This window comes from Pelodiscus sinensis, chromosome W (genome assembly GCF_052426305.1).
Source record: "Pelodiscus sinensis isolate ZL-2025 chromosome W, ASM5242630v1, whole genome shotgun sequence".
Taxonomy (NCBI): domain Eukaryota; kingdom Metazoa; phylum Chordata; order Testudines; family Trionychidae; genus Pelodiscus; species Pelodiscus sinensis.
The window spans coordinates 4104750-4175075 of record NC_143084.1 but is presented as its reverse complement, the minus strand read 5'-3'; the positions used below and the strand labels follow the sequence as shown (position 1 = coordinate 4175075).

At 51.2% G+C, this 70326-nt stretch overlaps 2 protein-coding genes, 1 long non-coding RNA gene and 1 pseudogene across 3 annotated transcripts; all 4 read right to left on the bottom strand.

Annotated features, from left to right (window-relative positions):
• Positions 1-1559: 1559 nt before the first annotated feature.
• On the bottom strand, positions 1560-15427 carry LOC149520830 (uncharacterized; annotated as a pseudogene).
• An 11575-nt stretch (positions 15428-27002) lies between these two features.
• Positions 27003-46825, bottom strand: LOC142823915 (uncharacterized). Its single transcript, XR_012898978.2, has 4 exons — positions 46605-46825; positions 31943-32062; positions 30652-30698; positions 27003-27241 (listed from the first exon to the last, which is right to left on the bottom strand). It is a non-coding gene; the product is annotated as an uncharacterized LOC142823915 (long non-coding RNA).
• On the bottom strand, positions 35802-39465 carry LOC149520829 (endogenous retrovirus group 3 member 1 Env polyprotein-like). Its single transcript, XM_089775093.1, has one exon. The coding sequence runs from the start codon at positions 37557-37559 to the stop codon at positions 36075-36077; it is 1485 nt and encodes a 494-aa protein (XP_089631219.1). The 5' UTR covers positions 37560-39465; the 3' UTR covers positions 35802-36074.
• Positions 46826-53845: 7020 nt separating the features above from the next.
• On the bottom strand, positions 53846-55468 carry LOC149520828 (uncharacterized). The gene is made up of 3 exons (XM_089775108.1): positions 55390-55468; positions 54648-55018; positions 53846-54520 (listed from the first exon to the last, which is right to left on the bottom strand). The coding sequence occupies exons 2-3, from the start codon at positions 54777-54779 to the stop codon at positions 53846-53848; spliced, it is 807 nt and encodes a 268-aa protein (XP_089631234.1). The 5' UTR covers positions 54780-55018; positions 55390-55468.
• Between the last annotated feature and the right edge of the window lie 14858 nt (positions 55469-70326).

The window sequence follows — 70326 nt, the reverse complement described above, 5'->3', positions numbered from 1 at the left end:
GGAGGCTCAGGTGCCAAACAAGATGCCAGAGGGGGCATGGGCACACAGGTAGAGAAGAGGGGAATGCAGGCTGTGCGAAGGGGCCTACTCAAGAAAGCAGGAGGGCAGCAAGATACTTCAGGCCGGGGGGCAAGGAAACTAGTGTGCCCACAGAAACATGGGGGGGAGGGGGGGGGGAGTTGGTCCCAGAAGTAATACATAGGGGGTTATGCAAGATGTCAAATAGAAGATTACTGTCTGCTAATTTCATATATGCTATTCAAGTATATGTATAATGTCTGTGTAGAAAGCTATAAGTATGTACTGTGGCAGGATCAGTCCCACTCCCGGGCCCCAACCCCTATTCAGCCAACTGTCCCACAGTCTAGAAGTCACAGTAATATGGCTTACTTGCCTTGGTTTGAGATTTGCTCCCTCACTGTCGTCTTTTAACAAGGTCAAAGCTGTTTTATTTACTACATGGGTCTCCATCTCACCCACAGGGAGGGTTCTTAAATAGGCATCCAGGCAGCCCCAATTGATTTCACCTGGGCCTTAATTGATTTTGCAGCCACCCTGTCTCAATTGCCCATAATTAGCCAGGATTGCAGACTCTCTCTGCCTCTTTTCCCTTCCACCAAGCTCTGGAACCGGCTGTATCCACCAGCTCTGTTTCCTGACTGGAGTTGAAAAGGAACCCCTCTTCCACTGAGCATGGCAGGCTGCTGGTCTGGGCTTGTTGTGCTTTTTCCTTCCCTCCACTTTTTGGGAGGAGTGTGTGGCCGGGCCACTGGGGTTGTGGCAGGCAGGCCCTGGCTACATTCTGGGCCAGGTCCCCTCTTCTTTCTGCAGGCAGCCTTCCCCCCCCACCCCTCAGCTGGCTGCAGGAGCTGCTGGGGGTGTGGGGGTGGACAGGGGGGACTTTGCTGCCTCATCCTGGTGGGGGGAGTGGGACCCCCCATTTTCCATCTCTTTGGGGACTGTCTGGCCCCTTTTTTCACAGTTGCAGGCCTGAACTCCACCGTTCCTGCAGCTGCTACTCCCTCTGGAGTGGAGGAGGTAAGGGGGCTGCTTTACAGCAACTCCTGGGGTTCTTAATTCCCCTCCACAAGTTTGTGGGGGGGAGGTGAGTGTTTTTAAGGGGCCTCTTGCCATCTGGGCCCCTAGGTGGCAGCTGGCACAGCTTTTGTGGGGTGCTGGGATTGGGGGTGGTTCCCTCTGCTCCCTGCTGTCTCCCCTGCATTTCTGCTGCTGCTCCCTCCCCAGCCTCAGGTGCTGCAGGGGCCATCTCCTTCCTTGGCCCCACTGCTTGCCTCCCTGCCCCTCCCTTGCTCTGGTGGGTCCTGCAGCAGGTACAGAGAGCCTGCCACTCAGGCACCCATGGGCACACTAGCTTCCCCCCCCCCCCCCCCCCCCCCCCCCCCCCCCCCCTGGCCTGAAGCATCTTGCTGCCCTCCTGCTTTCTTGAGCAGGCCCCTTCGCACAGCCTGCATCCCCTCTCCTCTACCCGTGTGCCCATGCCCCCTCTGGCATCTTGTTCGGCACCTGAGCCTCTCACTCTTCTTTAGTTACCCCCCCCCCCCCCCCCCCCACACACACACACACACAGTTTCACTTCCCACATGCCTTTCAATGATTGACCCTCTCTCATTCCCAGTGCAGCCGGAGGAGCCGCTCTTACCGTCCTGTGCTGGGAGCTGTATTCCTTACTCCTTCCGTTTTCCCCTTTCTGGACAGTTGCCCTCCACCCCACTTCCAGCCTAGTGGGGGGGAGCGGTGAACTTCCTTCCTCCCCTCCCTCTCCCTCCTTGTTCCCTCCCCTGGTGTTTTTGGTCCTCCCCTAATTGTTTGTTTGTTTGTCCTTCCTTCCCACCTATAACCACAATGGAGGGGTTGTCCAACGACACCCCTGCCAGGCCTTCCTCGCCCACCCCTAAAAACAAGAACCCCTCTGAGGCTGCCGGGCCCCCCGTCACTATGGTAGAGGGGGTGAAAATGGACGAGGACCCCGGGGCCTCGACCGCTTCTGCCGCGGCACCTCCAGTCACCTCTAAAGAACTTCCCCTGAAGGGTAGGAAGGGCCGGGGGACCAAGAAGGGCAAGAGCCCCGCCCGGAAGGCAAAACCTCCTGAGGGGAGGGCTCACTCCCCGGCCGTGACCCATCTGCTGGCCACAGCCCCCCCTCCTTCCCGCTCCCCTGTTCCTTCCACCAGCTCTGGGGGCAACGGTGTCCCGGGCCCCAGGGCGTACGCCCAGGTAGCCGCCACCCTCCCACCTGCCGGCTCCCAAGCCGCCTCCCGGAATACCATCCCCGGCGGCCGCGGCCCCTTTCCCACCCTGACCAGGAGGCACGGGGTCCGTTGTCTCTTGGTGGCGGCCTCGCCCCACGTGGAAACCTACGTGCGGGCGTTGGCACGCGTGGTGGGGCCCACGGCCGTGGTGGCGGCCTCTAGGATGTTTGGGAAGGTGGTATTCTTCCTGGCGTCCGAGGGCCCCACCCAGGAGGCGGTGGAAAGGGGTTTGGCGGTGGGGGGAGTCCACGTTCCCCTCGAGCCTTTGGAGGACCTGGGCGTACGGGTGGTTTTGTCCTCCGTTCCTCCCTTCCTCCCCAATGCCGCCCTACTGCCTTTCCTCTCCACCCTGGGGAGGCCTCTGTCAGTCCTGAGTCCCCTTCCTCTGGGCTGCAAAGATCCTACCCTCCGCCACGTCCTCTCCTTTCGCCGGCAGGTACAAAGCCAACTACTGCCGGCGGGACGTGGCGGAGAAGCCCTCGAAGGGTCGTTTCTGGTGCCCCATCAAGGGGCCCCGTACCGGGTATACTACACCATGAGGGAGGCCCGGTATTTTCTCTGTCGGGCAACGGGGCACGTCCGAAGGGACTGTCCCCTGGCCCGGTTTGGAGAGGCACCCGGGACCCCCGACGCCCGGGAGGGCACTGGCCCTACCATCGCCGGTGGCCCTGACGGTCCGGACCCTGGGGTCGCCCCTCCTCCAACTGTGACCGTCGTCAATCCCGCTCGGGTTCCGCAGAGCCCAGACGAGCGTGCGGGTGCTGTTGCTGCCACCGCCAAAAGCGGCAAGGCCGGGCCCGCGGAGGAGAGGGCGGCGGGGTCAGTGATGGGACTCGGGCAGGACCTGCCTCGGGGGGAGGCATCCCTTTCCCCTGCTGCCCAGCCCTCATCTACCCTTGCCCTCCTACCATCGCCCTTGTCCCCTGGCTTTTCCTCCAATCAGGGCCAGCCCCCTTCTTCCGAGGGATGGGAGCTTACAACAGGGAGGCGCCGAAAGCGTGCTCGGCCTTCCACCCTGCCCACTGAGGGGGAGGACAACAACCCTGCACCTATGGGGATGGACGCTGAAACCGTCCCACCCTCTGAGCCCTCGAACGATTCACAGCACCGCGAAGCGGTTGAGGTGACCGCGGCGGTTGCGGGAGAGCTGAACACCTCCCTCCCGGGGTCCCTGCAAGAGGGGGGCATCTGTGGAGGATGTTCCCACTGTTCCCACCTCCCTGTTCCAACCCCTCCCAACTGAGCTTCCTGCCCCTTTTCCTCCTTCCCCCCCATCCTTGTCTTTTCCCCAATCCTTCACCTCTTCCTCCCCCTACTCCCCTTTCTCTTCTCCCTCCTTTTCCTGATCCCCTGCCTGAACTCTTTTCCTCCCCTTACTCTGTTACTGCTGCCCCTGGGGTTGCCACATTTACTCTAGACGTTGGCCCCCGGGAGGCGGGTTTCGTTTCACCTGCTCCCAGCACATCTGGGACTGGTCTCCCTCCGCCACTGTCCTCCCAGCAAGGACATCAGACGCCCTGCATCCCGGTGTCGATGGGTCACGGGGCTCAGGTAGGGGTCTGGCCCCAAGGCGTTCGAGCCCCCGACGCCAGATGCGCTGAAGGGCGAGATGCGTGCTTTCTTGGAAGACATCTGTGGGTCCAGGAACAAGGTCGCTCTCACCCTTCAGCGCTGGGGAGATTTTCATCTCTTCCTACAAATAGTAAGGGCCCTCCTGGGGGAGGGTAAAGGGTCCGGGCGGCGGGAGGCCACGGCTTACCAGCGGAACCGCAGCTTCCGTGACGCCCTGCTCACTTTTGGGCCCGGTCACGGTTTGCTGCGAGGCCCAATGGGGGCCGCTGGCACTCCTGCCAATAAGGATCTTCCCCAGCCCTCTCGATGCCGGCGCTCATCATTGCCACTCTAAACACCAGGGGCTGCAGGTCCAGCCTCCGTAGGTGTCAGGTACTCTCCTTCCTTCGGAAGGGGAGGTACTCTGTCGTATTCCTCCAGGAGACCCACGCAGCTCCGGCCGCCGAGGCTAGCTGGCAGCTGGAGTGGGGGGAGAGGGTTTATTTCAGCCACCTGTCGGCCCGTCAAGTTGGGGTGGCTACCCTGTTCTCCCCGAACCTGCAGCTCGAGGTGCTGGGGATCGCTGAGGTCGTGCAGGGTCGCCTGCTGCATCTACGGGTTCGTATGGAGGGGCTCACACTAAATCTTGTCAACATCTACGCCCCGTCGTCCGCCTCGGAGAGGCTCCGTTTCTATCAGCGGGTGTCTGCCTTCCTCGGTTCTCTGGATCCTCGCGAGTGCCTGGTCCTAGGCGGGGACTTCAATTGCACCCTTGAGGACCTGGACCGTCCAGGGCCCGAGCAGTGCCAGGCCGCCGCGGACGTCCTCAGGGAGATAATAGACCATGTCATGATTATGAGGGTTAGCCAGCAGCCTGGGGTTTAAGGGGTTAACTACACCTAGCCAGGTGGAGTGACCAATAAGAATGTAGGTGGGACTTTTCAAACTGGGACAAAGGAATTTGGGCTTCTTTTTTTCTCCCTTTTGGCTCTCTGAGTGAGTTCTCTGCAGCTACAGAGAGGGACAAGCATGTCTCTCTCTCTCCAAGACACCATTCTTCATTTTCTGTAAGTAGGGTAAAGTTTAGGCAGTTTCGTTAGGTTTTATTGTTTTAAGGATTGGGTATGGGAGCTGAGATCTGGCACTGCTTAAAAGATGTTTTGGCTTTTCTTTGTAACTAAGTTCTAGGCCCATGGAGTTTCTCCATTAGTATATTTTGTTACCTCCCTATCTAGTCATTATGTTTGCAACAGGAATATTGTTGTAATAATAAAGGTTCTTTCTTTTCTTTTTATTAACCTGGCAGTGGTTAATTGTGTGCCTTGATTTTTATTTTAGGGGTAAGATTTCCCAAATGATCTTTCCCCTGATTTCTTTATCAACATTTGGGTGGTGGCAGCGGAAGTTTTATTCCCAAGATCTAGGTTTTTAAGATCTTGGGGGGAAGTTTATACCAAAGCCTGGTAGATAAGGCTTTGGGGTACACTTGCTGGCCCCCACTTCTGCATTTATCATGCCAGAGTGGGGAAGGAGCCATGACAGACCATCACTCCCTGGTGGACGTGGGGAAGTCAGTGGATGTTCTATACCTTGACTTTAGCAAGGCTTTTGATACGGTCTCCCACAATATTCTTGCCAGCAAGTTAAGGGATTATGGATTGGATAAATGGATGGTAAGATGGATAGAAAGATGGCTAGAAGGCCGGGCCCAGCGGGTAGTGATCAATGGCTCGATGTCAGGATGGCGGTCGGTTTCTAGAGGAGTGCCCCAAGGTTCGGTTCTAGGACGGGTTTTGTTCAATATCTTTATTAATGATCTGGATGAGGGGATGGATTGCACCCTCAGCAAGTTTGCGGATGACACTAAGCTGGGGGGAGAGGTAGATATGCTTAAGGGCAGAGATAGGGTCCAGAGTGACTTAGACAAATTGGAGGATTGGGCCACAAGAAATCTGATGAGGTTCAACAAGGACAAGTGTAGAGTCCTGCACTTGGGACGGAAGAATCCCAAGCATAGTTACAAGCTGGGGACCAACCGGTTAAGTAGTAGTTCTGCAGAAAAGGACCTGGGGGTTACAGTGGATGAGAAGCTAGATATGAGTCAACAGTGTGCCCTTGTAGCCAAGAAGGCTAATGGCATATTAGGTTGCATTAAGAGGAGCATTGCCAGCAGATCCAGAGATGTCATTATTCCCCTTTATTCGGCTTTGGTGAGGCCGCATGTGGAGTATTGTGTCCAGTTCTGGGCCCCCCACTACAAAAAGGATGTGGACGCATTGGAGAGGGTCCAGCGGAGGGCAACCAAAATGATTAGGGGGCTGGAGCATATGACTTATGAGGAGAGGCTGAGGGACTTGGGTCTGTTTAGTCTGCAGAAGCGAAGAGTGAGGGGGGATTTGATAGCAGCCTTCAACTTCCTGAAGGGAGGTTCCAAAGAGGATGGAGAGAGGCTGTTCTCAGCAGTGACAGATGGCAGAACAAGGAGCAATGGTCTCAAGTTACAGTGGGGGAGGTCTAGGTTGGATATTAGGAAAAACTATTTCCCTAGGAGGGTGGTGAAGCACTGGAATGGGTTACCTAGGGAAGTAGTGGAGTCTCCATCCCTAGAGGTGTTTAAGTCTCAGCTTGACAAAGCCCTGGCCGGGTTGATTTAGTTGGAATTGGTCCTGCCTAGAGCAGGGGGCTGGACTTGATGACCTTCTGAGGTCTCTTCCAGTTCTATGATTCTATGATGTCTGGCGAGACCTCCACCTGGATGAGGAAACTGTATTTACCTACGTCCGGGTGGTGGGCCGTTGGGCTTTTCACTCCTGGTTGGACCGCGTTTATCTGTCTCGTCATCATCTCTTCCGGGCCCACTCCTCCAGCATTCGGCCGGCCCCGTTCTCGGACCACCATTTAGTGGTCTTGAAGGCCTTGTGGAATGAGGAGTAACAGTTAATCCGAACTGAGGACTTAGTTCGGATTAACTTTAAACTGACGCGTGTAGCTGCGGGCAGTTCGTTTGAACTAAGGGGGATTCAAAAATGGCGGCCAGATGGGAACATGCAAATAAGCCCGGGATATTTAAATCCCAGGCTTCATTTGCAACTCCGGTTGCCTGATTTGCCTACCTGGATCGAATTAACGAGCTAGTGTAGACATATCCTGAGTGTGTATTCACAATTGGTGTGAGCAGAGGAGCTATGGAAAGTTCTCCTTGCCCAGTCCCGTACAGAAAACATGCCAAATTCACTTTCCTATCACCTTTGCAGGAAGAGAGATTGTGTCCCTAAGGAACTTCCTATCTCTGGGTCTTAAGAGCAGGCCTGGGAGAAGGTCTGCGAAACTCATGAGCCCAAACCCTGAGGTCGGAAGAACTTTCTTTAGGATTCTTGCGCCAACCTCAACAATCTCCAATGCCTGGTGTGTCAGGTGGCCTTGGCATGTTGGTAGCAGGACTTCTGCAATCTTCTGACCTGGTGTGATGGAGATCTAATACTGCAGCAGCCCCCAGGGCAGCTGATGGAAGAGGTGGTTGTGCCTTCCCCATTCTAAGGCCATCAGTGTGACCATCAGTGTATTTTTATGTGGTTGCTCACAGGGGATGAGCTTACAGACATTTATGTATCTGGGTGATTTGCTATCAAGAGTGCACACCTCCTAATTACAGTTCAGGTTCTTTGTTACAGCTGTGTCTAGAGCTTTGCCGGAGAAAAGTGCCAGTCTAGACGCGGATCTTTCGGAAAATAAAGCCTTTTCTGTAAGATCCCTTATTCTTCTTAAAATAAGCTGGAAAAAAGCGGCAGCCATGTTTATGCAAATGAAGTGGGGGGATTTAAATCCCCGCTTCATTTGCAATTGCGATGTGTCTAATTTGCATCCCCTTTACGGAAAAGGGATGCAGTCTAGACACAGCCTACATGTATTATAGTAGTAGTAGCAGGTGCAAGGATGTAACGTTTCCACGCCATCCCCACTTTTCAGTTGCTCTTACCTTTCCAAAACTTTCCTCTTCTGGCTGATATTCTCCTAGTTTGGAGCATTAAAAAAAAATCCCTTTCCCATAAGAAACAAAGAAATTCTGAAAGTTTTTTTTATTTAAAAAAAAAACAAACCCAAACCTAGTGCTGAAATGTGGAAGGAGAGAGTTTTAAAGTGCCTTCGAGTGTTCCAGTGGAAGCTGTTTCTGATGCGACTGGGTTATGGCCAGATGAAAATAACACTCGGTGCTCATGCACAATACATCTTGCACAGAAAACAGTTTTTGCTATAATAAATAATACAATAGATCTTTTTGAGAAATGGTATGTAATCATATAACTTAAAGCTGCAGGCTTTAGTCAGGAGCGACTCCCTTGACATTGATAGAGTACATTATATACCCATGAAAAACTAATGTGACTGAGTGAAGAAAACACTCTAGATAGATATATACACACACAAAGAAGAGGGGAAAATTAAGGTTGTGCAGACAACCTCAAGTTTATCACTTTCTGAGTTCTGAATGTTTGCCACCTTACCATACTGCTAGTACAGTATTCCTGAATGACAATCGTTCCAGATAGGATATGGAGTGATCAAGGGTTAATCAGCTGACAATGGGACTGCTGCATTACTAGGGCCTTACCAAGTTCACAGCCATGCCAAACACATCACAGGCCGTGAAATCTAGTGCCCTCCCATGTAATCTGGCCTTTTGTTTGCTTTTACCCTATGCTATACAGATTTCACAGGGGCGACCAGCATTTCTCAAATTGGGGTTTCTGTCCCAAAAGGGAGTTGCATGGGGATCACAAGGTTATTTGAGGAGGGGTGCAGTTTTGCCATCCTTACTTCTGCTCTGCCTTCAGAGTTGGGCAACTGGAGAGTGGTGGTTGTATTATTGGCCAGGTGCCCAGTTCTGAAGGCAGCACCCCACCAGCAACAGCAGCGAAAGGTGACAATACCCTACCCATGTTGCCCTTACTTCTGTACTGCTGCTTTCAGCTCTGGGTGGCCAGAGAGTGGTGGCTGCTGACTGAGGGCCCAGCTTTGCGTACAGCAGTGTAGAAGTAAGGGTGGCCGCACCATACCATGCCAGCCTTACTTATGCTCAGCTGCTGGTGGTAGCTCTGCCTTCAGAGCTGGCTATCTGGCCAGCAGCCACCGCTTTCCAGCTGCCCAGCTCTAAAGGCAGTGCAGCCACCAGCAGCAGCAGCACAGAAATAAGGGTGACAATACTGCAACCCCCTACAATAACCTTGCAATCCCCTCAACTCCTTTTTGTGTCAGGGCCCCTACAATTCTAACACTGTGAAATTTCATATTGTAAATGTCACGATTTCAGATATTTAAATGTAAAAAATACTGTGACCATGAAATTTACCAAAAAGACCATGAATGTAGTAGGGCTGTATGTATTACCTACCCTTGGCTTCAACCTGTCAGGATTAGGAGGGGCACCTAATCAGCAAATCTCCCAGGCCTGGTCTACACTGGAAGTTTAGACCAAATTTAGCTGCATAAGTTTGATTTTTCTAAACATGTCTAGACTATGGGAGGAGCAGGGCTGGGCCCAGCAGCATCACCACCCCCTACTGAGCACCTCCATCCTGGCTGCTTCTACCCGGGTCTGGCTTTGTGTGGCAGCCACCCCTATTGAATGCTGCTGCTGCATTCAGTGCTGCACTACACTCAAGGGCTACATCTACACTGGAAGCTTCTTGCGCAAGAACAGATGTTCTTGCACAAAAACTTGCTGGCTGTCTACACTGCACACGCGTTCTTGTGCAAGTAAATTTACAGTCTAGCGTTGTAAAACAGGGCTTCTTCCGGAAGAGTTATTCCTCTCCCCACGAGGAATAAGCCCTCTTGCGCAAGAGCTCTTCCACAAGAGGGCAGTGTAGACAGGCAACATGAATTTCTTGTGCAAGAAATCGCTATGGTTAAAATGGCCATCGGAGCTTTCTTGCGCAGGAGAGCATCTACACTGCCATAGATGCTCTTGCGCAAAGGCACATGCCAGTGTAGACGCTCTCTTGTGGAAGAGCTTTTGCACAAGAACGCTTCCGCAAAACAGTTCTTGCGCAAGATCATGCCAGTGTAGACGTAGCCCTGCAGGTGTTTTCTCAGCCAGCTGCTTGCATCCTCCCCATCACACCACCTTCTGCTTCCCACTCTGATCATCAGCAGAGGGACTGGTCCCTCCTCCCTTTCAGTCCTTCAGACCCTTCTCTTCCTTGTCCTTGTTTGGCTGCTGATTAGCCAGTGCAGCCAGTCTCTGTGCTCAGCTCGGCTGGAATAGGGATAGCAGTCCAGTGTCCAGGTGAGCCTGGGCTGGGCAGTGTGGGACAGCCAGGCTCCCCTACACATGCTGTTCCAGTCCTAGCCACCAAGCAGTGAGAGACCTGGCAGGATTCCCTTTGTTCCAGTGACATTATCAAGCCTACATAACCACTGGCACCTACTCTTTGCTGCTGTACTCACGTTGTTCCCTCAGTTCATAGATTTTAATCTCTGCCTCGGGATCTCATCCCTTACTCCACCAAAGGGTGGAGAGTCTGCTCCAGAGCAATGGTCACTCTATTTTTTTCCATCCATGTGCAGAATATATTTTATGTGCACCAAGGCATGTGCAGATGTGCACCACCTGTAGAAACACATGCTTCTGGCTGTGGGCACTCTGCCTAGATCCACCCCTGAGCATAGTGCAAGGAGTAGGGAGTCTGCCGAATCCTGGTGAAGTGTACAGCAAAGCACTGGGGGAGACAGGAACCTCAACACTTCATTGACACCAGGAACTCAACTAGGGGAGCGGGAAGTTAAGTGACTGGGTGGCATGGGGGGTGGGACAGCTCTCCCTACTTCTAATGCAGCCCTCACAGGCACAGGGAGAGAAGGACAGACGAGGCAGCATTGTTGAGCTGAGGGGTGAAACCTGGGAATGTAAAAGCAGTGAGAGGTAGAGCCTGGTTTGAGCTAAGAGCACCTTGAAAAGCAGCTGAGCTACAGAGATGCTCTTTCTCTGGTCTCCAGAGAGAAACTGCTGCTCTTTATGGTTCTGTAGGGAGGTGGGCAGCAGCTCTCCAGCTGCCAGGGTGACCAAAGTGATTGTATGCTATCCAGTGGTGGCAACTCATCACTGGACAGCAGATTGTGACTGTCGTGGCATGTCCCCACAGAGTCGTGCACGCATCTCAGCCAGCTGAACAGGTGCCTGCCAGACCTCATGTCTCCTTGGTGAGATGTTTGCAGAGGGGTTTGCTGCATTAATTGGCCTGTACCTGACAATGAAATGATCCAAGAGGAGAGTATCTTCCCCAGGGATTTTGGCACACACCTGAGCCTTGGTGCTGCAGGTGAAACTGGGTGGAAACTGGCCCGTACTGGGTGGAAATGAGAAAAGTATATGCAGTCCAACCGGGAGTGACACGACCGATTGTCCTCCACCCAGATGTAGGTGAAGGTGGTGTTGTCATCCGGGTTGTGGTCATGCCAGACGTCCACCAAGGAGTGGTGGTCTACAATCTCCCTGAGGACATCTGCCGCAGCCTGGCAGTTCAAAACCACCCTTGAGGACTGGGATCGCTCAGGAGTTGAAAAGTCCCTGACCAGGTATTTGTGAGGATCCAGGGTGCTGAGGAAGGTGGCCACCTGCTGATAGAAGGTTACCCGGTCTGGGTCTGCATTTGGGGCGTAGACGTTGACCAAGTTCAACATCAGTCCCACCACGCGGGCCTGGATGTGCAGCAGGCAGCCCAAGACAACCTCGGCTACCCCCAGAACCTCGGGCTGTAGGGCGGGGGGAACAGGGTGACCACCCTGGCTGAGCGGACACCAAGGTGGCTAAAGAACACCCCGTCCCCCGACTCCAGCTGCCAACCAGCCTCGATGGCTGGAGTCATGTGGGTCTCCTTGCAGAAATGCCACCGCATACCCCCCCCTCCCGAAAGAAAGAGAGCACCCGGCTCCTGCAGAGACTGGCCCTACAGCCCTGAGCATTTAATGTCGCTAAGATGGTATACTGCATGTTGAGTGCTGGGGTGGATCCTCGTGGGCAGGGTCATCGTTGGCCTCCCGCAGGTTCCACTGCAGACCACTCCCTGACCCGAAGGCCAGGAGAGCGTCACAAAATTTTGGGGCCTGGCAGTAGGCTGCAATGGCCTGACTCTTGGTCCCACTCCCCTCCTGCAAAAGGGCCTTTGTGGCCGAGAGGATACAGTTAAGATCCCCCCAGTGCTGAAGGGCGAGCTGCACCTTGTCCTTGGCCCCGCGGGTGTCCATGAGGTTTTTCTCTGGCTGGGCCCCTGGAACTGACATTGTGAGTCATGGAGACAGGCAAACAGGGATCAGATCCCTGGCACAGCACCAAAAGCAGCGGCGTCGTGCTGTCTGTTTCCATCCCCGGTGGGAGAGGGAAGCCACTATGGGACTAGGGATAGGGGGAAATGAAAACCACCCCTCGAGGGCCGCTCGCGGGTAGCGAAAACAAAACAGCCCTTGTGGGGGTGGCAATAACGTTGGGATGGGGTGCTGGTCGGGGGGGGGGAAATGGGCATCACGGTGTGGATGAAAGGAGGAGTAGGGTCAGGATGGGGAGCGGATGTCGGGCAAGGAGTGGGAGTAGGGGGGATGAGAGTGGTAATAGGAGTGGGACTGGGAGTAGGAATGGAGGTGGGACTGGGACTGGGGCTGTGAGTAGGGATGGGAGCAGGACCAGGGGTAGGGACGGGAGCGGGGGAGGGGTCAGGATAGGGAGAAGGGTCATGGCTTATAAACGGGGCAAGGGTACAGTCCCTAGGGCCTAGGCCATTGGGTTGCGGTGTCTCCCGAATGGGATCTGGGACTGAGGGGATGGAGGTGGGGAGGGGACCTGCACCGACTGTCTCGGCTCACAGGTCATGCCCACACTTGGCCCCTTGGTCCCCAGGCAGCCCCCCCCCCCCTCCAGTGCGGCAGCCCCTTCTCAGGGAGCCCACTCCTCACCAGCAGCAGTGAGACAGCCCTTTATCAGGGGGTCCACTCCAGTGTGGCGACCCTGTCGTGGGGTGCCCACTCTCACCTGGGGGGTCTGCCCCTCCGCCTCTGGGCCGATGCCTCTCAGGGCCTTCAGCCTGCCTCTGCCGTGAGCCCCCTCGGTGGGCCCACTCCCTCTGGACCCCCGGGGTCTCCACTCCCGGAGGGAATAGCGCCACCCTGTTCTCTAGACCAGAGCAACTCTCAGCCAGCACAAAACAGAAGGCTTTATTGAGCTTTGAACACAGCAATGGGTCTCTGAGGCCTGTAAGCCTGCCCCGCTCCTCCCACCCCGTCCCAGCACAACGCGTCAGTCTTCCCTGCAGCCAGATGGGCTCTACCTGCTCTGCTCTCTGTCCAGATCAGAAGACGGTCTTCCAGCAGCGCCTCCAATATCCCCCAGCTACAGCCCCTGCCCTGTCCATTGTCTTCTCTCCAGGTTACAGAGTCGCATGGGCCCCTCTCTTCTCTGCCTCTCTTCTCCTCCATCCAATGTTCTCCCCTGGCTAGAACCAGCTGGGTCGGTTGCTGAGGTCTCCCCTCTACAGCCCATTGTCTTTCGTCTGGCCGGAACCGGTTGTGTCCTCTGAGTGGGCTCGGCCGAGCACCAGATCCCGGGACTGGAGGGATGATAGGAGTTACTATAGAGAACTTTCTGGGTGTCTGGCTGATGAGTCTTGCCCACATGCTCAGGGTTTAGCTGATCGCAATATTTGGGGTTGGGAAGGAATTTTCCTCCAGGGTAGATTGGCAGAGGCCCTGGAGGTTTTTTGCCTTCCTCTGTGAAACAAGGAGTAACGGTAGTTCGGACTAGGAAGCCTAGTCCAAACTACCTAGTCCGTGCCGCGTGTAGCCGCGCGGCACGGAGTCCGCACTAGCGGACATTTAAAAATGGCGGCGCCTGGCTTTATGCAAATGAAGCCCGGGAAATTCAAATCCCGGGCTTCATTTGCAACTCCGGTTGCCTACATTACCACCCTAGTTCGAAATAGGGTAGTAGTGTAGACATACCCTATGAGACTCCAGTTCTGGGCTGTTCTCTGAAACAACAAACTGCCTCCCCCTTGTAATATTTAACCAGCAACATCTGGGCACTGTGTGCCCCCTCTGCATGCAACCCCCCTTCAAACCCCCAAAACTCCCCACCGACGCTGGGCTCGGATGGCTGGGTGGATCACATGTCAGAAGCCACGGTGTCAGTTAGAATGGTGAAAGCTGGTGGGCCTCCAACCAGCTAGAGGGAGGGTGACCGCTCCACTCCAGAGGTGGGGGGGGGTGCTCACAGGCCGGGGACCCAGCCACTCGGTGCCAACTGTCGCCACTAGGGGCTTGGTGGCCTCAGGCGGAGCGCCTCTAATAGCCGGGCCCACGGGTAGTATTAGGGATGCCCCAAGGGTGAGAGTGGGGGTGGTAGCCTGGGGGAAGGAGAAGGAGGAGGGAGCCTGGGGGAAGGAGAAGGAGGAGGGGGCGGCACAGCTAAGTCGCCACCCAGACTGAGGCTCTTCGGCAAAGTGTCATCATCCCCCTGAACAAGCGGGGTCAGCGCCAGGGCCTCGATCTCCTCAAAGATGGAGCTAAAGTCCATCCCCACAGTCCTCCCTCCTGGCCACTGAGGCAACAATTGCTTTGGTGATAGCGGCAGGGGGTGCAGATGGTAGAGGAGCCGGGGGGAGCTCCATCCGAGGCCTCCTCAGGAATGGACTCTGCGAAGGGGACGGGGGCACCCCCCTCTGCTGCCATGGCGTCCTCGGCCAGTGCTGTCCACTGATGCTCATTGAGGGAGATGTCAGCAGTGCTGGCCCCCCTCAGTAATTTGTGTGGGGCCTTTCCACCCTCGTCATCGGAGGGGGGAGATTCGGCCCATGAACCACGGGCCCTGTGCTTCCCCCGGACAAGCATCCAGTCCTCCGAGGCGGAGGGCTGGTCAGCAGGGGCAGAGCGGGGGGGGCGCAGATGATACTCCAGGGGGTCGAGGAGGCAAGGGAGGAACAACAGAGGCAGGGAAAACTTCTCCTAGGGTGAGCCCTCTCTCTCGCCTGGTGACAACCACGCCACCCTCTCAACTGGACCCAGGGCCCCACCAGTTCAGATTGTACAAAGGTGAGGCATGCCTGCTCGTCAGGGCGTGCTGGGACGAGTGTCCCCAGTGCCCATGAGGAGCCATTGGCAGGAGGAGGAGGAGCAGCCACAGAGGCCAGACTGCCGAGGGGATCGGCAGTGTTGGGACCGGTGCCCTCCTGCACCCCAGGGGTCCTGGATGCCTCCTTGGACCAAGCCAGGGGACGGTCCCTCCGGATGTGTGCCATCACCCAGCAGAGGAAGCACCAGGTCTCCCTGGAGGAATAGTGGACCCGGTATAGGGCCCCCTGGCAGCACATCAAGAAGGACCCCTTGAGTGCCACCCCGTTACGCACTGCCAGTGGCATCTGCAGCTGTACCTGCTGGCGGAAGGACAGGATGTGATGGAGGGCGGGGTCCTCGCAGCCCAACGGGAGAGGGCTGATGGTTGACATAGGTTTCCCCAGGGTGGAGAGGGCAGGCAACAGGGCGACGTTGGGCAGGAAGGGAGGGACGGAGGTAAGAACTACCCATACGCCCAGGTCCTCCAGCGGCTCGAGGGGCATGTGCATGCCACCACGGCCAAGGACCCCACCACACTCGCTATTGCCCACACGTATGTCTCAATGCGGGGTGAGGTGGCGACCAGGAGGCAGCAGACACTGTGCTTCCTGGTCAGGGTAGAGAAGGGGCCCCAGTCACCAGGGATGGAGCTGGAGTCAGCAGTTGGGGTAGATGTGGTGGAATGTGTGGATGGGGGGGCGGCGGCAGCAACCTGGGCATACGCTCTGGGGGCTGCAGGTGGAATACCCCCAGAGCTGGTGGGGGGATCAGTAAGGGAAGGAGGGGTGCGGCAGGTGTCAGGGTCACAATGGGTGAGGCAGCCTCAGCCGTGGGGGTTCTGGCCTTCTGAGCCGGGCCTTTGCCCTTCTTCTTCCCCAGGCCCTTTTTGCTGATTGAGCTGGAGGCTCCTCCTGAATCAGGGGGGCGTCGGCCATGGCAGTGGCAGAGTCTGGACCAGGGGTTGGGAGGTCAGCCGCAGTGGTCTTCGGGGTAGTTGGTGACAGGGGGGCTTTGGGGTTAGCAGGGGTGGGGGAAGGGGCAGGGACCTCTTCCATCACAACGGGAGGGGTTGGAGGAGGCAAAGACAGTGAGTGAGGGGGTAAAGGTCGACTGCTCCTCCACAGCAAGCAGCAGGCAGTGGTGGAGGGCATCAATGGAAGGGAAGGGTAGGAGGGGAAGTGAGGCGGGCCAACCACTCCTGCACACTGAAACAGAGGCAAGGGATGAGCGCAATGAGTGAGGGGGCAACCGAGGGAAAGGGAATATCAGCCACTCATCCTGGCTAGACTGGAGGCCGGAGAGGAGGGCACCAAATGAGGTGGAGGGAACCGAGGGAAAAAGGGGGGATGCAGGAACCACTCCTCCCTGCAAGGCTGGAGGCAGAGGAGAAGGGCACTAGAGATAGGGGTACAGACGCATGGGGAGAGGGGTCATGACTGGGAAGGAGGGGAAAGTGTCCACTCCTCCCTGCAAGGCTGGGGGCAGAAGAGGAGGGCGCTAGAGCGAAGGGCAGGGACACAAGGGGGTGGGGTGTGCAATTGGGGATGGGGAGAGCAACCGCTCCCTCCCACTAGAGTGTATGAAGGGAGGGAGGGTGTCGGAGGAGGAAGGGCGTGAATGGGGCAACTGAGGGGAAAGGCAGGAAAGGCAACTGCTCCTCCCTGCAAGGCTGAGCTTGTGCTTGTGAGTGAGGCTTTTTTTCCCCTCCCCTCCCCTTCTCCCTCCCCCTCCCCTTCACAGAGTGTGTGCTCTGACTGGCAGGTGGAAACTGTTGGCTTCTAATTAAAGTTTGAATTGTAGAAGCCTGTGTTGATTGGCTGAGCCTTGGTAGAGAGAGGGACTTTCAGGCAGTCCAGGGCTTTATAAAGCAGTGAGCAAGCGACCAAAGAGCTTGCGAACAGGTGAATGCTAACAGGGAGTTTAGAGAGGGAGTTGGGAAGGGCGCGAGGTTCTCTTACTTTTCTTTTAAATCCTTTCTCCAGGACAGCAGGGATGGATGGTGATGGGTCTGCTGTTGTTACCTGCACAGCGTGTGCCATGTTTGTTTTCCTCCCAGAAGAGAGAATGGATTTCATCTGCACTAAGTGCAAGCTGGTCGCCATTTTGGAAGAAAAAATTAGAGGACTGGAGGCCCAAGTGTCGACCCTACGCTCGATCAGAGAGGATGAAGACTTCCTCGATAGAAGGCAGCGTTTAATCCTGCAAGCACGGCAGGCGGAAGAGCCAGAGAAGGCAGTACGGGACCAGGAAGACAACTGGCAGCAAGTAACTTCTAGAAGGGGGAAAAGGCCAGCACAGGAATCCCCCAATGCTATAGAGCAGTGGTCCCCAACCTTTAGAGGCTCTCAGGCGCCTGGGGGGTGGGGCCACTCACGCGCCGGGCGCCCGGGGGCAGGGCTGTGCGTCTGGGGGCACGCCAGGAGACGGGGATGCCCTTGCACCCAGTGCCGGCGCTGGCATGTGCCCCAGGGCTGGGGCTGGGGCTGCCCGAGCGCCTTGCACCCGGGGCCGAGGCCGCCCAAGCACCTTGTGCCGTGGGGCCGGCGCCGCCGCCCGAGCCGCGCGCCTGGGGCCAGCACCGGCACCGCTCGAGTGCCGCACGCCCGCATGTGCCCTGGGGCTCAGGCCGCCCAAGCACTGTGCACCCAGCTCTGGTGCGTGTTGCGCGCCTGGGGCCGGCGCCTCCTGTGCGCCGGGGGCGGGCCGGCCCAGGTTGTCGGCGGGCGCGCACAAATGCCCCAGCGTTGGGGACCACTGCTATAGATGTAAGTAATCGCTTTCAGGCTCTCTCCACAGGCTCTGCAGTGCTGAATGCTTTGGAAGGGACCTCACAAGGAAGAAACCAGAAGGGAACACCATCTACTGGAAGGCATGGGATGCGCAGTCCTAGGGATGGGGGTTCCACGGCCACCACCCCCAAAAGAAAACGACGGGTGGTGGTGGTCGGGGACTCCCTCCTAAGAAGGACTGAGCCATCCCTCTGCCGTCCGGACCTGGAATCTCGAGACATGTGCTGCTTACCGGGAGCTCGCATTCAGGATGTCACTGAGAGGCTTACAAAACTGATCAAACCTTTAGATCGCTACCCCTTCCTGCTTCTCCACGTGGGAACTAACGATACGGCCAAGAATGACCCTGAGCAGGTTACTGCGGATTATGTAACTCTGGGAAGAAGGATCAAAGAATTGGAAGCGCAAGTGGTGTTCTCGTCCATCCTTCCTGTTGAAGGGAAAGGACTGCGCAGGGATCGTCGCAGAGAGGGCTTTGGTTTCTTCGACCATGGGACTCTGTTCTGGGCACAAGGATTGTTAGGAAGAGATGGGATCCACCTAACCAAGAGAGGAAGGAGCATCTTCACGGGCAGGCTTGCAAACCTAGTGAGGAGGGCTTTAAACTAGGTTCGTTGGGGGACGGTGACCAAAACCCTGAGGGGAGTGGGAAAGTCGGATACCGGGAAGAAATGCAAAGAGGAACGAGCAAGAAAGGAGGACCCCTGATTCGAATGGAGAAGATAGGGCGATCAACTGAGGTGTTTGTACACTAATGCAAGAATCCTGGGCAACAAACAGGAAGAACTGGAGGCCCTGGCCCAGTCCAAGAAATATGATTTAATTGGGATAACAGAGACTTGGTGGGATGACTCGCATGACTGGAGCGCTGTCATGGAAGGGTATAGACTGTTCAGGAAGAACAGGCAGGTGAGAAAAGGAGGAGGAGTTGCACTATATGTAAAAGAGCACTATGATTGCTCAGAACTCCAGTACTGAATGTAGAGGGAGAAAAACCTGTTGAGTCTCTATGGGTTAAGTTTAGAGGTGCAAACAACAGCAGTGATGTTGTGGTTGGTGTGTACTACAGGCCACCGAATCAGGTGGATGAGGTAGATGAGGCTTTCTTCGGACAACTGAGAGAAGCTTCCAGATTGCAGGCCCTGGTTCTCGTGCGGGACTTTAATCACCCTGACATCTGTTGGGAGACAAATACGGCAGTACACAGGCAATCCAGGAAGTTTTTGGAGAATGTTGGGGATAACTTCTTGGTGCAAGTGCTGAAGGATGCAACCAGGGGCCGTGTGCAGCTTGACCATCTGCTCACAAACAGGGAGGAACTAACAGGGGAAGTAGAGGTGGGTGACAACCTGGGAAGCAGTGATCATGAGATGGTAGATTTCAGGATCCTGACCAAAGGAAGAAAAGAGAGTAGTAAAATACACACCTTGGACTTCAGAAAAGCAGATTTTGACTCCCTTAGAGATCTGATGGGCAGAATCCCCTGGGATGCTAACATGAAGAGGAAAGGAGTCCAGGACAGCTGGCAGTATTTTAAAGAAGCCTTATTGAAGGCACAGAAAGAAACCATCCCGATGTGTAGCAAGAGAGGCAAACATGGTAGGAGACCGGATTGGCTTACGGGGGAAATCCTTGGTGAACTGAAGGAAAAAAAGGAAGCTTACAGAAAGTGGAAACTTGGATAAATGACCAGGGAGGGGTATAAATGTCTAGCTCAAGAATGCCGGGGGGTTATCAGGAAGGCGAAAGCGCAATTGGAATTGCGACTGGCAAAGGATGTGAAGGATAACAAGAAAGGTTTCTACAGGCATGTTAACAAGAAGAAGGTGATCAGAGAGGGTGTGCGGCCCCTAATGGATGAAGGAGGTAACCTAGTGACAGATGATGTGGGGAAAGCTGAAGTACTCAATGCTTTCTTTGCCTCTGTGTTCACGGACAAGGTGGGCTCCCGGACTTGTTTTTCCTAATATCCAACCTGGACCTCTCCCACCACAACTTGAGACCATTGCTCCTTGTTCTGCCATCTGTCACTACTGATGGGATGAAGATGGGATGAAGATGGACAGCTCTTGGTGGGTAAAAAACAGGTTTAGGAACTATTTAGATAAGCTAAACATACATAAATCCATGGGTCTGGACTTAATGCATCTGAGGGTACTGAGGGAGTTGGCAAATGTCATTGAGGAGCCTTTGGCCATTATCTTTGAAAACTCGTGACGATCGGGAGAGATCCCGGATGATTGGAAAAAGGCAAATGTAGTGCCCATCTTCAAAAAATGAAAGATGAGTGATGGAGGGAACTATAAGCCAGTCAGTCTTGCCTCGGTTCCTGGAAAAATCACGGAAGGGATCCTTAAGGAATCCATTTTGAGGCACTCGGAAGAGAGGAATAGTCCGCATAGATTCACAAAGGGCAAGTCGTGCCTGACCAATCTGATTAGCTTCTATGATGAGGTAACTGGCTCCGGGGACATGGGGAAAGTCAGTGGATGTGATATACCTTGGCTTTAGCAAGGCTTTTGATACGGTCTCCCACAATATTCTTGCCAGCAAGTTAAGGGAACGTGGCTTGGATAAATGGACAGTAAGATGGATAGAAAGACGGCTAGAAGGCCGGGCCCAGCCGGTAGTGATCAACGGCTCGATGTCAGGATGGCGGTTGGTTTCTAGCAGAGTGCCTCAAGGTTCGATTCTAGGACCAGTTTTGTTCAATATCTTTATTAATGATCTGGATGAGGGGATGGATGGATGGCACCCTCAGCAAGTTTGACACTAAGCTAGCGGGAGAGGTAGATACGGTTGAGGGCAGAGATAGGGTCTAGAGTGACTTACACAAATTGGAGGATTGGGCCACAAGAAATCAGATGAGGTTCAAAAAGGACAAGTGTAAAGTCCTGCACTTGGGACGGAAGAATCCCAAGCATTGTTACAGGCTGGGGACCAACCAGCTAAGTAGTAGTTCTGCAGAAAAGGACCTGGGGGTTACAGTGGATGAGAAGCTGGATATGAGTCAACAGTGTGCCCTTGTAGCCAAGAAGGCTAATGGCATATTTGGTTGCATTAAGAAGAGCATTGCCAGCAGATCTAGAGAAGTGATTATTCCCCTTTATTTGGCTTTGGTGAGGCCGCATCTGGAGTATTGTGTCCAGTTCTGGGGCCCCCCACTACAAAAAGGATGTGGACGCATTGGAGAGGGTCCAGCGGAGGGCAACCAAAATGATTAGGGGGCTGGAGCATAGGACCTATGAGGAGAGGCTGAGGGAGTTGGGTCTGTTTAGTCTGCAGAAGCGAAGAGTGAGGGGGGATTTGATAGCAGCCTTCAACTTCCTGAAGGGAGGTTCCAAAGAGGATGGAGAGAGGCTGTTCCCAGTAGTGACAGATGGCAGAACAAGGAGCAATGGTCTTAAGTTGCAGTGGGAGAGGTCCAGGTTGGATTTTAGCAAAAACTATTTCCCTAGGAGGGTGGTGAAGCACTGGAATGGGTTACTTAGGGAAGTAGTGGAGTCTCCATCCCTAGAGGTGTTTAAGTCTCGGCTTGACAAAGCCCTGGCTGGGTTGATTTAGTTGGGATTGGTCCTGCCTAGAGCAGGGGGCTGGACTTGATGACCTCCTGAGGTCTCTTCCAACTCTATGATTCTATTATTCTATGAACATCACAGCAAACTGACCAGTGGTGGTGGACGGGCAGACTAGGGAACTGCATGCGGATGGGACAGGGCAGGTGTAGCCAGACAGGAACCCCCACCTGTAACATCCATCTTGCTTGCCCCTCTCTGAGATGCCTGGAGCACACAGGGCACACAGAGCAGTAAAATCAGCATAGTCTTTGAAGCCTTGACAGGAGGCCCGGATATGCTAGCTCACAGTGACCCTGGATGGCTGTAAACCGAGATACGCCAATTGTTGACCTCGAGGCTGCGAGAACTGCCTTGGCTGGCACCTATATTGATACGAACACACAGCCGTTCGTGGGGGCGGGGAGGAATCTCCCGCCCAGTAAAGAATGTCCAGTACTAACAATTTAGTTCTCTCTCTTGCAAGTGTAAATTAACTTGAAACTCCCTTGTAAGAACTGGCGCCACAAAGACAGACCAACACAATTTGGCATCTTAGATAAGAAAGAGGATACGGGCCCCCAAGGGTATAAAGATGGGTTCAGAGCACACTTACTCTGAGCGTCAATCTACCATGTATCTGCTGGTCGGGTTAGGTGTTTGACCTCCCGAGGTTCCAAGGGGACGCCCACCTCGTATTCGTCTTTCCTAGGAATTGAGAGACCGGCCCTGGCCTGACACGCTGGGACCGAGAGGCACAGAATGGGGTAAAAATTGTACCTGGATGTGTCCTTTGTCTTAAGTGTACACATAGACTTAGAGCTCTTTAAAGATTAAGCTGTCACTTGGTACCATTATTTCTATTTTCTATCTTTATTTTCTTTGTAACCATTTTTAAGATCTATATTTGCTAGCATTTAAGAAATAGAGCAATAGCCGTTGTAACCATATGCTTTTATAAGCTTCTTTAATAAACCTGTAACTGTTTAAGCTTTAACCTGACTCCTTCAGTTGCTGTATCAGAACCAAGCACAATTTAAAAGAACTCCAGCCGGTCATAAGGGACAGATACAGGCAGAGCTGGGCATTTGGATCGTGTCGCCTCCAGGGGACAGATCCGTGGGGCATCTCTCAGCCTTCCCTAGGCTGCCCGCTGCGAAGGGACCTCGGTCCTAGCAGGTAAAGACACGGGTGTAATAAGCTCTCCCTGCAAACTTTGGGGCGTCTGTCAGCCTGTTGGCTGCCCGTCATGAAGGGACCCCAGTCCTAGAGGTCAAGACACGGGGTACATCTACACTACAACGTTAATTCGAACTAAGTTAGCTTAGTTCGAATTCACTAATTCGAACTAATTCGAACTAACGGATCCAGACTAAAAAACTAGTTCGAATTAGCGTTTTGCTAATTCGAACCAGCATGTCCACATTAAGTGGACCCTGAGCCAGGCTTAAGGATGGCCGGAAGCAGTGCCGGCAGGGCATCAGAGGAGGACTTAGAGCATGGAGCTGCTGCCTCAGGCTAGCCGAGGGCTGTGCTTAAAGGGTCCCGACCCCCACCCCGGACAGACAGTTCTCAGGGGTTCCCCGCTTGCAAAGCAGTCCTGGCTTGGATTGCCCGGAGTACCCACACTGGGCACATCACAGCACTCGGCCATCAGACCGGCTGCTCTTGCCGCAGGCTGCCATCTGGGGAGAGGGGGCAATTGGGGGGCTGCAGGAGAGCTTCCACCCCCAGAAGCCCACAGAGCCAGCCCAGTCCTCCCCATCGGGGGCTCGTGCCCCATTCCTCCCTCACCTCCTGCCACTTACCCTTTCCGAGCCCCTCTTCTTGATGTACAAAATAAAGATAACGTGTCTTCCAAAATGGAATCTGTCTTTATTGAACAAAACTGGGGGAGACTGGGAAAAGGAGGTGGGAGAGGGGAGGGAAACTACAATGATCAGAGGTTTGGAAGAGGTCCCATATGAAGAGAGGCTAAAGAGACTGGGACTTTTCAGCTTAGAAAAGAGGAGACGGAGGGGGGACAGGATAGAGGTCTCTAAAAGCAGGAGTTGGGTGGAGAGGGTGCATACAGAAAAGTTCTTAATTAGTTCCCATAAAGAAGGACTAGAGGACACCAAAGGAAAGGAATGGGTAGCAGGCTTCAAACTAGTAACAGAAAGTTGTTGTTCACAAAGCAAAGAGTCAACCTGTGGAACTCCTTGCTGCCGGAGGCTGTGAAGGCTAGAACTAGAACAGAGTTTAAAGGGAAGTGAGATCAAGTCATGGAGGTTGGGTCCATGGAGTAGTCTTAGCCAGGGGGTAGGAGTGGTGTCCCTGCCCAAGGTTTGTGGAAGGCTGGAGAGGGATGGCACGAGACAAATGGCTTGGTCACTGTCTTCGGTCCATCCCCTCCAGGGTCCCTAGGGTTGGCCGCTGTCGGCAGACAGGCTACTGGGCTAGATGGACCTTTGGTCTGACCCAGTACGGCCATTGTAAGCTCAGGGCTCAGGGTCGGGGGTCTCACTGGACCCCCTTGATTCTCTTGCACACCTGCTCCTGGCTGGCCAGGCTGGCAGCTCTCCTGCCCTAGCTGGCCACTTTCCTGTGCCTGGTGCGGAGATCGTGGACAAGGTCCACGATGTCCGCACTGGACCAGGTGGGTGCCCGCCTCTTGCGGTCCCGGGCAAGCTCCCGGGAGCCGCCAGCCTGGTCCCGGGAAGAGGGGGAGGGCTGGGGGGCATCGGGTGGGTGGCTCGATCCGTGCCAGGTGCAGGGTCTGCTGGCTGGGTGCTGGCAGGCTTGCACCTGGCACGGGCACCGTAGCCAGCCCGTGCCCCTTTAAGGGCTCCGGGGCCGGGAGGGGGGCAGAAGAGTTTCCCTGGTGTTGGCCAGAGTGGCCACCAGGGAAATCTGGGGAGGGCTAGCCTCCCACTAGTTCGAATTAAGGGGCTACACAGCCCTTAATTCGAACTAGCTAGTTCGAACTAGGCTTAATCCTCGTAAAATGAGGTTTACCTAGTTCGAACTAAGCAGCAGGCAAACAAACAAACTTTCAGGGCTGGGTGGGGCAGGCAACAAACTAAGTCTCAGGGATGCTGTAGCAGGGAGGGAAGAAGAAACAAACTGGGCTGCTAGGGCGGGGAAGGCAGTAGGGAGGCCATCTGCTGTGGTGGGGAAGCAGGGGGGCAAAGTAAGGGGTGAGGGAAGGCCCCGCAGACAAATGTAGCTGAGGGAGGGGGGCCAAGTTGGGGGGGCGGGGAGTGCACCCACAAGCGCTTGTGGGGCTGTCTCACCCACTGCGCAAACAATTCAAGGTGTAAAAGGGAGCGAGCAGCTAGCCCTGCTGAGGAGCGAAGAGCAGGTCCTGGTGGTACAAGTGTGTTGGTCAAGGGGGTGGTGGCAGTAGGAAGGGGGGACAGCTGGTCTGGGAGGAAGGCTCTGTGCCTCTCCCCCAGCCCCTCTCTCAGCAACTCAAGTTACCATCACCGCAGGAGAACAGGTGTTAAAAACTCAGTCCCAGAAAACCCCCTCCACAAGTCCAAGTGGTGGTCCACCTCTTTCTCCTCCTCAATGGGGCGCAGGTATTACAGCAGCAGCAGGCGGCCGGTAGCCAACCAAGGAAGGGCCTCTCAATGGTGGGTGATGGTGGGGTCCTCTTCATCTCTCACTCCGGGAGGGGGGATCAGTAGCCCCCCCACCCCCCCGCAGACAGCAGCAAGTTGTGGGTGGCAGCAGCAGGAACAGTCCTGAGAGGGAGAGGCCCAGCAACAGGAAGGCAGGCAGGTAGGCAGCCGCAGGGGAGAGCTGGACAGGAAGGGCTCCTCGCAGCAGGAGCAGCTGGGGAAAAAGGGAGGGAAGGGTGCCCTGTAGCACAGGACGGCAAGGAGCAGCTACGTATCAGAGGGGTAGCCGTGTTAGTCTGAATCTGCAAAAGCGACGAAGAGTCCTGTGGCACCTTATAGACTAACTGAAGTGTAGGAGCATAAGCTTTCGTGGGCAAAGACCCACTTCGTCAGATGCATCTGACGAAGTGGGTCTTTGCCCACGAAAGCTTATGCTCCTACACTTCAGTTAGTCTATAAGGTGCCACAGGACTCTTCGTCGCAAGGAGCAGCTACCACACCCTCCTCCTTCTCCTGGAGCAGGGCACATTATTTGAAACCCCAGGGGGTACAGCTCCCGGAGAAAACCCAGAAAACAGGGCCTGAAGGCCTGCAGAGTGCCCAGGAGATACCCATGGTCCACCCTGTCGAACGCCTTCTCCTGGTCCAGGGACAGGAGGGTGAACGACAGACCATCCCTACACCCGAAATCTAGGAAAATCCCGGACCAAGTACAAATTATCAAAGATACTATGGCCCGAGATGGTGTAGGTCTGGTCGGGTTGGATCATGTGTTTGAACCACGCCCAGGGACCATCTAAGACCTGTTGATGGTGAGGAACCCCGATGGGCCAGCGTGTACTCCACCTTAATCCCATGGCCCATAGAATCATCATAGAATACTAGGACTGGAAGGGACCTTGAGAGATCATCGAGTCCAGTCCCTGCCCTCATGGCAGGACCAAATACTGTCTAGACTATCCCTGATAGACATTTATCTAACCTGCTCTTAAATATCTCCGGAGATGGGGATTCCACAACCTCCCTGGGCAATTTATTCCAGTGTTTGACCATCCTGACAGTTAGGAACTTTTCCCTAATGTCCAACCTAAACCTCCCTTGCTGCAGTTTAAGCCCATTGCTTCTTGTTCTATCCTCAGAGGCCAAGATGAACAAGTTTTCTCCCTCCTCCTTATGACACCCTTTTAGATACCTGAAAACGGCTATCATGTCCCCCCTCAATCTTCTCTTCTCTAAACTAAACAAATCCAGTTCCTTCAGTCTTCCCTCATAGGTCATGTTCTCTAGACCTTTAATCATTCTCATTGCTCTTCTCTGGACCCTCTCCAATTTTTCCACAACTTTCTTGAAATGCGGTGCCCAGAACTGGACACAATACTCCAACTGAGGCCTAACCAGCGCAGAGTAGAGCGGAAGAATGACTTCTCGTGTCTTGCTAACAACACACCTGTTAATGCAAGGTCATCCAAAGACTGTTCCCCCAAGACACCACCTCATATACAGGTACAACAAGTCACAGCTCACTGCTGACATATCAGGTTGCCACCTTCTGATGCTGTCAGGTTACCACCCTCTGATGCAACTTAGATACCACCCATCACTCTGTACCTCGTGGTTTGATTAGATAATTTCTATCCATCATGCTGTCATTTTAGACCCTTTCCTGAACCTGGGTTTGTATCTGTGAGGAGTGGGTACCAAGGTCTTTTTTAATGAGCTGGTGGTACCGTGTGATTTCAACTTATGACCAGTACCAATTATTGCTCTGCAGTTGGTACCTAGCACCAATTAGTATTTTGCTCTTTCAGCCCTGTTTGTGCCAAGTTCTGTGAGCAGGGGCCTGCCTCTTGCTCACAGCTTAGCTTTGCTTTATGTTAGCCATGTTTTGTCCATTGTTAGTTAGGCCTCAGGCCTCAGACCAGTCCTGTGCTGCATGGGCTTATGTTTTAGGCCTTCATCTTATTTGTTGGAAACCAAAAATGTAGACACTGCGTAGATTCAAGCAGGAGGGTTTATTACACACAGCGCTGGCGGAGTGTCACCTTGCCGCTTGGGCTCAGCGAACACTGCCAAGTAAATGATTACAAGACACTATAAAGGGAGCTGATGGGCGGAGAGAAACGACAGAGAGGGGCGTTCCCATACCCCTGGATAGGTTCTAGCAGCAAGATATTATGAGCCAATAAGCCAAAAAAGCTAAAAGATTACTTAGTAACTCCGCCCACAGCTCAGGTTAACACAATTGCTAAACACAAGTATATGTCCCCAACCCTCCCCCCAAAATGTGCGAGGCGTAGTTACATTCCACTTGGGATGCGTAGGAGTGGTAACGGTGTTTCCCCAATAGGTGATAGGTATGGTCCATAGGTGCTTGTCTAGGGGTATAGAGCAAAAAACATAACAAAATGAGATATGCAGCAAGCAATTATTTAAAGTATACCTTTGATAGATTTGCAAATTGGTCTTGTGAATGGGGGCGCTATCTCTAGTTCCTTAGCAACGATTCATGGCTGACCTTGAAAAGGTGGCTGTTGTTTCTTTCTCAGGAGAATGGCCCAGACTCTGAGGCCCCTTCCAGGGCTTTGGCCTTGCATGGTGTCCGAGACAGAACATCAGAAATGACTGCCCGTCGCAGGGAGCCATAGCCTGTAATACCTCTGAGGCTGGTATAGGGGGCTCTGTCTGTGAGGTGGAGTGTTTTCCATATAAGGGCATGTAAATTAATAATCTTCCCCTGCTCGCTCCACCCATTGCAGTAACAGATCAGCCAGTGGGCTGACTGGTGCTCAGGCCTGCTACTCCACCCACTGCAGCAAAAACCAACCTATGGGGTGATAAGTTCACAGGCAATAAAACAGGCAGGCAGCCCCTCTCTCACTGGGGATTCGCATTGAGTGAACGCCTGGCCTGATCACCCAGACGCCTTGCACCCCCCGCTCTTGAGTCTTACTGAGCGTACTCCGAGTTGGTCGACCCGAGTGGAGACAGTTTATGAGCGTGTGACCGGTACTTGTGTTCCTGCTGTCTCCAGAACTGGTATAACACCCCCCCCCCCCCACCATCATCCCTATCCTAATTGATTTTTTAGTTGTCCTTATTGCTTGCCAAGTGACAGTGGCTAAAAAGTTACTAAGTTAGTTTATAAATAGTTGTGGTTTAGGTTTTTTACTGTTTCCTTGTATAAAGTTGTGTAAATAGTCAGCCCTATGGATAATACCAGTGTTAATTCAACTGTTCCTAACCCCTGGGCAGTTATTGGGAATTATTGTGATTTAGAAAAGCCTCAGGGAATTGTTTTGTGTTGTCTGGCAATCTGTTTAATTTTTGTTCTGATGATTGTCTGGCGCTATCAAAATAAAATCAGTTTGTACTTTTTGAAACCCCCAGTTGTGGTCTCATCCTTTCCGGCATCCCTTCGAACCTCGTGTATTACGGGGACTGACACATGGGTGTGTGAAACTTATGATATGAGAGTTTAGTTATGGTTCCCTACTTAATATTATGCTTCTTTGGCTCTCTACTTTAGGATAAACAGGCAGGGTTGCTTTTTATGCTCATCCTGTGTTCCCACTGAACTCAAGGCTTTAGTCAGGCCAGCTAGGCCTTATGGGTCTTTGGCTAAACTTTCTAGAGGCCTGCTGTTCAGTTGGCCTGAGACCATAGTTTAAGGGCCTGCTGGCTATCACAGTGGGTTAAAACCTGTTCCTACATTACTACAGGGTCGTGTGACTCCCTAAGAACTTCCCCCACCTCCCTCTACCAATCAGAGTGTAGCACTTCCCCAGAAGTTCCAGCGCCACACAAAAGAGGCCATCTTGTTCCAAGAGCGCATGTTTCAGAAATCGTGGAAACGCTGAGAGGAAACATGGACTCCTTCACCACCCCCTCCAGAACTTCAGACATTGTTTTAGCGTTGAGGGCCTTGGACCGCATGCAGAGAAAGCACTACATCAACGACAGTTCCAAGGAGGAAGGAGGGGCGAAGAGGGGCCCTTTACCCCGCTGTTATTGGAGATGCCGGAACCCAACCTCCAAACCCAACCGTTTACAGGGCAGCCCAATGAGCCTCTCATTGTTCACCTCTGTGGAAGAAGGCAACTGCGGCTTGCAGGAATCTCCAGAGAACAAGGTGAATGGAAAAGAAGTCAGACAGGTAAATGAATGATTGAGGTTGGGGCATAATGGGGGTTGTGTGAATCTAACAACCAGCAGCAGGAGCGTACTCTTTTTTTGACAATCTCTCAACAGCTCGACAATGCTTTTTTAGAGGCCTTAGAGAAATTGCACATCGGTAGTCCTGCAGGAGTGAATCTATCTCATGTCAGCTGGTTTTGCTCATGTCTAATGCATAGATCTCGAGGACTAAAGGACAAAGTGGAAGAATGAATCAGCTCGGACTCCCTATTGGTGATGCTGGTGGGTGTCATGGCGCCCATGTTGCAGATGGCTGTAAAAGCACATGTTAAACCATGTGATTAATAAAACTTTATTAAATTTGTACTTATAATGTCTTTTACTAACACAAGTGACAGTCATGTCTACTCAGATGGCTCTGTTAAAGAAAATATATTACAGCCCTGGGGAAGTTGAGAGCTTTGGTAGGGTCAACCCTCTCTTTCAAGCAGCCAAAAAGCATAGTAACACTGAATAGAAGACAGGTAACATCATGGCTTTCAGACCAGGACGCTTATGCTTTACACAAACCAGCTCAAATACATTTGGAAAGAAACAAGACCATTGTCTCAGATGTGGATGCACAATGGCAAGCAGATTTGGTGGATATGCACCTGTTCTCCAAACACAACAGTGGTTTTAAGTACACTTTAATAGTGATAGATATTCTATCCAAATATGCCTGGACCTTAGGCCTAAAGGACAAGACGGGCAGTGAGGTAGTCAAGGCCTTTAAAGCTATTTTCAGCGAAGGTCGCGTGCCTCAAAAATTACAAACTGATTGGGGAAAAGTATTTTTAAACAAACCTTTAAGTGGTTGTTAAAGCGGCATGGTGTCCACCATTTTGTTACTAACAATGAAGTCAAAGCAGGGGTTGTGAAGCAATTTAACAGAACTTTAAAATCTAGGCTGTGGAGATATTTTACAGCCCACAATACCTTTCACTACATTGACGTGTTACCTGAGTTTATAAAGAGTTACAACTGGAGCTTTCACAGAACTAGATATACCAGACCAGCTGACGTTAACCCCTTGAATTCTCTGAAGGTGTGGAAAACTGTTTATGGAGACGGTTTTAAAATAAAACTGGTTGTTGCCCCTTTTAGAAAAGGCGACCATGTGAGACTATCTAAAACCAAAGGAGCTTTTGAAAAAGGTGATGAACGGACGTTTACCGATGAGATATTCATAGTGGATGAAGCCTTAACCAGGGGCCAGAGACCTGTCTACCGGTTAATAGATTACAGGGGTGAGACAGTGACAGGGTCTTTTTACCCTGAAGAATTACAAAAAGTAAACCCCAAACAAGACAGGATTTACAGGATTGAGAAAGTTCTAGCAGGGAAAGGGAGAAAAAAGCAGCTATTGGTAAAATGGTTGGGGTAGCCCAGCAAGTTTGACAGCTAGGTAGAAGCTTCTCAACTCTGTAACATTTAGGCATGAATGAAAGCAAAGAAAGAAATGGAGGACGGTGGCTTTTACATCACTTTGCCCAGCAACGCCAGCTCTGGGGTTTTTCCCCAAAACACCAGCTCAAACTTTACAATACAGGTAATAAAGCCCTCGGATCTCCCGGGTGCCTGGGAGGTGGGGCTAGTGGAAATACAATACCTGCACAGCTGGAAGAATAGTACTGAGGACACCCCTTTCCAAATCACCTTTGGAGAGAAAACATGGAGTTATATCCTGAGATGAGGTTATTACTCAGCCATACACGAATTATTGGAACATATGAACAGCGTTGTGGTGCATCATTCTGGACCACCTGAGGTGATCATGCACTATGACCCTGTGGGTAGAAAAGTTAGACTTAAATCCACCGATGTTACTTACACGTTTTCTACTCTTGGGGAACTAGCTAACATTCTGGGGTTGGCCTCCAGGCGCAGTGTCCAGAAAAGCCCCTTCTCAGCAGACATCACAGGGGGTTTCAACTCCTTTTATCTATACACGGATATTGTAGAACACCAGTTTGTGGGGGACTTTTCTGTTCCCCTGTTATGCTGCGTCCCCATCAGAGGAAATAACAATGCATTTGTTACCATCACCTACGATAAGCTTCATTACGTACCCATCAGTAAACACCACATTGACACCATCACCATTGAAATAAAAAGATCAGAACAGACACGTCTCATTTTGCTTCAGTAAGGTGATTGTGAAGCTGCACCTGCATTCCCGGAGAAAACGAGGTTTCCAAAAAAGCAAAACACTGTTATGGTGATCATAAAAAATTACGGCGACCCCAAAGTCTACACAGCAACAATTACAAAGTCCAGGCTGGATATGCCCTTCCTGGTTGTCATGGGGGCCCTGTGCTGTACGGGGCTGGCATGGGTGGAATATTCCATAGTCTCTTTCAAAAAGCCGTACCGCTTTTGCGGAGGGGGCTAGAGATGATTAAACCCCACGTAAAAACAGCCACTCAAAACATAGCTAGAGATGTGATAGGTCACGTTTCCCATGCTGTTCTGGAGAAGGTGGGGAATCCAGCTGCACAGGAGGGGTCAGGGCTGATGTATATTAAAAGGAAGAAGAGAACGAAAAATGCGTCATATCTGCGATGCACAGGCACCTGAAACCCTTTAAAAGAAGAGCTTTGATATGCAGGACTGGCCATAAGCAAAAGTCCAAGAGGAAGCCAAGGCGAAAGAGGACATGCTCTGTACCTGGTAAAAGAGATATATTTTAATCAACATGGCTTTGGTTCACTGCGGGTCTGAAGAGTGCACCAAATCCGAACTCGACTTGTTCAAAATAGCCCCTACGCAGACCAGCACTGAGAAAAGCATCTATATCAAGGTGCCACCTCTGTCAGCCATGACGGAGGCTGCCCCCATCAACTTTTTTTATAGCAGGAAATAGCATAGATTATATGGATTTAAACAACACGCTACTGTACCTTTGTTGCAAGATAGTAAAAGGAGATGGAACTGCACTCCCCAGGGATGCCGTGGTAGGCCTGGTGAATTATCCAGTGGCCTCTGTTTTCCGTCAGTTGGATGTTACGCTGGGAGACCACCTAGTAAGCCAAAGCAACAACTGTTACCCTTACAGGGCCTTTATCGAATCGGTTCTCAATTACAGCGACAACACTCTCGCTACACAATTTTCCACCAGCCTGTTTCACAAAGAAGCTCCTGGATAACACACACACACAAAAAACCCAGAGCTGGATGGTGAGAATCTAGGATTTGTGAGGCGTGCAAGGCGGACGGCCCAGAGCAGGACAGTAGAGTCACTGGGTCATCTACACAGCGACCTGTTTTTTCAAGAAAACTTTTGTTGAACGGGGTGGATGTGAAAATGAAACTGACGCACAGTAAAAATGCCTTCTGCTTAATGGGCAATACGGCTGGGGGCTTTAAACTGCACATTGTATCAGTGTCCCTCTTTGTGAAGAAAGTGCAGGTGGCCCCAGGTGTCCGTCTGGGGCATGCGGAGGCCCTGCTTACGACTAATGCTAAGTACCCGGTGGACCATGTGGGAATGAAAGTGTTTAGCATCCCCATGGACAGCAGGGTCAGTAACCAGGTGAACCTGTTCTTGGGACAGTTACCCAAAATGCTTGTCCTAGGGTTTGTGGATAATGACACCTTTAGCGGAAGTTATGCTAAAAACCCCTTCCATTTTAAACATTATGATATTAATTTTGTAGCCCTGTATGTGGATGGAGAACAGATACCAACCAAGCCTCTGCAACCAGACTTTGAGGCCGGACGCTGTGTGAGAGTGTACATGAATCTGGTACAGACAGCTGGCAAGCGCATGAAAGATCCTTCTCTGTTAACTGACTGTGAGGCATTTGCACGGGGTTACACCTTGTTTGCCTTTGATCTGTCTCCCTACTCGGAATGCACCGATCACTATTCCCTGATTAAAACTGGGAACCTTGGAGCAGAAATACACTTTGGGAAGGTTTTGACGGTCACCATCAATATGATCGTGTATGGGGTTTTTGACAACGTCATAGAAATAAATCAGAGGAGAAACATTCTGTTTGAATACATGTGAAGATGGACACCGTGCAGCTCACATGTGTCTTATCAACAGACCCTTATACAAAAGAAAATTTCTTAGATGTGTTCCCTTGCGATTGGCTCCTTGGTGGCAGGCTGCCTCAGAGCCCCCTGGGTTTGGTGGTCAACACGCACCCGTACAACCAACAAGGAGAACACTGGCTCGCCTTTATATCTGGTGGTGTGGAACCGTGGAGAGTTTTTTGACTCGTACAGGCATCCCCTGAATAGTGCGTTGTTTCCTAGAAGCATCATGAAATTTTTAAACAAAAATGCCACCAACATTTACAGGGCCCCCCTCTCTGTTGCCTGCGGCTATCACTGTGTGTTTTTCTTTCATTACCATAGCAGGGGTTAATCTTTTGACCAGATTTTAAAATTGTATTCTAATGACTTAATGCAAAATGACCGGATGGATGGTGATGAATTTTGTAAAAAATAAATTTAAATTCTTGGGTATGCCTAGTCTTGCTCAAAACATGTTTCAGCAAACTCAGACATGTGTATCGTGCAATGACTTTCATAGTCATGTTGCTCAATAAAGCACCCCAGGTGAGGGGTTTAAAGGCAATTGATGTTTGTTTTCCTAATTTTTATTCTTAAAACAGTGACCAATTTAGAAAAAAGTACACAGAATTTTTTTGAAGTATAGACGTCTTTTATTTAAAGCAAAACATGATCAGGTTCAAAATTATTTTTAGAAGATGAAAAACTTCTCACACACAGCCATTTATATAGTTTAGCCAATTTTAATTTTTTAGATGGCAAAAAAGGGGTCGGTGTTTCTCGATTTACCCAAGCGTCAGCAGCTGAGGCCTTCAGGCGTTCCAAAAGATCTCTGTTGTCTGCACTGCCCATGATGGAAGCTGGGACATTTAGTTCTGCCATGACATTCATAAACATATCCCACCCTTTAGGTACATGTCTGCTAGGGACAGAACACATATGGGTGACAGCTCTGACTAAGTCAAGCATGTTAGAACCTTTAACCACTGAGCCTTTGTACACAAACGCTCCTTTATCATTCCAGGAAGAGAGTTTTATCCTGGCCCAGCTTATTTAGCAACACTGAGGCGTTTTTCTTATAATGCTTATTCACGTTATCCAACACCTCCTGAACAACAGAGTCTGAGGTGTTTGCTGTTTCTGGAGGCTTGGCCATCACACTCTGTTTTGGTAGAAACAGACTTATTTTCCCTTTATCTGCATTGCTTTGCCTCACATACATTAGGTACCTTTGAAGCACAGTGCTGTAAAATTTAGCCTTTTCATATTCGGCTAAGTCAGTCCTTTGAATTACAGACTTCATTTCAGCATCCAGTAAGTAAATTATGGTTGTTCTGATATTTTCCTCCACTGGAGGGGGAGCCCTTAATTGCTCCAACTGGTGGCTGGGCACCAGGTACATTTTTTCTGCATACTCCATTATCAGTTACACAAAAGCTTCTTTATCAGAGGGCTAGCAAAACTTAACAGAGGGCCGATAAACCCCCCCAGACTGCTTCACCAGATGCTTCTTTCCTTTATGTGAGACCCTTTTATTAGACAGCATTTTTATGAGCATGCGTTTCTTTTTCAGTGGTATTTGTGAAAAGGGAGAGTGAGTGGAATTCCCCTCTGGGGGATAATTTAGAGGACCTTACAAGTGAGATCCCACCAGATCAACACATCACTGAGTTTGCGTCAGCAGGCCCGAAAACATGCGGGTACAAGCTGTCAGGAGGAAAGGCGTATATGAAAGTCAAAGGGATTACCCTAAACGTAGCAAACTGTGGAAAAAAATCAACTTTGACAGTTTGAACAGTCTAGTCTTGAGCCCTGGGGGAGAACACCCCAAATAAGATAGAGGTGCATCAACCCTCGATTGTAAGAAACAAAAATCAGTGGCAAATAGAAACAAAGACCCTTAAGAAAACACAGAAAGTTGTTTACAGCAAGAGGGTCGTAGGAGAAGGGTTTAAAACACTGCCCTGTGGCTTTGGAAAATGGATATGAGGTGGAAACACCCCTTCTCTGTCATTCTCGCAGGACCTAGCAACTGCGGGAAAACTTATTTATAAAAAATGTGTTAGATAATGCTGAACAAATGTTGTCTGTTACACCCGAGAACATTCTTTAGTGTTACAGTTGCTGGCAACCTCTGTATAAAGAACTGCTCTGTAAATATCCCTTTATAAATTTTGTGAAAGGGCTGCCTGATGCTTTGGATGATGACCGTTTGTTTCCTACCAATAAAGTGAATATGATTATCATAGATGATCTGATGAACTCTGCTTGTGAAAGTGATGAAATTGAGAAAGCCTTTATCAAGTACATGCATCACAGGAACCAGAGCATTATGTATATAGTCCAGAATGTATTTTGTTAGGGAAAAAAGAGCCGTACGATTATTATAAACGCTAAGTGCATGGTTCTGTTAAAAAGCCCAGGGATAAACTACAAATCGCTACGCTCACTCAGCAAATGTACCCCGGAAAGGCTCAATTCCTTCTAGAAGCTTTTGAGGATGCTACCAAAAGACCTTATGGCTACCTGGTGGTGGATTTAACTGCCTCCACGCCAGAAGCTTATAGACTAAGAACCAGTCTCTTCCCTCCAGACTGGCCGGCGGTTTATACTTTGAAAAGAACAGCTGGGTATAAAAAGAGATGATTTATTGGCCGACTCTTTTTAACAGCAGGATTGCCGACCGAGGGTTCGGATGGGGGCCCAAACCCCCTACCAAATCAATTCCAGACACCCTTCTTAAGCAACCAGCTTTATTCAGGAATGCATTCCAGGGCAAAAACCTCCAGGATACTCTCAGGAAAAAAAAAGTTTCTGCAAAGTTTCTGCAACTGCCCAAACAAAAGGCAAGGTCTTTTGTACTTTCTTACATGGTAATTACCCCTCTTTCATTGACCACTTACAATTGCATGCATATACAGGTCATGCCCCTTTGCACCAAATTCCCTCCAATCATTATTTGTCCCCTCACAGTCCCTTTGCAGGCCTTACAACAGGTTCAAACCAGTTTCACCTGTCCCCTCCTTTTGTATACCTGTGTTCAAGCACGTACCTCTTTACAAAGACCAGACTTAACACCCAGGTCACAGCAGGGGTCATACTGACAACAGTTAAGTTTATCCTTCTTTCCCCCCTTTGATCCACTTGTGGATCACAATTAATCTTAAGCATCCTTTCCCATTCATCCTCAAACGTGCAAGTGTCTTTGTAGTCTTTCTCGGGAGGGTTCTGTACATTTAGCAGAAGCATCTGTTGTACCTTGCTTTCTGCTACATTCTCTATCTTTTGTAAGCACCTTTTAATACAGCATAAGGCTAGCTGTATCATTATGTATATAGAGCATATTAAGACAAGGAATATCAATATTCCTCCCACCACTTTCTTCATGAGTTCGCTTAACTCTATTCCCAACCAATTCAAAGGATTCCAGTCTTGCAACTGCTCTCTAAATGTTTTTTTCTGGACGGACAATGTTTGGATTTCCTTTATCCTTGTGGTTAGGTTTGAACTCACATCAGAAACTTTAACACAGCACTCTGGGCCTATTAATCCACATACCCCTCCTTGAGCTGCTAGTAGATAGTCAAGAGCCAGTCTGTTTTGCTGGGTAAAGATTCGCAATTCATTTAAATTTTCCTGTACCACACCTAATGCCCCCTCTGTCGTATTCATGAATTTCTCCATAAGCAGGGACATTGTTTTCAAATCATGATTTGTTTTTGCCTGCCCTACCCATGGAATGGTAGTTTCAGCTACTGCAAGGGCAGTTTGTTCTATCCAGTTCCATGCTTTCTCCCAAGACCCGTCCCGCTTGTTCCTGATATGCCCTGGTGGCAAAGTGTCAACAATCCTCATAGCTGGTGCCACAAGACCGAGGTAACAAAACCCTGAGGCATTCTGCGGAAGCCTTTTATAGGCAAATTTACCGCATATCCACCAATAATTATACATGTTCCATGAGTCAGACTGATATATCATCATGGCTCGGTTCCCAAAGGTGGTGTTACCTTCCTTGCAAAGGTCTGTACTAGTGGTCCCTCCCCATATGGTTGTTATTTCTGGTTTGAATAGAATACACCAAAGGTTTGCGGTAGACATAGTGGAACCATTATGCCATACATGTGTCCCATCCGCCTTTGTTAGAATGTGTGTGCAGCTTGATTTCCCGACAAAGGTGGTACCTGTAAGATTCCTACATAGGGGGCTTGTACCACTGAATGATAATTGGATGCACCCAGTCTGGTTGAACCACACAGTTTGGTCATTTTGTTCCAGTAATGCATCACTTACTAGTCCAGTTTTGTTTAACGTAAGGGCACCTATTGGGTATCCACTATGCGCGCTTTGTGGTGCCCAGGCACACACCCAACAGTTAGTTTTGTTTGCGGCTCGTGCCATACCTTCTGCCAACTGCAGAAAGGTGTTACTACCAATACCAGTCCCCCCTTGGAGCCAAATAAGGCCTATACAAAGGAGGAACAAGAGTTTAGCCATTCTGCAGGGATTGTAATCCTTTCAGCACTTGCGCGGACGGAGGTTATAAGTAAATCTAGAGGAAGGAAAACAGCTTTCAGAAAACCCACCGTCCTCTGACAGAGTGCCGGTAGGGTCAATGGCAAGGTCGGGTGTAGATTTTTGTGGAATGTCAATGTGACTAGTAGGACCAGAAGGGATCTGGCCTGTAGTGAGAGCGTAGTGAACGAGGTCCAGGTCTTTGATTTCCGATGATGTATATCCCTCGTTCAGGAGAAGTGATTCAATTTCTTTCTCAGAAAGCGGTAGAAAGTCATTCTCTTCTGGCTCTGGGCTGACAGGTTCAGTAGGAGGCGATATGTCGGGAGAGCCTGCGGCCACTTTAGTCCAGTATCATAGATAATCTTGCTTAACTTCCGTTTGATATCGAGGTTTTTTCTTTCAACGTGCCCTGAACTTTGGGGATGGTATGGAGTATGGAGTATGGAACCGTTGTTCTATGTGGAGGGCTCTACACAGATCTTGCAGGATTTTGGCCGTGAAATGGGTTCCTTTATCCTAGTCAATTTTTAAAGGGATTCCAAATCTGGGAACCACCTCAGTAGCTAATTTCTTCACCACAGTAGTGGCGTCCGCTCGGCGGCAAGGGAAAGCTTCCACCCAACCACTGAACACACATACAATAACCAGACAATACTTGAACCCACAGGAAAGGGTTAACTCTATAAAATCAATCTGCAAATATTGAAAGGGTCCATAGGCCCAAGTATGAGCACTCAGAGTAGTCTTTTCTCCACCCTAGGTAGAGAACTTTTGGCAAGTAGCACAATTGCTGGTGATTTTAGAGGCAGCTTGGTGAATCCCGGGCGCATACCAATGCTTCAGAATCTGGTCCGCTACCCCCCTTTTGTTCATATGTCCTAATCCATGGGTAATGGTAGCCAATTGGGACACCAACGTAGAAGGAGCCACAGGTCGTCCATCTGGTGAAAGCCAAATGTTATTATCTTGAATACGACACCCAGCTTTGTACCAGTTGTGTTGTTCCTTCTCAGGTGCCCTAGAATGCAACAGGGATAAATCATTTAGAGTCAGGGGAACAGAAACAGCAACCAGGATTTGAAATGGAGCTGGAGGTCCACAGGCAGCTGCATTCCTGGCTGCAAAATCTGCCGTCTGTTTCCTACTGATACAGTATCAGTTTTATCAGTATGAGCACTGCAATGCATAACAGAAATAGCAACAGGTAATTGAATAGCAAGCAAGAGGTCATTAACAAGGGATCCATTAGAAATGGCACTTCCCGAGGACGTTAAGAATCCTCGATGTTTCCAAATCTGACCTACAGAATGACAGATATTAAAAGCATACATTGAGTCAGTATAAATGTTAACAGATTGATCAGTAGCTAAAATACAGGCACGACTGAGAGCAGTAAGTTCAGCTGCTTGTGCACTTTTTATCCCTGGAAGAGAATGAGCTTCAATTATTGCATGATCAGAAACAACAGCATACCCGCTTATTAGGTTTCCCCTTTCATCCCTTTTACATGACCCATCAGTGTAATACACTAAATCAGGGTTTGACAAAGGAACGTCCCTTAGATCGGATCGCGGGGTACAAGTGAGGTCCACCAATGCCAAACAATTGTGGGGTTCCATCTCATGGGGCTCTCCATCAGTAGGGTTAGGGAAAAGGGTGGCAGGGTTTAAAGTAGAACAGCGTACTATAGAGACATTCTGGGCTCCTAAAAGGGCTTTCTCATAGTTAGTCAGTCTTTGCATTGACAAATGCTGGGTCTTAGTCTTATTCAACAAAGCTTGCACTGCATGGGGTACAGCAAGTGTTAGGTGGTGACCCAATACCAGGCATTGACTTTTTTCTAATAGTACAGCAGCTGCGGCCACAGCTCTAAGACACGGGGGGAAACACTTTGCTACCGGGTCAAGCTGAGCACTAAGGGTACGTCTAGACTACATGGCTCTGTCGACGGAGCCATGTAGATTTGTTTGCTCGGCAAAGGGAAATGAAGCCGTGATTTAAATAATCGCGGCTTCATTTACATTTAAATGGCTGCCCCGCTCTGCCGATCAGCTGTTTGTCGGCTCAGCGCGCTAGTCTGGACACTCCCCTGCCGACATGAAAGCCCTTTATGGACCTCCCCGGTAAACCTCATCCTACGAGGCATAACGGGGAGGTCAATAAAGGGCTTTCAGGTCGGCACGGGAGCGTCCAGACTAGCGCGCTGAGCCGACAAACAGCTGATCAGCTGTTTGTCGGCTCAGCGCAGCAGCCATGTAAATTTAAATGAAGCCGCGATTATTTAAATCGCGGCTTCATTTCCCTTTGCTGATCAGCCTAATCTACATGGCTCCATCGATGGAGCCATGTAGTTTAGACACACCCAGTGAGAAGCTGGCAATGCGAATTACCTAGGTTTGGAGGGTCGGTGTATTGTGAGGGATTTCGTTTTGTGAATCTTGAGTGAATAAATTCAGCTCAGCAGGTTGTTGAAGCCATACATAGGGGGATACAGTTAGCTCTCAATGACGTTAATGGGAGGGTAGGCCCTAATGATTTTGTTCAGTTACGTTTAGAGAGCCATAATTTAACTAACCCTTTGTTTTCAGTCAGAAGAACTAGGAATGAGCTGTCTACTGAGGATTTCTTAAATCAAACGTCAAAACTGTTACAGAGTAATAGAGAGCTGCACCTCAACGGGACGTTGCACCTTGTGATGGTTGTAAAAAAAATGGGCAGGGGTGGTCATAGAGTTTTAAATTCTATCCTCAGTAGTCAAATCGCCCATAAAAAGAGACAGTATTTAGTAGACCAGACTTACACCGGTACCAGTTTGTGTTTTGCGGGTGAGCTCTTGGCCGTCATGTCTGACTGTAAACCTACGGACGTGAAATTGTTAGAGGGGGCGAGAAAGCTGTATGAGAAATTGGGGTGGTCAGATCAAAAAAAGGTTATGCTCAGTGACGTAGTAGTGTTTGAGCAGCATTTAGGCGTCAGCATACAGGTGGTGCTTTATGCTGCAAAAGGCGGATGAGGCTTTTTTAAACAGGGGGGGCCAGTGTACACCAATACTTTTTTCATGCTGTTGCACTATGGTCATTATTACGGGATGTGAAAAAGTTGTTTGGTGTGACAAATTAGTGAGTTTTGCCACATGGTGTACAGTCACGACCACTCTTGCCAGTATCGTTGCCGCCTCTGCTTGAGCGTAAGGTGCTCTGACTGCATGGGTGTGAAGGTGAGGTGTCCTAGCTGTAGGCTATATTGTCGATCCAAAGAGTGTTTAGACAGACATGTAGACTGTACATTGAAAAAACTAGTCGAATGCCCATCTAAAACTTTGTGCGATGAGCGTCAGTCTTATGTGAACAAGCAGCACAAGTGTAAAGGGCGGCACTGTAAACAGTGTCGGGGCTTGAGTGTCAGTGATGTAGACAGCCACCCATGTTTTATGGATCACATTAAAAAGTAATTTTTTTATGATTTTGAATGCATGCAGGAGACTGGTTTGCACATACCCAATTACATTTTTGCCATGTCCCTAAATCCGGAAAAAACCTGGGAATTTAAGAGTAATGAGTGTCTTTCTAACTTTAAGACCTTTATTGGAAAAGAGTTCCGGGACTACACATTCATAGCACACAGTTCCAAAGGTTACAACGCGTACTTTGTTGTGAGACAGTTACTGAAGGAAAAGATGGGCGCAAAACTGATCACTCAGGGCAGTAAACTAATGTGTGGGGAAGTTAGGGCCTTGGGCATTTGTTTTATAGACTCTTTAAAAGTCTTGCCCATGAAGCTTAGCAAGCTCCCACAGGCGATGGGGTTTGAAGGGTACAAAGGGTATTTCCCATTTTTTTAACACTTTAGAAAATCAAAATTATGTGGGATCTATGCCCAATGTGGAGCACTATGGCGTAGACAGCATGATGCCCGGGGAGAAAGAAAAATCCAAGGAAATGAGACTTTTGACTTGCAGAAAGAGCTTGCATATTACTCTCAGCAGGATGTTAAAATTTTGAGACAGGCTTGTATGGTGTACAGAGAAAAGATTATGAAAATGACAGAGATGGGAGATATAGCAGATAGAGGCCTTGGTAAACTCACCAAGATAAAACCATATAGCGATCCTTTCCAGTACATAACACTGGCATCCGTCTGCATGGCGATGTACAGATTTATGTTTTTGGAGCCCAGATTTATGTTTTGCTTTCCCCTCCAGACAATTACCACAGGCAGAAAAAGAGATATTCAACTCCATCTATTCAGTGGCTGTTGTATATCTCTCACAAAGAAAATATACAGCTATGGCATGCTTTACAGGGTGGGGAACTACAGGTAGGCCCCTACTTCTTAGATGGTTACGCCGATGTTGATGGGGTGCGCACAGCCTTTAAGTTTAACGGGTGTTTTTTCCACGGCTGTGTCACCTGTTATTGTGAAAAAGCCCAGAACCCTATGACAGGGACAACTTTTGTGTTTCTTTATGTAACCCCCTTTTTCCTCCCCGGGTTACTTGGGAGCAGGTCACACACACAGGTATGCCTGGGCGCCTGATGTTTTTAACATAAAAGGAGATCCTGAGTACCCCAGTGGTGATGGTGTTTAGTTGTGGATTCCCTATCCACCCCCTTGCTGCAGTCCCTGGCTCATAAAGAATATACAATGGTGGTGCCTCTACCTGGCTGACCCTGTACACACTTAATGGTGTGCCTTGGGAGCCTCCAGGAATAGAATTATTCCAGTAATAATCTGGACCTAACTCCAGGACAATTATAAATAATATACATATAATTAAAAGCGGCGAGTGGTCCTGGGGCACCTCAGGGTATGTCTACACTACAGCGCTAATTCGAATTAACTTAGTTCGAATTAGTTAATTCGAACTAAACTAATTTGAACTAGCGCATCTCGACTTAAAAACTACTTCGAATTAGCGTTTTGCTAATTCGAACTAGCGCATCCACACTGATTGGACGCAGGGGCGCATTTAAGGGCAGCTGAAACCGGTTCTGGCAGGGCATCAGGTCAGTAGTTGCTTTGTGTGGCTGCTGTCTGAGGATATCTGAGGCTTGTGCTTAAAGGGACCCCCCCTGGACAGCCGGTTCTCAGCTTTTCCTGCTTGCTTTCCAACCTCGCCGAGGGACAGCAAAGCGTTGGTCTCTGTGCCCGTCTGTGTCGGTGGTACCCTTCGGGAGGGCCGCCGCAGGTGGCAACATGGAGCCAGAGCTCGCCCTGCACTTTGTGGTGCAGTTTATGGACTTGCTGCTACAAACCTGCCAGCAATGGCTGGAGGCTGCCTGGTTCCACCTGGTGCACGTCAGCCCCCTGCCTCTCCGCCTGGCCACCATGGGGGCCATGGCACAGCTGCGGCGGTGCCCAGGCGCCGGCGTGCCCCGCCGCATCTGGCGTCTGGACACCAGCAGCGACTGGTGGGACCGCATCGTCCTGGAGCGCTGGGTAGACCAATAGTGGACCCAGAACTTCAGGATGAAGAGGGACACCTTCCTGGAGCTCTGCGAGTGGCTCGCCCATGCTCTGCGCAGAAGGGACACTCGCATGAGGCCCGCCATCCCCCTCCAGAAGCGTGTGGCCATCGCCCTCTGGAAGCTCTCCACGCCGGACAGCTACCGATCCGTCGGGAACCAGTTCGGCGTGGGGAGATCCACTGTCGGAGCGGTGCTCATGCAGGTATGGCACTCACCGGCCACTGGGCCGGGGGTGAGGAGGGCTGCAAGGAGGGGATGGGCCGCCCCAGGGAAAACGGGGTGACGGGGGGGGGGAGGAGGCAAAAGTGCCCCGCACCGGAGGGGCCGGTCTCTCCCGGCCATACTACACGCTGCCCGGCGGGGGTTGCTCCCAGGAGTGGGGCGCGGGGCACTGCCAGGGCACGAGCACTCCCAGCCACGCGGGCGCCCCAGTGATTCGCGCTTTGCTGTGTCTCTCCGCAGGTGGTCAAGGCCATCAACCGGGTGCTGCTCTGCAGGGTGGTCCGCCTCGCCGACCCGGACGCCATCATCCGGGGGTTCGGCGCCCTCGGCTTCCCCAACTGCGGGGGGGTCATCAACGGGATGCACATCCCCATCCGTGCCCCGGAACACCTGGCCTCCCAGTATGTCAACCGCAAGGGGTACTTCTCCGTGCTCCTGCAGGCCGTGTGTGACCACCGGGCACAGTTCACATACATTAATGTGGGCTGGTCCGGCAAGGCACACGACGCCAGGGTGTACCAGAACTCCTCCGTGTGCCAGAGGCTCTACGCCAGGACCTTCTTTCCCGACCGCCACATCAGGGTCGGGGACGTGGACATGCCCGTGTGCCTGGTGGGGGATGCGGCCTACCCCCTACAGCCCTGGATAATGAAGCCCTACACGGGGCACCTCAACCCCTCCCGCCAGGCCTTCAATGCGAGGCTGACCAGGGCCCGCATCATGATAGAGGGGGCCTTTGGGCGACTGAAAGCCCGATTTAGGTGCCTCCTCACCCGCCTCGACCTCGCCGAGCACAACATCCCTCCCATGGTGGCAGCATGTTGTGTGCTGCACAATTTGTGCGAGAGGAAGGGGGAGGCTTTCCTGCCAGCCTGGATGGCTGAGGCTGACTGCATGGCTGGCCAGTACGCTCAGCCCCGCACCACCGCCGTCCGGGAAGCCCAGCGGGGGGCCGTCCGGATCTGGGAAGCCTTGCGGGAGAGCTTCCAGGTGGAGGAGGAGGACTGAACTCTCCCTGCATGCCCCACTGGGGCCTTCTTCCACCCTCCCCCCCTTCCCCTTTCCCCTCCCTAACCTCCCTTCCTAATGTCAAATAAAGACGCCTGTTTTGGACAAAAAACCTCTCTTTATTTTACATAACTGGGGTGGGGGGAGGGAGGAGTGAGGTTGGGAGAGGGGAGGGGGAAACCTGGGAGGAGGGAGCTGGAAGCGGGTAGAAGGGGAGGAAGGGAAGGGAAAGCTCAGGCTTGGGGGTCCGGCTGGCTCTCCCATCTCGCAACACTGCGGGTGCGGGGGCCTCAGGGGGGAGCGGGTGTGGAGGGTGGGGCAGGAGGGACGAGGGATGCAGAGGAAGTGGGAGAGGGATCAGGGGCAGCAGAGGGAGCAGGGGCAGTAGGGGTGGGAGGAGGAGCGAGAGCTGGGGCAGCCGCAGGAGCCGGATCAGGAGGAGGCAGGAACCGGTCCACCAGGGTCTGGAGGTGGCCTCTGAGGCCACGGCCCTGCTCCTCCAGCACATCCACACTCCACTGGCACAGCCGAAGGTCCTCCCGGACCCAGTGCTCCTGGTTGCGGAGCAGCTGCTCCATGAACCGGAGGTGCCGCCGCTGATACTCCTCCTGGTTCCTGGCACGCCTGCTGGCCCGGGCTGTTGCAGGTGGGGTGGTGCGCCCTGCAGTCCCAGGTGCTGCGGCTGTGGTGAAACAAGAGCAGCGGTCAGTTCTCCCTGGGGACAAGGTGGGTGAAACCCAGCCCCCCTCTGCAAGGCCAAGGCCCCTGCATGACACCCAGCTGCTGCTCCATGGTGGGCAAGGCCCAGGCGCACAGTCCCTGGGCTCCCTCTCTCCCCACCCCCCTGTACACATAAGGGGAGCATGATGGTACTCACAGGTGGAGGCCTCCCCTGCCTCGGACGACACAGGAGATGTGGTCTGTGGGGTTCCTCGGGGGTCCTGGGTCCTGGGCAGGCTCCCGGCAGGCTCCTGGCTCACGGCATCCTCCGGCTCCTCCTCCTCGGTGTCCAGGTCGGGTCCCTCTGCCCCGGGGTCGATGACCACTCGGGGGGCATGGACGGCGTGAGCCCCCAGGATGCGGTCCAGGGCGTGAAAGTGGGGGCAGGCCTCTGGGTCGGCCACTGGCAGGCAGGCCCGGGAGTAGGACTGCCTCAGGTCCTTTATTTTACAGCGGACCTGCTCCCGGGTCCGCTGGTGGCCTCTGGCGGCCAGGCTGTCAGCCATGCAGCCGTAGACAGCCGCATTCCTGTGGCTAGTGCGGAGGCTTCCCCCCCAAACCTCGATGAGTTCCACGATCTCCGCACTAGACCAAGCGGGCGCCCGCCTCTTGTGGCCCCGAGCAGGCTCCTGGGAGCCGCCAGGCTGGTCCCAGGAAGAGATGGAGGGCTGGGTGGCTGGCCCATCCCATGCCAGGTGCAGGGCCTGCTGGCTGGGTGCTGGCAGGCTTGCAACTGGCACAAACTGTGTAGCCAGCCCGTGGCCCTTTAAGGGCTCCGGGGCCAGGAGGGGGGCAGACAAGTTTCCCTGGTGTTGGCCAGAGTGGCCACCAGGGCAAGCTGGGAAGGGTTAGCCTCCCACTAGTTCGAATTAAGGGGCTACACAGCCCTTAATTCAAACTAGCTAATTCGAACTAGGCATTAGTCCTCGTAGAATGAGGTTTACCTAGTTCGAATTAAGCGCTCCGCTAGTTCGAATTAAGTTCAAACTAGCGGAGCGCTAGTGTAGCGCCTATCAAAGTTAATTCGAACTAACGTCTGTTAGTTCGAATTAACTTTGTAGTGTAGACATACCCTTATAGACTAACTGAAGTGTAGGAGCATAAGCTTTCGTGGGCAAAGACCCACTTCGTCAGATGCATAACATGGCTACCCCTCTGATACTTGATACATCTAATTGATTACATTAGAATGAACACGCCTTTACTTAACAACTTAAAGAAACAGGGTTTAACAGTTTAACATTGTATTTAATCAATTAAAGTACACAGAAGTAATAGGAATTTATCTATATGGAATTTGCACTGCCACCATTTATCCCACCCCAGAGTGTGCACTCCTCTGGATTCAGAGTCCCAGACACTTGCTTGCATAGGCACACTTGAAAGTCTGCAGCCGGAGTGGATACAGCACTGTGCAGGTCCTGGGTGTGTTAGTCCAAGTTGAGCAGCCAGCTGCAAAATTCCTCTGCCACTGGAGCAGGCTCCACCAAATGCCAGCAGCTCTGGTTCACTTGGCTGGATACTCTGCTGCCTGGGACAGACCTCAGAGAATAGACTAACTCTGGGTCCAAAGAGAGGCACTTTCCCAAAGAGCCCATTTACTTACAGCCTCCTCCTGTGTGCTGATTTTTGTGTAGTCCTTCTCAGCCACAGGCGCAGTCAGAGTCTCTCCCCTGTAGGGCAATCAGCAGCCGCTGAAGCAGCCTGCTAGATCCAAGCCCGGCAGGCTCTCAGTCCCAGACTGTAGCTGCAACACAACAGCTCCTGGACTGGATAAGGATCCTCCACAGAAGCCTGGCTCCTCCGTCCCCAGAATCGAGAGCCCCTCTCCCAACAGGCCCGGACAAGCCCTGCTTCCTGTGTTTTCCTCAAGGGCTCATGGGAGTTGTAGTCTCTAGGGCTAGATTGCAGCACAAAGGATCCTCCCAGAAACAGTCAGAGGCCCCTTTAGTAAGGGGACTAAATTTATTACAAGATGCAGCTCAAGAGTGACTATCTGAAAAGACTTGGTTTTTTAGTGAGGACTCTCTAGGAGCACAAGTAGGAGGTAATGCAAGAAACAGAGGTAGCTTGCAGATTTTTTAAACTGTACCCAGTTGTCCCAGTCTCTTATGCCTAAGGATGCTCTTTTTGGGGGGAGGACAAATGCTATCCACCTTTATTAGAAACCTATCCCCGGGGAAGAAATCCACTATTACGATTTTACCAGTCTGTACACTTTTGTAAACAAAACCAAAGAATACCCTATCGGACACCCTGATATAGTTTATGACAACTTTGGACCCCTCGCAAATTATTTTGGAATTGCTAAAGTTAAAGTGTACCCGTTACGAGGCCTCGTTTTCCCACTGTTATCTGTCAGAATGGGTGGCAAGCTTATGTTCCCACTGTACTGAACCTGTGCAGAAACTGAGCAGCAGGAGACGTGCACCCACACTGACGAGGAGAGGGCCATCCTGGGAACTTGGTGCATGGTGGATTTGAATGTGGCCATAGCCAAGGGGTACACGGTGGCTAAAATCTATGAAATCTGGCATTTTAATGAAAAATCTGACAAACTCTTGAAGGATAAACTTAACTGTTGTCAGTATGACCCCTGCTGTGACCTGGGTGTTAAGTCTGGTCTTTGTAAAGAGGTACGTGCTTGAACACAGGTATACAAAAGGAGGGGACAGGTGAAACTGGTTTGAACCTGTTGTAAGGGCTGCAAAAGGACTGTGATGGGACAAATGATGATTGGAGGGAATTTGGTGCAAAGGGGCATGACCTGTATATGCATGCAATTGTAAGTGGTCAATGAAAGAGGCGTAATTACCATGTAAGAAAGTACAAAAGACCTTGCCTTTTGTTTGGGCAGTTGCAGAAACTTTGCAGAAACTTTTTTTTTCCTGAGTATCCTGGAGGTTTTTGCCCTGGAATGCATTCCTGAATAAAGCTGGTTGCTTAAGAAGGGTGTCTGGAATTGATTTGGTAGGGGTTTTGGGCCCCCATCCGAACCCTCGGATTAAATTCTCCGTCATTTATGGTGTCAGCAGTGGGATGGATCGGGACACCAGGTGATTGTGACGAGACTGAACAGAAAGGCGCCATACAAATCGGTAAGAGATCCGTGTTAAAAAATCTCACTGTTCCGTTCCTCTCTCCTTGTCCTGAACGGCTGCTTTCACTGGCGGTAAGCGTCCACCCTACGTTAAGAACATCCTTCCCAAGCAACTGTAAGTCTTTCTCTTTTTTTTTAATAAGTTTGTTTAAAAGGGGACGGTGGGAAGACACTGAAACAGGGTCAGCTCAGGCTTGAAGCTGAGAGGAAGGCAGGTTAGTGCCGGATTGGAACTGTCTTATAGGTAATAGGACAGGGATTATGGGGAATAAAGGATCTAAGATAAATCCAAAAACCCCATTGGGTAAAATGCTGCAGATTTATAGTCAGCCAGGGAAATTGCCAGCAGGTCTTAAGCTCAGGAGGCTGGCAAAGCTCACACACGCGTGGAATCAATATACTTATGCAGAATCAGAACTACAATTCCCAGTTCAAGGTACCTTTCAATTAGAGAAATTAAATTATTTAAAGGGTGTCTTAGGGTCCAGTCACCCCTCCCAGATGAATTATTGGCACCTCTGGGATGATCAGGCCTCTAAATTAAGAGAGAAATCCATAATGGCTAGCCCAAAGGACTCAAATGAAAAACTGAAAAAACACTTGGCAAAAATAAAGGAGAAATCTGACTCCTCTGAAGTTTGTCCCCCTCCGTACGTTGCTACACCAACACCAAGCGCGCCCAGCGGAATCTACCCATCCATCTCAAAACCACCAGCTCCGCTGCCAGACCCACCTGAAGATCTATTGAACCTGTGGGTCCCCAATTTCCCGGCTCCCCTTCCCACCAACCTGCCCCAGCATCAGCAAATATTGCTTACCAATCATTCAGCTGCACCAGCCCAATTTGAATCCCCCGCACATACTCACACCTCTGCAGGGGCGGTGGGGAATGTCAACCTGGCCAATAAAACTTCGGATTGTGAGCATACTCAGAGTCCAGTAATTCCAAAGCTGTCAGAAGTCTCCTAAAAAATGCTGCAGCGAACATTGGCAAAAGACTTAAAGGACCTGGGGTTTGTTATAACTAAAATAGATCCCAAAAATAACTCAGTGACTATAAGTAATGAAATAAGCAAGGATGTGATTATTGAAGTTGGACCTAAAAGTTTTCCTGGACTGTTTAAAGAGAATATTAAACTTTTCCCACTAAGACAATTTCCTAATCCAGCAGGGGGCGCCCCAGCACTTGTCCACGTCCCCTGGACACCTAATGACATCATGAATTTTAGACTTACTCTCCCAAAAATAAGAGAGGATCCTGTGGGCTTGCAAAGGGAGTTGCGCCAGAGTTTTGAAGTTTATCAGCCTACCCACAGAGACATTGACATGCTACTCTCAGGAATAATGGAACCCCATGAGAAGCAAGCCCTTTACACCCAAGCAAGGCGAGGTCCTGGGGTACTCCTGCCCACCTGGGTGAGCAATGGCCCCAAGATTTGCCAGGAATTCCTGCTACTGCTGCAGAACGTACCGGGCTAGCAAATGACCGTACAGGTCTCCTAAATGCAATTACCGAAATGGTTCCAGTGCAAACTGATTGGTCTAAAGTATATAACTGCAAACAGAAGCCAGATGAAAGCCCTATTGATTTTCAGGCAAGGCTCTTTGCAGCCATGAGGACGTACAGCACCTTTAACCCAAATGATGCCAATATGCGCACTATGGTAGTGACCACCTTTGTGCAGAATTTAAGACCAGAAATTGAGGACAAGATTATTAATAATATGATTGCATGGAAAATGGAAACTACTGAGAAAATTTTGGAAGCTGCAACTCAGTTTTTTGACAACTTGCAATTAGAAAAACAAAAGAAAAAGGAACTTAAAAATACCCTAATGGCACTACAAATACAAGATTTACAAGGCCACGGGCAACCAAAAGGTCAGAGGGAAGGCCCAAACAGACCCCGGCGGGGCCCCCAACCTAATGATTTGTGTAATTACTGTGGTGGGTTTGGCCATTGGAAAAATGAACACCGTAAAAGACGACAAACTAGATTTAACCAGGGCCCCAACAGACAGTCCGGACCATCGTCACAAGGACAGAGGTGGCCCAATACTAACCCCTTTCCAGCAGGCGCACCCAACAGAGGCTACCCTCCGGAGGACCGACAAAGGAGTAATCCGTTCTGACTCTGCCCAGAGGTTACTGATAAAACATTGCAATGCTCTCTGTTACCGTCTCTCTCTCTTTCTGCTACACCCGATGCCTTAGTTTCATTTTCCGTTAATGGAAACAAACATGAATTTCTAATTGATACTGGTGCCTCTCTTTCCACAATACGAGAGGATGAAGCTCCCAGTCTGGCCAGAACTGGAGAAATATTAAATGCTGTGGGGGTGGGGGGAGTAACTATCCCCCATGCAATGAGTGAACCGTGTTCCTTAACCATTGGGCCTTTGACAGAGGAACATGCCTTTTTGTTATCTCCCAGTACGCCTGTAAACTTGATGGGTAGAGATCTGCTGTGTAAATTGAATGCTACAATTTATTGTTCCCCTGAAGGGGTCTTTGTTGATATACCCCATAATCAGGCACCAAATTTCCTCATGATGTTAACAACAGACGGACAAGGTATAGACCCAGACTCCAAACTGGAGAGTGTGGAACTGGACCAGGTGCCAACGTCGTTGTGGGCTTCTCACTCCAATGAAGTTGGGAAACTGTTAACAGCAGAGCCTGTACGGATCAGGTATAAACACGGCCGGCCTTACCCTCAAGTGTCTCAGTACCCCTTGTCCCAGGAAGCGGAGGAGGGCATAGCGCCTGTAATCTCCTCCCTGTTGGAACAAGGAGTGCTCATAAGAACGCAGTCTGTGTGTAATACCCCAATACTTCCTGTCAAAAAGGAGGGGAAATTTGATGATCAAGGGAGACAGATATATAGATTTGTGCAGGACCTAAGAGCTGTAAATCAGTTTGTTATCCCCAGATTTCCTGTGGTTCCTAATCCAGCAACAATATTGTCCTCTATCCCTGCAGGTGCTAAATGTTTCTCTGTCATAGATTTATGTTCAGCCTTCTTCTCCATTCCCATTGATAAGGATTCACAGTTTTTGTTTGCTTTTTCCTATAAAGGGAGCAGCTGACCTGGACCAGACTTCCTCAAGGATATACTGAAAGTCCCACCCTTTTCTCACAACTGTTAAAAAGGGACCTTGATTCAATCTCTTTGCCAAAAGAGTCTACCCTTGTTCAGTATGTTGATGATTTATTGATAGCCTCACCTAATCATGAAGCATGTAAAACGGATACTGTACATTTGCTGTGTGAATTAGCAAAGAGAGGTCACAAAGCCTCCAAGGCAAAGCTCCAGTTCTGTAAAGCAGAGGTTGAATATTTGGGTCACCTCATATCCCAAGAAGGGCGAAAGCTTACTGATAAATGCATAACCTCTGTTCTTTCTCTCCCTCGCCCAGTAACTAAGAAACAGGTTCGGTCTCTCTTAGGTGCTGCTGGCTATTGCAGACAATGGATTCCTAATTTCTCTGGTCTTGTAAAACCCCTTGTATCTCTGACATGTGACAAGGTGAAGGATCCCGTCCCGTGGTCAGAGGAGGAATAAGAATCCTTTCAGAAAGTGAAGGCTGCTTTGGTCTCTCCACCCTCTCTTGGGCTCCCTGATTATGATAAACCCTTTACTCTTTTTTGCCACGAACAGGATCAGGTCGCTTCGGGAGTATTATGCCAGCCATTTGGAAATTGCCTTCGTCCTGTAGCTTATTTTAGGCTGTGTCTAGACTACATGCCTCTGTCAGCAGAGGCATGTAGATTAGACACATAGGCAAAGGCAAATGAAGCCGCGATTTAAATGATTGCGGCTTCATTTACATTTACATGGCTGCCGCGCTGAGCCGACAAACAGCTGATCAGCTGTTTGTCGGCTCGCACGCTAGTCTGGACGTTCCCCCTGTCGACATCAAAGCCCTTTGTCGGCAGCCCCGTTATTCCTCGTGGAATGAGGTTTACCGGGGCTGCCGACAAAGGGCTTTGATGTCGACAGGGGGAACGTCCAGACTAGCTCGAGAGCCGACAAACAGCTGATCAGCTGTTTGTCGGCTCAGCGCGGCAGCCATATAAATGTAAATGAAGCCGTGATCATTTAAATCGCAGCTTCATTTGCCTTTGCCAAAAAAACAAATCTACATGCCTCTGCCGACAGAGGCATGTAGTTTCAACGTACCCTTAGGGTATGTCTAGATTACATGCCTCTGCCAACAGAGGCATGTAAAATAGGCTACCCGACAAAGTCAATGAAGCCGGGATTTAAATATCCCTGGCTTCATTAAAATAAAAATGGCCACCGCGTTGTGCTGGTTCAGCTGATCGTCACACTAGGCTGTGAGAAGGGGATCCTGTCCTAATGGCCCCCACTGTCACCAGATAAGAAACGGATCTCAAGACGGATAGAGAAAACTTATTTTAACTGAATTTTGTCTGGCAAGAATCTGCTTATCAATAGTTGAGGGTGTGGAATCTGCATTCTATGATTATTGTCCGCACTTTCCTATTGTTTGTCTGTGTGATCTCTGTCTGGTTTGTAGCTGTTTCTGTCTGTTGTATAATTAATTTTATTAGGTGTAAATCAACTAACGTGGTGGGGTAGGATTGGTTAGGTAATTCTGTTACAGTATGTTAGGATTGGTAAGTAAAATTGTACTAAAATAATTGGTTAAAGTATAGCTAAGCAGGACTCAAGTTTCACTATATAAACTGGGGTCCAAGAAGGAGACCAGGAACCAAAAGGAAAGAAGGAAAAGGGGAAAGGCAAGAAGAAGAAGAAGGAAAAGGGAAAGAAAGGAACAGCAAGAAGAAGGAAGGAAGACCTGGAAGAACTCACTTTCAAGACACAGCCTAAGACCAGAGCTGCCAGGGCTCCTCTGCACCACCGTGACATGCAGCAGCTAAGATCCAGAGAGACCGACCTTGCCTGGCCAACAGGGGAAGTCTGCCTGCCTGTATCAGGATTGGTGAGCATGACACTGTGTGCTTAGCATGTGTATTCTGCTTGTTTGGGATTTGTCAATAAATAGAGAATACGAATGTTACTGTGTGAGGCTCTTTCAGTGGCAAAAGATCCTGCAGATCCGCAGGAAGTTATGCCCTAAGCCCTAGGAATTCGTAGAATCATAGAACCATAGAGCTGGCAGAGACCTCAGAAGGTCATCAAGTCCGGCCCCCTGCTCTAGGCAGGACCAATCCCAACTAAATCAACCCAGCCAGGGCTTTGTCAAGCCAAAACTTAAACACTTCTAGGGATGGAGGCTCCACTACTTCCATGGTAATTGGGTAAGGGTGGGTGTGTAAATTAACAGGGTTGCACCTTGAGCCCTAGGAACTGGGTAAAGGCGTGTTTCCCTAAAGTGTGGAAGGGATAGAGAAATTTGTGTGGGTAACAAAACCATTGAGTTCAACAGGATGTGTCAGCTCTATTGAACTCAAACATATCTGATAGATTCGTGGATGTGGGCTTTTTCCTTTTATTTAAAAACACACTTTGGGGTTTTTTCCTCCCCGCAACTTTCTACCACACATCTTTCTGGGTTTTTCAGTAAAATGGACCCTTTATACAAAGTGGGTTTTCACAAAGTTTATTTTTTATTATTATTTTATTTAAAAGACATACAGACCGTGGTGTTCCACCAAAACTTTTACCCATTTAAGGGCCAACACAAACCTTCTGACAGAAGCATAGATGGTCACAAAAGCCCTTATAAATATCTATTGAAATTTACAGCTACCAAGTTTTATCTCTCGTGTGTCCCCTCCCCATTCTCTAACATAACCCTTTTAGCTACCTTACAGATAGTCTTTTTCCTAAGCAAGGTTCTGTAACTTTTTGTACGCACCAGACGGTTAGTATTACGCTCTAAGCAGGTGTCTTCTGGCTTGGTCATTGTCTTTAAAACACTGTGAGGGCCTCGACTGAATTGCACTGCATTTACCAAGGTCACCCCTTGCGCTAAATGTTCCTGAGTTAAGCACAGACATTGCATAGCATAACCCACGGCAATAACACTATTCAATAAGCTTTCCAAACACAGTTCAGCACATAGGTCCCGGAGTTCAAAGTTTATATCCTCTGAAGTCCAAGTCACACAGTCATGGTGCCCCTGGGCTGGCACATCTATGACACAGCCCTCACAGGCTTCAAAAAGCTTTTCCCTAAGACAGGGATTAAGGACAGCATAAACACCAATGTATACAATCGAGCGCATGACTTTTTTACACTTAGGATGTGGCATTGGCCCAGCTAGTTCCATGCCAAGCCTCCTGCTAAATTCTTCATAGCCGTCATCCTGAGCGTTCTCGTCAATGATTTGTATCGCTGTTGAGCAAAAACAAGGTGGGCTCAGTTCGTCTTCCTTGTCTGATGCAATGCTGTTCTGGGTCTTAGGGTCATCTAGAAAGGCATCGTCGAGCTGTCGAGAGATTGCCAGAAAGAAACAACATAAGACCCTCTGGTAATTTTTTTTTTTAGGTTTACACAATCCCGGTTGGTTCCTAACCCCCCCCCCCCTTACACCCCAACCTCGATTGTTCATTTACCTGTTTGACATCTTTTCCTTTCACCTTGTCTGACTCCCGGGAGCAATGGGCACCTTGTTCCTCCAGGCCGGCATGCTTGCTGGGCTGCCTTGTGAGCGGTTGGGTTTGGGGTTCGGATTCTGTTGTATCCATCAGTGGCTGGGCCAAAGGGCTCCCCTCAGCTTCTCCCTCCTCCTTGGAACTGTCACTGATATAACGCTTTCTCCGCGCGAGGGTCCAAGGCCCTCGCTACTAAAACAAAGTCCGCAGTTCTAATGGGGGAAGTGAAGCAGTCCATGTTTCCTCAGCGTTTCCAAAGTTTTTGAAACACGCACTCTTGGAACAAGATGCCCTCTTTTCTGCAGCGCTGAAATTTCTGGGGAAGTGCTATGCTCTGATTGGTAGAGAAAGGCGGGGGAGGTTCGTGGGGGGGTCATATGACCCACTTCTGGGCCGGTCAACCTGTCCCAGAACTGCCCCAGATTGGTCAAATCGGCTTTCAGGGCAGTCCTACGGGGGTGAAACCCTTCCTGATTGGTAGAGGGCAGTGGGGGAAGCTCTTAGAGGGGTCACATGAACAACTTCTGGGCAGGTAAACCGGTCCCCAAACTGCCCCCCCGATTGGTCAACTCAGCTCTCGGGGCGGTCCTACGGAGGCTCTTGAAGGGGTCACATGAACCACTTCTGGGCGGGTCAACCGGTCTCAGAACTGCCACTCTGATTGGTCAAATCGGCTCCTGGGGCAGTCCTATAGGGGTGAAACCCTTCCTGATTGGTAGAGGGTGGTGGGAGGAGTTCGTAGAGGGGTCACATGACACCCTTTACTTTTGGTCATGTGTCCCTTTTGACCCCGGATGCACTACCCCAGGGGTGGGCCTTCTGGTGAAAAATGGGCGGGGCCAAAGGGGTCAGAGGCGGAGCCAACGTTTGATTGATGGTGGACCTCTTCTATTACTCACAACTATGACATAGTTGGTATCACAGAGACTTGGTGGGATAATACACATGATTGAAATATTGGTATAGAAGGGTACAGCTTACTCAGGAAGGATAGGAACGGAAAAAAGGGAGGAGGTGTTGCCTTATATATTAAAAATGAATACACTTGGACTGAGGTGGAGATGGAAGTAGGAGACAGACTTGTTGAGAGTCTCTAGGTTAGGTTAAAAGGGGTAAAAAGCAAAGGTGATGTCATGCTAGGGGTCTACTACAGACCACCTACCCAGGCAGAAGAGGTGGATGAGGCTTTTTTTAAACAACTCACAAAATCACCCAAAGCGCAGGATTTGGTGGTGATGGGGGACTTCAACCATCCAGAAATATGTTGGGAAACTAACACAGCAGGGCACAGATAATCCAACAAGTTCTTGAATTGCATCGGAGACAGCTTTTTATTTCAGGAAATTGAGAAAGCTACTGGGGGGAAGCTGTTCTAGATTTGATTTTAACAAATAGGGAGGAACTGGTTGAGAATTTGAAAGTGAAAGGCAGCTTGGGTGAAAGTGATCATGAAAGCAAACTATTCTGCTATATAAGAAACATAGAAAATATGGCAAAAGACTGCTTTGGCTTAACCAGGAGATCTTGCATTATCTAAATATAAAAAAGGAGTCATATACGCAGTGGAAACTAGGACAAACTACAAAGGATGAATATAAATAAACAATACAGATATGCAGGGGAAAGATTAGAAAGGCAAAGGCACAAAATGAGCTCAAACTAGCTAGAGAAATAAAGGGTAACAAGAAGATATTCCCTAAATATATTAGAAGAAAGAGGAAGACCAAGGACAGGGTAGGCCCATTGCTCAGTGAGGAGGGAGAAACAATAACAGGAAACTTGGAAATGGCAGAGATGCTTAATGACTTCTTTGTTTCTGTCTTCACCAAGAAGTCTGATGATGAAAGAATGCCTAACATAGTGAATACTAATGGAAATGGGGTAGGTTTAGAAGATAAAATAAAAAAACAACAAGTTAAAATTTATTTAGAAAAGTTAGATGTTTGCAAGTCACCAGGGCCTGATGAAATGCACCCTAGAATACCCAAGGAGCTGATAGAGGAGGTATCTGAGCCTTTAGCTATCATCTTTGGAAAATCATGGGAGACAGGAGAGATTCCAGAAGACTGGAAAAGGGCAAATCTAGTGCCCATCTATAAAAAGGGAAATAAGAACAACCCAGGAAACTACAGACCAGTTAGTTTAACTTCTGTGCCAGGGAAGATAATGGAGCAAATAATTAAGGAATCCATCTGCAAACATCTGGAAGAAAATAAGGTGATTGGTGACAGCCAGCATGGATTTGTAAAGGACAAATCATGTCAAACCAATCTGATAGCTTTCTTTGATAGGATAACGAGCCTTGTGGATAAGGAAGAAGTGGTGGACGTGGTATACCTAGACTTTAGTAAAGCATTTGATATGGTCTCCCATGATGTTCTTATCAATAAACTAGGGAAATGCAACCTAGATGGGGTTACTATAAGGTGGGTGCATAACTGGCTGGATAACCATTCTCAGAGAGTAGTTATTAACGGTTCACAATACTTCTGGAAAGACATAACAAGTGGGGTTCCACCGTGGTCTGTTTTGGGACTGGTTCTCTTCAATATCTTCATCAACGATTTATGTGATGGCATAGAGAGTACAATTATTAAGTTTGCAGATGATACCAAGCTGGGAGGGGTCGTAAGTGCTTTGGAGGATAGGGTCAAAATTCAAAATGATCTGGACAAACTGGAGAAATGGTCTGAGGGAAATAAGATAAAGTTTACTAAGAACAAATGCAAAGTGCTCCACTTAGGAAGGAACAATCAGTTTCATACATACAGAATGGGAAGCGACTGTCTGTGGCGGACCGGGCCGTGTCTGGGCACAGCTGAGGGCGTCCGCTCAGGGCAAAGTGCTCAAATCTGGGGCTCCTTACAGCCCCCAGACTGGTGACCTCTCCAAACAGGCCACAAACCAGTCCCACAGAGCGCTTCAGCAACCTGCCTGAAGCCTCACGAGCAAAACCCCTCCGACACCCCAGCAATATCCGTGCCCCAGATGGCCCCGGGCCTCATACACAGGTGGGGGGTCCTAGCACCCAATCCCACCTACCCCGAACAAGTTCTGTCCGGTTCCAAGAAACCAGCCACAGATCCCTGGTCAATTTACCCTCTGGACCTTACCCACAAATCACGCTGGGCCAATCCTTTAGAATCTATATCTAAAGGTTTATTATTACAATAAAGAAAAGCATGAGAGTAAGGTTGTTAAAGAATAGTACGTTACATGCACCGAATCTCCCAGTTCTCGATGCAGGCTCTAGCAGAGATGTTACAGCTGCTGGTTTAAAAGTTCTTGTTGCACATCCTAGGGTCAGGATGGGTTCACAGGTCTTCCGGGCTCTTCCATCCCTGCACTGCTGCCTCTGGGATGAAGTGCTGAGCTGAGAACAAAATGGCATCGACCGCATGGCCTCTTTATACCTCCTTCCTGGCCTCTTCTTGTATGCAGCAGGTCACCTGGTCAGAGGCCCATCTCTGTGTTTCCTGCTGGCTGCTCTCAGGTGACAGCCCCTATTCTTTGGGTGTGTCCTTGGCCCATCAAGTGTCATTGTCCCACAGGGCCTGGCTAATCAGCCTGTCCATAGCAATGCTTAACCCCATTCAGAGAAATATTCAGCTTCCACACAGATTACAGATTCCTACCTACACACACAGACATTATACACTCACATAAATAGCGTACATAAGATCAGCAAACAATAAGCTCCCATTCAATACCCCACATGGCTCCCTTTTATACCAATTTCTGGGGCCAACACCCCCACCTAGGGGTGCAGCAGCGATCTGGCTGCTTCCCTCCAATTCGGTAATGTGACACCCCCAATGCAAAATTGATGCAGGAAGTGATGCCAGTAACATCACTGAAGGCATCACAGGCCTCCCCATGCTTTGGCTCTGTGTCATCACATGTTCTATCCAATGGCAGAAACAACAGCACAGAGCTGAATGTCGGTATGAGAACCCAGTGTGCCTAAAATAGGCTTCATTATTGCAAGGTCTGCCCTATTGACAACTATGTCCTTGCACTGTCTCACCAACCCAAGGTAGAACTTGGTAAAAACCAGAGCTACTTGGATCTGCTTCTGCGGCATGATCCATAAGTGTGTCAGGTGATTTTGCCCCGAGCTGAAGAAAATAGCGAATTTATCCAGGCCAGCTCTGGCAACTCTCTGAACCACAATTAACATTGTGTGAATGCGGGTATTCTCATCCCAAATAGTGTAGGCATTTTTGCACTTAGCCACGAAAACAAAATGGTGGCGTGCCTCAGTTTCCCGTTTCACACAGGACCTTCTGGCTGGAACCCTTTTTGTACTGTAAAAGGTTCCAAGACTAGTTACAAGCATTAACCATGAACTAGCAACCTCACAATGTCCCCTTATATACCGTCTGTCACTGGGCACATTTCCTGACAAGTTACAAAGTGTTTCCATAAGATCATGCCCATTGTATACCGTTACAATTCTCTGCCACAATAACACATTGGTTACAAGAATTAACATCAGTAACAAGAACAATCCTATACCAGGTGTAAATTGACATTCTCCATCAGGCCCCTTCTCTGGCCCCACACCATTGCAGTTTTGGCCCCTCAGGTTTAAACTGCAAATCTTCTTGGCCAAAGCAAGTCCTGCCCCTCCCCCTTGTCCTCTGGGCTCCAGGCCTGAAACCTCTGGCCTGACCAAGACAAAGGGCTGGCTGGGTGTGACTCCCTGGCTCACAATGGCCCTGGAATTCTCCCCCTTCCCCCACTCAGTGGGGTAACAGCAGTAAGCTGTAGACTCCCAAGTCTCTCCTCTGTCCACCTCCAACCCCTGTATCCACATGGAACCAGATATCAGCTTCCCTGATAGACTATGAGTGTCCACCGTGTCCAGAGATGGGAGTGTAACTGCCATCTCCTGCATCCTAGGGAGAGTGACCACACAGCTGTTCTGCTCGGCATACTTAGCTACACAGTCCTTCTCCTGAATCTGAGACACTGAATCTGAGACACTAACTTCCCACTCTCCTCACTCACCTGGGAACAATCCTGTCCCAAAGACACTGACTTCCCAGCAAGCTGGTCACACACAGTCACTGGGTTAGCAGCCTGCTCCAATTCTCTGGCTGTTCCTGCCTTACCTGGAACAACCCTCAGTCCTTCCGAGGCTTCACAACCATCCACACTGGATTTGTCTATATCCAAGTCAGTGGAGTCACTGCTAATGGACAAATTCTGTCTGTCAGGCACTGCAACACATGCCTCATACAACAAGCTGCTGCCTTTTACAGGCAGAGCTTTCTCCTGAATGCCTTTTCCAAGCAAGGTCCTGTTACCTCCCTCAGTCACAGCAAACTTCTGCTACAAAGACCTTTTACATCTGCACTTGAAAGGGAATCCTCTGAACTGTCATTCATGTTAAAATTTGACACTTGCCAACAAGGACTTAACAAGAATTTGAACTATCTCACCCATTACCAAGATAGTTTCCCCAATTATCACCTGTAATACCATTACCTCACAAACATCCCACTCTCCCTACCTTTAATATCATCAATTCACAGACACTTACCTTCCTTCCTCCCCCTCCCCCCGCATCCCCCTTCTGTTCTGCAATGTGATTTGTCCTTTTCATATTTGTTCACTTTTTTTAATTGTATCCTTTGGTATATATGGTTGTGACTATTTTCTTCCACTATTTGATCTGAGGAAGTGGGTCTGGCCCACGAAAGCTCATCATCTAATAAACCATCTTGTTACTCTTTAAAGTGCTACATTGTCCTGCATTTTGCTTCAACTACCCCAGACTAACACGGCTACATTTCTATCACTATTCTGCTTGCTACAAGCACTGCCAGGACTCTCCTCCCTATGAGCTTCCTTAAGCCACAGTTCACCCTTCTCTGGCTCTGCAGTAGCATTGCCCTGCTGAGCCCCAACCAACTCCTCCTGCAATTCCCTTACTCCCTGGGTCATCTCTGGCCTCTCAGGTGGATTCACAGACAATACCTTCTCAGGCACACAGACAGACTCACAAGAGACAGGGTCAGAGGCACCTTCTCTCCCTTTGCAGCTCTCTAGATGGCCGTAAACGCCACACCATCATTAGGCTCCAGAGTTAACAGTCCCTCATTATCTCCTTGTGCCCGGGTTAAGGGGCCACCCTGGTCCCACAGAGTCACTTCCCCCTCTTCCAGCAACACAGCAGCATCAGACACAATATCAAGGTCACCACTGTCTGATCTCTGGGGTTCTGGCAAAACACTGACTGGATCTACCCAAGTGTAACGTGGGAGCCCAGTCCTGCTCCCCGTTGTCTCAGGTTCCCCGGTAAGCCTCCGGGTGCCGGTCCTCCGCTGCGGCGGGGTAGGGGGGTCCGGGCCCACCCTCTCTCCCGGACCCCAGCCCAGGGCCCTAAGGACGGGCGAGTGGCCACCGGCTCCACTGGGGCGGTGCTTGTCCGAAGCACCCAGGCCTGCCGGGCTCGCCTTCCCTGGGCTGCTTCCTACCCCCTCTCAATTACCCCGAGGCCCCCTCACCGACTCGTGCTACCCTCGCCCCCCTTTTGTGTTGTGTCCCTCTCCTCGTCCTCCCTCGTTCTTTCCTCCTTCCTCCGTCTCATCCTCTCACGCCCTGTTCCTCTCCGCCCTCCTCCGTTCTCCTTCCGTCCCCCCTTTCTTGCTCCCCCCGGGCCTGTTTTTAAAAACCGCGCCGACGTCCGGCCCTGATGACGTCAGGTGCCGCGTCGGTAGGCTCCTCCCCCGATGTGCGTCGTTGCTCCGCCTTCAGCCCCACCGCCGCTGTGCCGCCCGTCAGCTGGGCCGCGGCAGCGGAGCAGGCCCTGCAACTCGGCCCCGCTCCCCGGGTGGTGCCCAGGAGGGTCATGGCAACCGCGGGTTTAGTGCGGGGCGGGCCGACGTCAGGGGGACAGGGGTGGCGCGTCCCGTCACACACCTCCCCCCTCAAGTCCGATTGTTCCCCTCCTTGCGTCTCCTGGGTTTCCTCGGGGATCCTAGAAAAAAAGTCCACGTTCCCGTGGTCTCTCCCTGCCCGGTGGCTCACTTTAAACCGGTAGGGCTGCAGCGCCAGGTACCACCTCTGGATGTGGGGGTTGGCGTCCTTCATGGCCAGGAGCCACCGGAGAGGGGCGTGGTCGGTCACCACCGTGAACGTGCTGCCTAGGAGATAATAGCGTAACATATCAATGGCCCACTTAACCGCCAAGGCCTCCTTTTCTATTGTTGAATACCGCTGCTCCCGTGGGAGCAGCTTGCGGCTCACATATACAATAGGATGCTCCTCTTCTCCTTCCCCCTGGGACAATACAGCACCGAGCCCGCGCTCGGAGGCATCTGTTTGCAAAATAAAGGGGCGAGAAAAATCGGGCTGTGCCAGCACGGGGGCCTGGGTCAGCCGCTGCTTTAGAGTTTCAAAGGCCTGGGCACACTCGAGGCTCCACTGCACCCTCTTGGGGGCCGCGTTCCTGGTCAGATCCGTCAGTGGGGCTGCCAAGGTTGCAAAATCGGGCACGAAACGCCTATAATAACTGGCAAGCCCCAGAAACTGCCGGACCTGGCGCTTCGTGGTTGGGGCGGGATAGTTTCGTAGGGCCTCCATTTTCCCGATTTGGGGCCATATCCGTCCTCCCCCCACTGTGTACCCTAAGTATGAAACCTCCCGCTGGCCAAAATGACACTTCGCGGGGTTAGCGGTGAGCCCGGCCTCTTGTAGTGAGGATAATACCGCTTCTATCTGCTGCAGGTGCTCGGCCCACGTTGCGCTAAAGATAATTATATCATCGATATATGCTGCCGCGTACGTCCCGTGGGGTCGGAGCACTTGGTCCATCAACCTCTGGAATGTGGCGGCGGCCCCGTGGAGGCCAAAGGGCATTCGCTTAAATTGATACAGGCCAAACGGCGTGGAGAACGCGGTCTTCTCGCGGGCCTCCTCCCTCAGTGGGATTTGCCAATATCCCTTCGACAGGTCAATGGTAGACAAGTATCGGGCGTCCCCCAGTCGTTCCAGCAATTCGTCTATCCTCGGCATCGGGTAAGCATCAAATACAGACACCGCGTTGACCTTCCTGAAATCGATGCAGAACCGGATGTTGCCATCGCTCTTGGGGACCAGCACAATGGGACTCCTCCACGCGCTGTGGGATTCTTCTATCACTCCCCATCGCAGCATTTTGTCCAACTCGGCGCGTACCATCCCCCACAGCTTCCTGGGCAGCGGCCTGACTGGCTCTATCACGGGGCGGCCGGGTTCGGTCACGATCGGGTGTTGGATCAAGTCAGTCCGCCCCGGTGTCTCCGTCAGGACCCGCGAAAACCTCTGCAGGGTTTCCTGCAGTCCCCTGCTCTGCCCTGGTACGAGGTCCGGGCCTAGGTGGGGCCCGGTGACCACCCCTTCCTCCCTCGGTTCCGAGGACCACCCCGCCAGGGCCTCCCGGGACCACCATGCCTTTAGTAGGTTAACATGGTAAATATTGGTTGCCTTCCGTTTCCCGGGCATCCTAATCTCATAGTTCACCTCCCCGACCCTCTTGATCACCTCGAAGGGGCCCTGCCAGCTGGCTAACAGTTTAGAGGACTGCTCTGGCAACAGGAGGAGGACCCTATCCCCGGGCTGAAAGGTGCGTAACCGGGCGTTTTGGTTATAGTGGCGGGCCTGCCTCTCCTGTGCCTCCTCCAGATTACGCTTGGTGAATTCCCCTACCTGGCGTAGCCTTTCCCTGAGCCTCAGGATGTACTGCACTGTCCCTTGCACCCGGGTCTCCTGCTCCTCCCAAGCCTCCCTCACTATATCTAGAATCCCTCTGGGTTGTCTACCGTACAGGAGTTCAAATGGTGAGAATCCCGTAGAGGCTTGGGGCACTTCTCTCACTGCAAACAGTAGCGCCGGCAGGGCTCGGTCCCATTCTTTAGGCTCTTCCTCCACGAATTTCCGGAGCATCCCCTTGAGCGTTCGATTAAACCTCTCCACGAGCCCGTCTGTTTGGGGGTGGTAGACCGAGGTCCTCAAAGTCTTCACCCGCAGCAGGCGGCACAGTTCCTTCATAAGTATCGAGGTGAAGTTTGTCCCCTGGTCTGTGAGGATTTCTTTCGGTATGCCTACTCGTGAAAAGATTTTAATCAATTTGTTCGCGAGCGTGGGGGCGGTTGCGTTCCGGAGTGGTACTGCCTCGGGGTAGCGAGTCGCATAGTCCACTACCACGAGTATATACTGGTACCGGTTCTTTGTCCGTTCCAATGGACCTACTAGGTCCATAGCTATCCTTTGGAATGGGACATCTATTACAGGCATCGGGACCAGCGGTGCCTTGGCCACCCTCCCTGGCCCCATCTTCTGGCATTCCGGGCAAGATTCACAAGTTCTTGGTCGCCTGGTATATGCCAGGCCAGTAAAACCTCTGCAACAGGCGTTGCACCGTTTTCTCATACCCCAGGTGCCCGCCCCAGGGGTTGCTGTGAGCAAGGTCCATCAGCCGCCTATGGTGTATCCTCGGCACGACCAGCTGCGTGACCACCTCTCCGTTCTCCCGTCCTTCAGTGATCCTATAGAGGTGATCATCCTGGATCTCGAAGTGGGGATGAGTCCTTTCCCCCTCCGCTCCCGCAACCGCGTTTTCCCAAGCCTGTTGCAAAAGGGGGTCCTCCCTCTGCTCCCGTATGAAGTCGGGGGACCACTCCCCTTCCGTCCCGGCCGGGTCCTCCCCTGGTCTGGCTCCCGTTTTCCCCATTGGGGGTTCTGCGTCTTCCACGGCCAAGGCGGCCTTGTCCCCCTGCCACTCCCGGAGGGCCTGCCCGAACCCGCTCCAGTCTCTTCCGAGGAGCACGGGATATACCAACCCCGGGACAAGGGCGACGTAGGCCCACCCTTCCGAGCCTCCGTCCCTTAGGTGCACCCAGGCCGTGGGGTATGGTTCGACCCGCCCATGTACGTATTGGACGAACACGGGGGGTCCCCCGGGGGCGACTAGGTCAGCTCGGACCAGGGTCTGGCCGCATCCTGAGTCCACAAGGGCGGTGACTACCTGGCCCTCCACTTCCACCTCTCGCAGTATCCTCCCCGCGGCCTGTGGCCCCGACCCGCTCTGCCCCGTCATTACCTGAGTAAAGGAGCAGTCCATCAATGGGCAGTCACGTTTGAAATGTCCCTCTTGGCCGCATTGATAGCACGCTCCCCCAGGGCTCCGTGCTGGGGGGGGGGTTGGTCTTCCGCTCCTCCAGGGCCGCTGGACGGGGAGTAGGGTCTTCCCTCGTGGGCCTGCTCCACACTGGTGCTAAGCGTCTGGCCCCGGTGTGATTGGGACTGGGAGGGGCGGCCTGGCTCCGTGCCTCCCCTTGCCGTGGTGGGGGTCGGGTCTCCCTTGGCGCTCCACCAGGGTGCTCCCTCTGGGACCCGGTTCCTTCCCCGCCTCCCTCGGCTGACATGTAGTCCTCCATCAGGGTTACCGCGTCGGCTAGCGATGTGGGGTGATGCCGCCTCACCCATCGCTGCCCTTCCCCCGGCAGGATGTGTATGAATTGTTCCAGAACCACCTTCTCCGCTACCTGGGACCCTGATTGCTGTTCGGGCTCTAGCCAGCGCCAACCCGCCTCTCTGAGCCGCTGGGCCACGGCTCGCGGGCGGGCCCCCGGGGCGTATTTTTCCTGCCAGAACCGCTGTCTGTAGGTCTCTGGTGTGACTCCTAACTGGTCCAGGATTGCCTCCTTTACTTTAAAATAATGTAGGGCATCCCGCGGGTCTAGACTCCGATAAGCCAGCTGAGCTGGGCCCGTGAGGTATGGAGCTAGCAGCGTGGCCCAATGTTGCTCTGGCCACCGGGCGGCTGTGGCTACCCTCTCGAAAGTGACCAAAAAAGCCTCGGGGTCATCGGCAGGGCCCATTTTAGTCAGCCTTACGGGGAGTTGGGCTAGGGCCCCGCCTTCCGCCCCTTCCCCCGCGGCCGCCGGTGTCGGCCCCCGCCCCGCATTCTCCCACTGCCTCACCCAGTGGTCCTGTTGCGCCCGGAACTGTTCGGTTACATCCCGCAGCAGTTGGGCCTGCTGTTCTCGGTGCTGGGCGGCCAATTGCTGAAGGAGGGCCGTCTGCTGTTGTTGCTGCTGGTGTTGATTGTCTGTCAGCCACTTGAATACATCGGCGGCGTCCATGGCTCCGCGTTGTGCCCGATCGAAGCTTTGCTGGGCTGCCCGCCCTGGATCACCGTCACCCTTTCACCCGTGTTTTCTCTCTTTTTTTTTTGGGGGGGGGGGGGGCCTGTACCGTTAGCTAGGGTTCAAAAAGGTGCCCACATTCTCCACCATGTGTAACGTGGGAGCCCAGTCCTGCTCCCCGTTGTCTCAGGTTCCCCAGTAAGCCTCCGGGTGCCGGTCCTCCGCTGCGGCAGGGTAGGGGGGTCCGGGCCCACCCTCTCTCCCGGACCCCAGCCCAGGGCCCTAAGGACGGGCGAGTGGCCACCGGCTCCGCTGGGGCGGTGCTTATCCGAAGCACCCCGGCCCGCCGGGCTCGCCTGCCCTGGGCTGCTTCCTACCCCCTCTCAATTACCCCGAGGCCCCCTCACCGACTCGTGCTACCCTCGCCCCCCTTTTGTGTTGTGTCCCTCTCCTCGTCCTCCTTCGCTTTTTCCTCCTTCCTCCGTCTCGTCCTCTCACGCCCTGTTCCTCTCTGCCCTCCTCCGTTCTCCTTCCGTCCCCCCTCCCCCGCCGTGCGTCGTTGCTCCGCCGTCAGCCCCGCCCCCGCCGTGCCGCCCGTCAGCTGGGCCGCGGCGGCGGAGCAGGCCCTGCAACTCGGCCCCGCTCCCCGGGTGGTGCCCAGGAGGGTCAGGGCAACCGCGGGTTTAGTGCGGGGCGGGCCGACGTCAGGGGGACGGGGGCGGCGCGTCCCGTCACACCAAGTTACAGCATCCTCCTCCCCAGCAGACACAAACTTAGAGCCACCTCCTTTCTGGGCCTTAGCCATATCCAGACCCAACTCTGGGACATCAGCACTGCCCTCCGCCATCACAGGCTGTGGGGCACCTTCCTCAGACAAAGGAAGAAACTCTTCCCCACACACAGACAGACAACCAGAGACAGCTTCTCCCTTGTCCCAATACCCCTGGCTAATCTCAGGCATATAGCTAGCCACTGAGACAGCTTCCTTTACTGCCCCACTGCTACTTCCACCAGCCAAATTGCCAGCTTGCACACACTGTGCTTCTCCACACAAATCACTTCCAGCTTGTGCAGGTTCAATTCCACAAACCTCACCAGCCAACAACTCCTCAACTAAAACTTCACTCTGGCCAGCCACTCCAGGCTGCCCCAGAGAAACATTTCCCTGATTTCTGGGCTCTTCTTGCCCTGGTTCTGATTCCAGCCTCACCTCTGAGGCATCAGACGGGCCCTCACCCACAGGCTCACTGCCCCCCTGCACAGACACACAGCCATCTGCCACAGGCACACATGTAGAGACACTTTCCCCTTGGTTACAGGGAGACTGACCAGCTCCAGGAAACTTTTCATACCCACATGCACCCCCTTCCCAAACCTCTCTGTTAGCTACAGGTAACACAAAAGGTTTGCATTCACACATGCTTTGGGGTTGGGTCATCACATCAGCTGGGCAAAATACGTCTGCCATATCATAAGCATACCGCATACCCACAGAGTTACACATTGAACCTTCAGGAGGATACAGTCTCTCTTGTTCTTTTAGTCTCTTAAGCTGGAGGTCAAGTCTAGCATTTTCCTCCTTGGCTAGGGCCATCTTCTTTGCATGCTCTATCTCTTCCCTCCGCTGCCTCGCAGCATATTCTGCCTTTTTCTCCTCAAGTTCCCGATCCATCTCCTTCTGTCTCTTAGCAATTTCTTCATCTGCCTTCTGCCTTCTTTCAGCAGCTTCCTTGGCTCGCTTCTGCTCCCTTTCATCCACATCTCTGGTTAGTAACAACACTACCAGATCTAGTTTAGAGGCCCTCTTCCTAAAGGCAATGCCTCTCCCCAAGCACAAATCCTTCAGAGCACTTTTGCCCAGACTCTCATATAATCCCGGGATCATCGCAGCGGCTCTTTAACCAACCAAACTCTCAACACCAAAAATCAAATTTAGACAGCATGGGGTCTTGATCCCAAAGCTCAATTAACCAAGATCTGTGGATCCTGCCGACTACGCCACTGTGGCAGACTGGGCCGTGTCTGGGCACAGCTGAGGGCGTCCACTCAGGGCGAATTGCTCAAATCCGGGGCTCCTTACAGTCCCCAGACTGGTGACCTCTCCAAACAGGCCACAAACCAGTCCCACTGAGCGCTTCAGCTGCCTGCCTGAAGCCTCCCGAGCAAAACCCCTCCGACACCCCAGTAATATCCGTGCCCCAGATGGCCCCGGGCCTCATACACAGGTGGGGGGTCCTAGCACCCAATCCCACCTACCCCGAACAAGTTCTGTCCGGTTCCAAGAAACCAGCCACAGATCCCTGGTCAATTTACCCTCTGGACCTTACCCACAAATCACGCTGGGCCAATCCTTTAGAATCTATATCTAAAGGTTTATTATTACAATAAAGAAAAGCATGAGAGTAAGGTTGTTAAAGATTAGTACGTTACATGCACCGAATCTCCCAGTTCTCGATGCAGCCTCTAGCAGAGATGTTGCAGCTGCTGGTTTAAAAGTTCTTGTTGCACATCCTAGCATCAGGATGGGTTCACAGGTCTTCCGGGCTCTTCGATCCCTGCAGTGCTGCCTCTGGGATGAAGTGCTGAGCTGAGAACAAAATGGCATCGACCGCATGGCCTCTTTATACCTCCTTCCTGGCCTCTTCTTGTATGCAGCAAGTCACCTGGTCAGAGGCCCATCTCTGTGTTTCCTGCTGGCTGCTCTCAGGTGACAGCCCCTATTCTTTGGGTGTGTCCTTGGCCCATCAAGTGTCATTGTCCCACAGGGCCTGGCTAATCAGCCTGTCCATAGCAATGCTTAACCCCATTCAGAGAAATATTCAGCTTCCACACAGATTACAGATTCCTACCTACACACACAGACATTATACACTCACATAAATAGCGTACATAAGATCAGCAAACAATAAGCTCCCATTCAATACCCCACATGGCTCCCTTTTATGGTACTTAAACATTTTGGGTGTGTCTAGACTACATGCCTCCGTTGATGGAGGCATGTAGATTAGACAGATAGGCAAAGGGAAATGAAGCCGCTATTTAAATAATCGCGGCTTCATTTAAATTTACATGGCTGCCGCGCTGAGCCGACAAACAGCTGATCAGCTGTTTGTCGGCTCAGCGCGCTAGTCTGGACGCTCCCCTGTTGACATGAAAGCCTTTTATCGACATCCCCTGTAAACCTCATCCTACGAGGCATAAGGGGGATGTCGATAAAAGGCTTTCAGGTCGGCGCGGAGCATCCAGACTAGCACGCTGAGCCAACAAACAGCTGATCAGCTGTTTGTCGGCTCAGCGCGGCAGCCATGTAAATGTAAATGAAGCCGCGATCATTTAAATCGCGGCTTCATTTCCCTTTGCCTATCTGTCTAATCTACATGCCTCCATCAACGGAGGCTTGTAGTCTAGACACACCCAAAATGTTTAAGTACATCAGAAGCAGGAAGCCGACTAAACAACCAGTGGGGGCCTTGGACGATCGAGATGCTAAAGGAGCACTCAAATATGATAAAGTCATTGCGGAGAAGCTAAGTGAATTCTTTGCTTCATTCTTCATAGCTGAGGATATTGGGGAGATTCCCAAACCTGAGCCATTCTTTTTAGGTGACAAATCTGAGGAATTGTCCCAGATTGAGGTGTCATTAGAGGAGGTTGTGGAACAAATTGATAAACTTAACATTAACAAGTCACCAGGACCAGATGGCATTCACCCAAGAGTTCTGAAAGAACTCAAATGGGAAATTGCGGAACTATTAACTGTGGTTTGTAACCTAACCTTTAAATCAGCTTCTGTACCTAGTGATTATTTAAAAAGGTCTCTAGAGGTCATCACAGACCGGTAAGTCTAACGTCAGTACTGGGCAAATTAGTTGAAACTATAGTAAAGAATAAAATTGTCAGACACATACATGAACTTAATTTGTTGAGGAAAAGTCAACATGGTTTCTGTAACAAGAAAACATGCCTTACTAATCTACTAGAGTTCTTTGAGGGGGTCAACAAACATGCAGACAAGGGGGATCCCGTGGATATAGTATACTTAGATTTCCAGAAAGCCTTTGACAAGGTCCCTCGCCAAAGGCTCTTATGTAAAGTAAATTGTCATGGGATAAGAGGGAAGGTCCTTTCGTGTATTGAGAACTGGTTAAAAGACAGGAAACAAAGGGTAGGAATAAATGGTAAGTTTTCCGAGTGGAGAGAGGTAACTAGTGGGGTCCTCCAAGGGTCTGTCCTGGGACCAATCCTATTTAACTTATTTATAAATGATCTAGAGAAAGGGGTAAACAGTGAGGTGGCAAAATTTGCAGATGATACCAAACTGCTCAAGATAGTTAAGACCAAAGCAGACTGTGAAGAGCTTCAAAAAGATCTCGCCAAACTAAGTGTTTGGGCAACATAATGGCAAATGAAATTTCATGTTGATAAATGTAAAGTAATGCACGTTGGAAAAATAATCCCAACTATACATGTAATGTGATGGAGACTAATTTAGCTACAACTAC

What these genes read in the sequence shown, in the direction of transcription:
- LOC149520828 (XM_089775108.1), bottom strand. Translation starts at nt 54,779, where the DNA reads ATGGATACAACAGAATCCGAACCCCAAACCCAACCGCTCACAAGGCAG. An exon ending in AAGGAAAAGATGTCAAACAG is followed by an intron (nt 54,521 to 54,647) that starts GTAAATGAACAA and finishes ATCTCTCGACAG; the next exon opens with CTCGACGATGCCTTTCTAGA.
- LOC149520829 (XM_089775093.1), bottom strand. Translation starts at nt 37,559, where the DNA reads ATGGCTAAACTCTTGTTCCTCCTTTGTATAGGCCTTATTTGGCTCCAA.